The sequence below is a fragment of the Corylus avellana genome, chromosome 3, assembly GCF_965113065.1.
Source record: "Corylus avellana chromosome 3, dhCorAvel1.hap1.2, whole genome shotgun sequence".
NCBI lineage: Eukaryota > Viridiplantae > Streptophyta > Magnoliopsida > Fagales > Betulaceae > Corylus > Corylus avellana.
The window spans coordinates 5,998,451-6,068,782 of record NC_142492.1 but is presented as its reverse complement, the minus strand read 5'-3'; the positions used below and the strand labels follow the sequence as shown (position 1 = coordinate 6,068,782).

Sequence of the window (70,332 nt, the reverse complement as noted above, 5' to 3'; positions counted from 1 at the left end):
CAAAATGAAGAAAAAGGACAGAGGGGGGCTATCTTGTTTGCTTCCTTTTTGGCGTCTGGTGTGTGAGAGACTCAGTCCACTGCATTAATTATCAAACTTTTCCCCAGCTCCTCCGCCAATTTGCTGCATATTATTCCCATCACAGCTGTATTTGGATAAGTATTTGGTCTCACATTTCCATTTCTGGTGTCGATCTAGTCTCAATGGACCCACCACCAATTTCTTTTTTTGTCTTTTTTTATGCAAACAATTTTTGGGATCGAAAAAATTTGTCCATAAAAAATAAGTATGCCAAATTGTAAGAATTTGCGAGAAGTATTCATATCAACATAAAATAAAAACCGAAAGTGCTTAGTTCCGGCTATTGTTACTTAAGTATTTGAATTGAATAATTTAAACTTTAACGTTTATGAATTTGTTGACGAATCTAAGAACCCTCCCAATATTCATAGATAAGACATGGATAAATTTTAAATACAATATTAAGCAATATATTTTTGCGACGTATTGTTCATAGTTGCTTTATTATTAGGAAAAAATATAAAATGGCCTCCAAACTACCAATCAGTTACAAGTTGGGCTCCCACCAATGTTCAAAATGTAATAAAGTAGTTCCACAAAGTTTCAAAAATGTCAAATTTGTCACTTTTTTAGTCAGCACCGTCAAATTGGATGAAAAATGCAATACGAAGTCGGTTAAGTTACTAAAATGCCTTTTTGAAAAAAAAAAAAAAACAAACAAAACAAGACAAAACCCTTGCACTTACCAAAACGTTTTGGTAAGTGTTCAATACCCTAAAAACAGAAGCCGACGCAGGTCTTCTTCTCCACTTCCCTTCTCCACGCAGCAGCCCAACCTCCATGCAAGAGGGGTTTTTTTTTTTTTTTTTTTTTTTTTCTAAAACAGCATTTTAGTAACTTAACTTAAAAAAACAATGTCCTATTGCATTTTCTATCCAATTTGACGGTGCTGACTAACGCAGTGGCCAATTTGACATTTTTAAAAACTTTGTGGGACTACTTTATTACATTTTAAACATTAAAGGGCCAACTTGCAATTAACTAGTAGTTTAGAGAGTCATTTTATATTTTTCCCCTATTATTAAATATAGGGAAAACCTCATATCCAGTCGGTCTGCAAAAGACCACTTTTGCAACCCCCAATAGGAGATTGACACATCACCTAAAGCAAAAAAAATGCACAAAACTATCATAAAACCTAAAGCACTAGATTTTAAGGGTTTCTTCTTCTTCTTCCTTCTCCTTATTCATTTGCCGACAACTCCCATTTCTTCTTTCTTATCCTTCTTCCTTATCCTCAATTTTTTCTTCATTTAACGGAGAAAGAGAGAGAAAAGAGAGTGATGTGAGAGAGAGAGAGAAAGAACCACGGCAGAAACACTAGCCGTGGGTCACGCTAGACCCATAGCCGACTAGACCCAGCCACTCAAGCGGCTGGGTCTGCAGAAATACTTGACATGACCCATGGCTAGGTCACAACAGGCGGCTTTTGTCTCTGGTGAATTCCTTTAGGGTGATAAAATCCTTAAAGGGTTAATCTTCCCTTATAGGATTTAGTTTTGAATTCACAAATAAGTTTTGAAACATTATAATCGATTTTTGAGATAATAGAATCTAATTTTGAGGTTGAGTTTCACAAAAAAATGGACCGAAGATGGTGACCTTGCCATGGGTCTGGCCAGACCCACGACTGGCCATTGGTTTTTCTAGCGCCGGGTCCGGTTGGTTTTGTTGGCCGGTGCCGTTGCTTGAGCCGGGTTTGATGGTTTGGGTTTGCTATTATTTAGTGTTTTGGTTTTATTTTAATAAAATGCACTTGCTGACATGTCACAAAGAGATTAAATGCTGCAAAGAGATTAAATGCTGCAAAACATTACCTTTAGCTCTGACCCATAGTAGGGACTCTCTTAAATATAACAACGAAGGAGAGCAGAGAAAATAAATAATTTCTCTATACTTATTATGTCATGAACGTACAGTTACCTATCTTTAAGCATGAACGTTTGCAGACGGTAACTTCAACCAAGATAGTGGCCAACTTGCGCATAGTGTGGTCACCGTCACCCAATCGGCTCAGTCTAATCTGATAGGCTGGCACATTGAACCCCCAATTAAAAATTCACTGGAATGTTTGACCATTGACCAGCAAATCAAATCTAGATTTGCGTAAATTGCGTCGACCAACACAAATTTGACCTTCGTTTTTTTTTTTTTTTTTTTTTTTTTTTGGGTTCGTAAAACTTTTAAAAGGTTTTTTTATAAAGTTTTATTTACACTAAATCTTCGTAGTAGCGAATTTAGATTTTTGGTTTGTCCTTTATTTTATTTTGAGATTATTTTCTAGAAGTAAGTCTCCGATGTATAGGGAAAAAATTAATACATATATATATATATATATATAGAAAAATTATTACCGATGATAAATGCAGTGAAAAAAATTGAGTTTGAAAACACGCTTGCAGTAGAAATAAAAAAAGCAAGAAATTTACTATTTAGTTGAGAAAATTTTGATAAACAAGGCAGCGATGAGTGACGTGATTCAAAAAAAATATGCTCTTATTATTATTAAATAAATAAAAACAAATATTGTTATCAAAAAGTTAAAAGCAAAACCATCATTTTTATTCTCTAAAATTTAATATAGATTTCAAAATTAAAAAGAGAAAATAAGCACATGCAGGATGTGATCAGATGGTCTATAAACTATAAAGGTGCACGAGGTGGCTGACACAGTTGGCATCTCCCCTCCAATGGATGCTGAAGCCTACAGACATATACAATCATTCTTATCCAATGGGTAATATTATATGCATATTATGTTATTTAATTAAATAAATTAATCTAAAATCAGCTATACGAATTAATGTATAAATGGAGCAACTCCTGTCACAAATCATCAATCACCAAAACAATGTCTTCTTCTCTTTCATCAGCAACAATGCCGTTGCTTTCCCTCTTCCTTTTCTCGCTCTTTTCCTTCATCGCCCAAGCCGCTGTTCCTCGCAACGCAACATTCAAGTATGTCAATGGAGGAGAATTCGGGCCGTACGTTGTTGAGTACGACGGAAACTATCGTACTCTGCCCGTTTTCAGCTCCCCATTCCAGCTCTGCTTCTACAACACCACCCCAAATGCCTTCACACTCGCCTTGCGGATGGCTACCACGCGCTCGGAGTCACTCTTCCGTTGGGTTTGGGAAGCCAACAGAGGCAACCCAGTTCGCGAAAACGCCACCCTCTCTTTCGGCGCCGACGGAAACTTGGTCTTGGCCGACGCCGGCGGCCGGGTCGCTTGGCAAACCAACACGGCCAATAAAGGCGTTGTCGGGTTCAAATTGCTCCCAAACGGTAACTTGGTCCTTCATGACTCCAAGGGAAATTTCGTCTGGCAGAGTTTTGACCATCCAACGGACACCCTCTTGGTCGGGCAATCTCTACGCGCCGGCGGCCCAGCCAAGCTTGTGAGCAGAGCTTCCGAAAGGGATAACGTAGATGGGTCTTACAGCTTGGTGATGGAGACCAAACGAGTGGCTCTGTACTATAAAAGGGTTCTCTATTTCTCACCATCTGATTGGTTTTATGTCCCAGAAAGTTACTTACAATATGTGAAGATATATGCTTCCCCAGACACCGACGAGGGCTATGCTTATGACATAGGCTTAGACTACCAAGTGGCAAACTCCTCATCCTCCGGCAATCGGATTTTGGCCAGGCCGAAGTACAACAGCACATTATCATTTCTTCGTCTTGGCATCGATGGAAATCTCAGGCTGTATACTTACTACGACAAGGTGGATTGGGGTGCTTGGGAGGTGACATACACTCTGTTTGACAGGGACTCTGCTGAGAGCGAGTGCCAATTGCCCGAGCGTTGTGGGGCATTGGGGATTTGCGAGGACAACCAATGCGTTGCCTGCCCTTTGTCAAATGGGTTGGTGGGGTGGAGCAAGGATTGCAAGGCCAAGAAGCTAACTTCTTGTGGCGTGAAAGATTTTCGATACTATAAGGTTGAAGGTGTTGATCATTTCATGAGTAAATTCACGGCGGGAGATGGGGTGAACGAGAGTGCTTGTGGGAAGAAGTGCTCGGCAGATTGCAAGTGCTTGGGCTACTTTTACCATGGGGAGAGTTCCAAATGTTGGATTGCTTATGATCTCAACACCCTGACAAAAGTCTCGAATTCTACTCATGTGGGCTATATAAAGGTGCCGAATCACTAACAAGGCAAAAGTGGGGAAAGATCTTGGTGTTATTTGATCAAGCTCTTGTTCCCTATTAATTGTGTACTCAATATGTAAGGAGTTTTGGAAAGTTGTGTGTGTGTGTTTCACTTCCCCAATCGGAGAAGATGGGATCCATGAAAAAAATAAGCTTGTTATAATGCTCATAAATTCATAATGGGGTTTTTATTATTATTTTCTGTTGAAATTAGTAGGGAAACCTAAGTTATGAAAAATAATACCGAAAGCAAGAGAGAAAATATGGAGAAAGAATTATAGGTGGTTCCATGTTAGGCATTTATGTCCATCACTCTAGAGAGTTCTAAGAACTAGATTGTGCTCTGGTTTACTTGTTTGTGTATAATACAAAAGTCCCTGACGTATGGAAATCAAATTCTTGAGATTTGATTATACTCCCAAGATTTGATTACAGTCTACTCAATATCAACCTAATATAATATATACGGGACTGGCTTCAACTACCGCATATATGCGGTAATTTGCTTGGATGGCCAAGATTCTACCAGATGTCTTTTAACCCCCAAACAACACCGTTTGGTAACAGCAAGCAAAAATAAAATAAAATCTGTCTATGCGAACAGAGTTGCCGTCATTTTGTTTGATTTACACAAACAGACTTCCTTTGCTTCTATTTTCTTCCTTTCCACAGCAATACAAGAGTCTAGCCCTCGACAGCTCGACGCTGGAATGGTAAAGGCTCTTCTCCTTTTCTACAAATCTGTAAGTTTGCAACACTCTTTACTAAGAGAGACTCCATCAATATCTGTGTTGTTTTTGGGTTAAAAGACATCTGGTAGAATCTTGGCCATCCAAGCAAAGTACCGCAGATACCGCATTGAAGCCGGTCCAATATATACGATATATTGTATTATTATTATTATTATTATTATTATTATTATTATTATTATTATTGTAGTTCATGGGACCAAGTTATAAATTAGTTGTAGTTGATGAGAGCATAAGATAATTACCCAAAAAAAAAAAAATTAGGAACAAACAGAATGACAAAAATGGTTATTCTCAAAATTGCTTATTTTATTTATGTATTTATTCTAATTACCCAACGTGACCTTAGTTGTTGAATGCAATTATGCAAGTCACTGCAGGGGTGGAATTCGATAAGCTCTTTTAGGCCCCGCTATCCCATAAGGTAGGTACTTAGAGCTTTTGAGAAATAAAATTTTTAAGTCAAAAAGAGCTTTTAAGCAAAAACTTCATTTTTAAGCTTTTGTCAAAAATGTGTTTTGGCCATTTTTAGGTTTTTTGAACCCTTAAAAACGCTTTTAATTTTTTTACTAAACGAGTTTTTTTTTTTTTTTTTTCAAACGGACTTTTTGAGTGTTAAAAGCACTTTTAGAACTCTCAAACGCAACCACAAACAGACCCTTTTAGGATTTTTCTCACTTTCCCATACGCAAGGTCGTTATGAATAGGAAAAACATACAGCAAACCTTTGTTAGGCCATTGGCCCATTGCTATTAATTATGGGCTTCAGTCTAGATGAAGACAACTTGGTTGGGGCTGAAAGGTTGATGATGGAGCCCAGAATATGGTCACCAAAGCCATTTCTCTCCTTCTCATGTTTAGAATATGTGAACTCAATTGATGGGCCTAGACAATAATAAGGGATATGTCTCTCACTTATCTTAATCTTTTCTTCTTCTTTTTTTCTTTTTCTTTTTTTTTTAACATGTATGCACAAAGGAAGAGAAAGAGAAAAGATGATTCGAACTAATGACCCATGCTTTGTAGTTCCCACCCAATTGAGCTATTCCTTGAAAACGACTTATCTTAATCTTAAGAGCACCATATATCCAAATAAAATAGCATATTTACAATATTTCTAAATATGGGATCGGATATTTACATACACATAGATCTTAGAATTAAAATGATAGGGAGGAGGATTGGAGTGCATGGCAAGTGAACTACACTCTTTCCTCGAGTGATTTAGGTAAGAAATAGTAATGCTATATGCTACACTTTCATCTTATTTAATTAATATTGTCGTGCCTATCAATCTTTAGATTTTTTTAAAATTTTAAATTGACGTGGAGCTAATTAATTGGTACCCATAACATTTCTTCTGGTCCAATTAATCAGCTCCATGTCAATTTAGTATCTATCTCCTAGTAAAAAGTAGATGCAACCTGACTAGGTGAGAAGCTTAATAAAACAGTATCAGAAGAAAGATAAATAATTCTTAGATCTTGAGTCTATCAATCATCTGAGAATTATTTTCAAAATTATAAAGTCTATCTATGGTTTCAAGAAAAAATATGAACAAAACTCACTTGTGAAAAATATATGTTACCGTTGAGAATTGAATATATTTTTACCGGTTTCTTTCTCTCTAGCTATGTTGTAAAAAAACTTTAAACCAAAAATAAACGTTTTGAAAAAATATTTTGGAAATAAAATTTTTTTCAAGCTATCTCAAGGGCGGACCAGGGGGGTCGAGGGTAGGCATATGCCCACCCTCAACTCCTAAAAATCCCATCTACCATGGTAAAAATTTTCTTATGCTATTATTATGCCCTCCCTCAGTCATAGTTGTGCCCTCCACCCTCATGCTTCAGCCATATTTTGCCCCTTAATAAGTTGAAATTTGAAAATTTTCAGTGTTTCAGAAGAATAAAACGGGGAAGATGATGAACTCACCGTTTTGGCGTTTTGTCATTTGTGAGAGTAGTAATCGTGATTCATGCAGCACTGCAGCCACGAGTTTAGAGAGGAATTTAAGTTATTTACTATAAGTTATAATATTATATAATGAAGAAAATAATAATATACATTAATATTATAGTATTATATTATTTTTTGAAGGGGACCAGCCGTGCACAAAAGGGGACCATTCTATTTGGTAAAAAATATAGAAAGGGGACCGTTTAGATTTAATTTTTTATTTATTTTTTAAATTAATTGTCTTAATATTTATATTGCTATTTAGGATTCAGCATTTCAGCATATTCTTGATAATAACTTTAACGCAAATTGAGGTATGTAAATATATAATTAAATTTTTAGATTTAGATTTAAATTGTTCTTTTAAATTATGCTATTCAGCCCATTCTTGATAATTGTTTTTATATTTAATTATTTATGAATTTATATAGTTTTGTTTCATATTTTAATTGTATAAATATATAATTGTAGTTATATGAGATTATGGAGAAAAACAACGATTCTATTGACCTCCAATTAAATTTTAAACGACTTGGTGTTGAAGTAGATTTAGCAAATCTGCCCGGAGATTCTTGCTTAAGAAAAAAAATGTGATCATCTTAGTGATAGAGACCAAATCCAAAGAGCATATCTACAAATAAGAGCTTGTCATTTTTTATATTTAATTATTATTTAATTAATTTTATTAAAAAAAAAAATGCCCCCCCTGAGTGAAGATCCATGCAGGATCCACCACTGAGCTACCTCCATAACTTGTCACCTTTTATGATAGATGTCATTTTCGAAACATTTCGATACCTAAAAACAACATAAATTTCATAATTTAAGAATCTACCTAACCCCTAAAAGGTAGTATATTTTGTTCATATCAAGGATTTGACTTACATGCTGTTATTTTAATAATAGTATGTATGTTGTAATGTAAGCAACGATTAAGATTAAATCTCAAAATTGACTTACTTTTAAAAGAAGCTTTTAATATGAGAGAGAAAATAAAAAAAAAAAATTGAAATATTCAATCTTAATATTTGCTTAAACTACGGCATACATTCCGGATCCACGGAAAACAAAACATATAATGATGCCCTAGAATCAGTTGAGCATATGCCAAGAAGGACTCTTTTCCACGATAATATCCTTCTCCCGTCTCACGTCCCAACGACCCCGCAACTCATATTGCACGGTCGTTTGACTAAATGTCCATTATAAAGCGAATTACCCTTTAATCACTGCGCCATCTCCCAACGCCATCTCCCAAAGCAATTTTCTTTTCCTCTCCCCATGCGGCCATGCCCAAAGGAACCGGCAACCCACGTGTCACATTCTCCCGAGATAAGTGGATCAGCAAATTATTTTAGTCAAACATGCCTTCCATGACAGTCCAAAAAGAGAAAAGTTAGAATTTAATAAAAACTTAATATTTTATTCATAAATTTTTTGAAGAAAAAAAGACAACAAAAAAAAAATAACGTGGCATCTTACGATATGAATTTTTATAGGTAAAATATGAAATTTTTATTAGATTATAGCATATCTCGTCCAAAAATGAATGTATTTGATAACTTTTTTTTTTTTTTTTTTAGTGTTTTGAAAAATATTTTAATGTGATATAAAAATAAAAGATGCTTTGGAATTTATTTTATTTTTTAGTGTTTTGTGTTGAAAGTTATTTGTTTATATTTTTATTTTTTGATATAAAGGAAAAAGGGTCAAGAAAATGGGTTATATTTGCACAAAGCAACAAAATATACATGTACTATGGGTGACCTATTTTATTGTATTTTCTTGGAAAACCCGAGTTTTTTTTATTTTTTTTTTTTTTTCAAAAATACAATATGCCGCCCCAATATTTAATTGAACTTGTCACATTTACTGACAAGTCAAAGCCAATAATGCGTAATTAAAAATTAACGTTTTTCAGTGTTATTTTTGTAGTGTCAACCTACTTTTCTCTTTCTTATTTTGAATAATATACGCTTTTGTGGGCACATGTGGGCAAGGTCGGTCGCCATTAATATCATATAGCCTGCAAGTGTTGCAGTTTGACTTTGAAGCTGAATCCCACACCGGAAGAAAACAAACAAACAAACTGATTGTGGAATTTAAAGTCTACACCGACCACATGGGCGTCTCTTTGATGGTTGTCAGACTCAAAGATGGGAAAGCTGGTGTTCTTCTAGAACAGATCAACGTTTAACCATGGAAGATGATGATGATGGCAGCCTGCAAGAGTCATCCATGTTTGGAGCCTCAACATGAGTTGGGACTATCTCTCTTTATTATGACTTTTTCAAGAACGATCAAGGGTCTCTTTCATTTTACCAACTTCAAATCTAAAATAATAAGAGGGCCGGCGGATTCTTTCATTCAAATCCTATTATTGGTTTTCAAATGAACAAAAAAAAAAAAAATGTTTTACAACAAGTTTTTACATGAATATTTGAGTACAAAATGGGATGAGATAATTAGATTTTGATCGAGATAATTAGACATTTAAATGGTAAGTACAACTTAATCTTTTTTTGTTTTTTTGACATGAAGTTCAACTTAATCTTGATTGTGCATTAAAAGAGTTGAGGAAGTAAATTAATCCAAAATCTTGTACCTTCTCCTGATTGCATGTAATAAACAGATTTGTACTCGTATTATAATATAATTTTAAACACGAGTAATAGGTTGTTATACGACTGTAATACGGATAAGAGGAGTCCATATTCAGCTTCAGCCTCTTTTTAGTGGCTGTTGCTGGTTTCAAGTGAAGTTTCAAAAACATTCGCCCTAATCTATACTCATTTTGCTTATGTGATAGCTTTGAAATGACTGAGTCATTTGTTTGACCCATTTTCTATTATTCGTATGCATTTTCACATTGTTTTATTTCGTTTTGGATCTGTTGTTGAGAAGTCTACTCTATTTTCGTTTTTAGGATTGTCTACTCATTCCCTTCGTATCAGAAGTGTGAACAATTCTCCCCTGTAATCATTTTTCTTATTTAATTAGAAAAAAAGAAAGAAAAAATGCTACACTTTTTTAAATTAATGATGTGAGTAAATTTTGAAAAGAAAAAAAAAACAAAAAACAAAAAACAAAAACAAAATTTAAAAAATGTAGCATTTCTCTTGGGATATTGTATAAAGTGGAAGCCAATCTCAATTTTTCTTTTGTAAGTACTAATTCAATGACTATTTTTTAAGTGGCACATCATCAAATTATATTACAGTTTTTTTTTTTAAAAAAAAAAAAAAAAAACTTTTCAAAGATTGATCACATCAATTTCCTCTATGTCACATAGAGTAAAGTGACCCAAAAAAGAAAAGTAAAAGTGAGAGATTGTTGGTAAGTTACACTTTTCTTGGTATTGGCAAGAAACGACAATGATCCAACAAAGTCATGAGGCTAAAGTTTAACGTACACGAAATGGCATTATAAAGGACCACCAACATTTATATGCATTGGCCATGGAAAAGTGCAACCCATCTTAATTACTTTTTCAAAGTCTCAGCTATTTTATCTCGAAAAATATGATAAAAATTAGTTTGCTAAATTTTCATATAACGGGTTATTTGTAAAATTTGTGAGATTTATGTGTAAATTTTACAAATTCAATAATAAATTTGTAAAAAAAAAAAAAAGAACTGAAAATATGCAAATTAAATTTCAAACGGCTTTAATTTATGCCCTAACAATAATAGTACCGTTAATAATTTGAAAAAGAAACATGTTGAATATGATAATTTCAGACAGCCAAAAAGACTTTTTACGGTCCTTCCCACTCCCCGCCGACAGTAAGAGATTCCTAGAGCTTTTTTTTTGTTTGTTAAGATATAGGCGGCCTATGTGATTATGAAAGAAAAGCGGTCGGTTGGAGCTGAGATAGTGAGATGAATGGAAAACAATGCACTAATTTTATATATTTAATTTGTGTGGATAAGCGTGAGTTATGGGGTTTTTTTAAGAGCTTATGCCGAATATACTTATCAGATAAGTTATTCATCATAATTTAATAGGTGCCCCTACCACCTAGGCACCTACCCATAACTCATCGTGCTTATCAATTACTTATCACCTTTCTTTTCTTTTTTCTTTTTTAAGTAATTACTTATCACTTTAATTCCATTATTGAATCAAATGAGAGAGATCAAGGGGCTTTAACTCTTGTTTTGTTTTGTTTTTTCTTTTTTTTTTTATATGAAAAAATCAAGATTTGACTAAGGGTTTGTTTGGGGTTGCAATTTCAATAAATACAATTTTAAAAATTACGTTTTTTAAATTGCTATTTTTTAAAAATTGTAAAGGTGTTTGGTAAAACGAGGACTGCTAAACATCCTAACACCTTTTTCCCAAATGATTTGGACTCTACATTTATTTACGAAAAAAATAAAATAATATAAATATATTTATTTATTGAATGGACCAGATCATTTAGGAAAATGAATTTAAGAAAATGTATTGGAATGTCTAGTATTATCTTGGTAAAACATGTTAAAAAGTAATTTTTTTATCAAATATTTGTTACGCAAAATCGTGATTTGGGTTCAAATATTTGTTATAAAAAAAATAAAAAAATAAGGTATTTCATTTTTCTCTTAGAGAATATTGAAAATTTTCATATATATAAATATCATATTAATTAATTTTATTATTATTCGATCTTCTAGCTGCCAGAGAACCATTTAAGAGGAGATAAAAAGATGGAAAAACCAGAAAATTACTTTTAGTAGAGAAAGTTGTGATCAGAAACGTAATTTGTCGAAATATGCTACAGATTTGAAAACTAACTCATCAGAATAAAATTGTGGCCATATTTACTCCGAAAATTGTTAGAGTGCTGCCTTTGTCAAGTGATAGGCCATCATATTTGAAGACTTATACAACGTCGTCTTTGAATCGTCAATTACATTTTCATACCGACTCTAAAATTGGCTTCTTCTTCTTCTCGCAATGCTTATACTATTTTCGGTGCATCATCCTCCACCGTAATAATATTCTATATCCCCAGATTTCAGACAAATTTTACATCCTAATTAATTCCCAGCCGCAAAGGCAACACAGATTACAAAGTCTACGTATATATTCCTTCTTCCTCTTTTCCTTCATTTCTTTTCACCTTTTCCTCTCTACACTTTTCAACATAAACGGCTAGCTTATATACAAAAGAGCTTGTATCACACAAAGACATATTCAAATTCTCAAAAGTAAAGTCATTTTGTCTTCTTGTAATCTTGATTTATTTATTTACTTATTAACAATATATATATATATAGAGGAGAGCATGTAAAGTAAGACAAATGGGCAAGTATCAGAATTACGTCATCTAAATTAAAATATTACAAACTTACAAGAAAAAGTAAATATACATCTTTTGTCATAGTGGGTATCAAAATAATGCATCCGAGTCAGTGATGTGAACGTAAGCAATAATAGAAAACGTTCAATGCACGTATCATCATCAACAATAATGCTGCATTTTTCTAATTAGTGAAATTTACAATGATTGTAGGGAAAAATGTTTAAAAAAATTATGAAAAGAGTGATAATTATAAGTTAATGGGTGCATGCACAATGCCCGAATTCTGAAAGTGTACTGAGGAGATCTAGCTATATGCATGTATAGTTTTATTATTAATATATATTATATATTGGAAATGCTTGGTTTCATTAAAAAGTTTATCTTTTGGTCATTTTAATCTTAAGTGGTATGACTTATTTTAAAATTAATAGATTTTAAACAATAAATTAATAGATTTTTGAAAAATTAGTCATGCTACTTAAGATTAAAATAGCTAAAAAAATGAAACCAAACATTTCTCATAATATATAGATGGTTCTAGATCCCCTTCAAAAAAAAAAAAAACATCCAAATCACCAGCTCTTAACTGGGTGATGGGTGCATGTGTTGAATTTGGCTTGTTTTTACTTTTATGTTTTCTTTTGTTTCATACTGTATTTCCTGTTGTTTTCCTTGGGATTTGTGGGCTTTAGTCTCCCCATGTGCTTAGGGTTTAGTTGTGCAATGGAGATTAATGCTTCCGGAAATAGTACTTTATTTTCTTTGGTTCTAAATTCAGATCTTACCAATGTCTTTTCTGTAAGAGATGAAGGCAAGTATTATTGTGGTAGGGGTTAAAGAGCTAAATGAATCGGAGGATATTCAGTTAATTATAGTGGATGAATATTTTTGTCTTTTTACTTTTTTATGAGACAAAAATGTCCATTCACTATAAGAAACCGAATATTTTTCAGTTCAAATAAACTGAAAAGGATCCTAATTCGGGCTTAAATGGACCAAAATCCTTTTCAGCTGAAATTTTTTTTAAGAGGAACAGGTTAGGCATAATAGGAGGGTAAAATTATAATTTTACTTTTTGTTTGGACCATTTTACCCTCCTATTATACCACTGGTACATTCCTCTCCTTTTTTTTTTTCTTTTTTTTTCAACCGGAGAGGATCCTAATTCAGGCTAAATAGGACTTGCACAAATGTGAAATGTGACATAAATAAATTTCTCTTCTTGGAATATTTTCAGTTTTTGCTTTAAATTTGTTTTCATTTTGTGTGTCGGATTGAGGTCGTGTAAGACTATAAGTCAATCATAACTTGATTTATTTTAATTAAATGAATTAAACTCTTCAACCCTAATCCGTTAATTTTGTGTCAGATTCGCAGAAGGTCAAAACTTGTCCCCTTGAAAAAATAAAAAATGCAGTCATATATTTAAGACATTCTTGTACCAAACCACATATATGATATCTGATCAATATATCATGCCAAGTTGGATCTCAAAGCCACATGCAAGCATGCATGACATATGTCCATGGAATCTACTTGGTGCATAAACGGATAAACCATATGCTACCATGTGTTGACTTTCTCACTGGCTTAGGTTTTCCCAAACAATATAAAAAAATAATACATTCCTTCATCACTGGGGCACGCACAGTAGCACGTCTGTTTTATTGTATGACATCATTGCGTAACATCAAGTAGTAACCACTTTACACTCTTATTTAATATTCTTAATTCAAGATTAATTACTCAAATTTTGAGTTTATTAATTTAATTAAATATGAGGTCCACGAAAATGTCACTATATCAGTGTCCCAACTACTATTAGGACTTGAAGAGATTGTTGCATGAAAGTACTCCATTAAAGAACTAATAAAAGAGAAATTATTTAGGGTATTATTTTATTCTCAGCAGGAATTTCCATATATATGGAGAATTGGCCAACAGACTTTCTCCCAATGAAAGCCTTTCTTGGGGATAGAAGGATTTTTTTATTTTTAAATGGGGATGAAGCTTTGCAATAGGGTGGGTGTCACGTTAATTAAATATATTGTTCTGTTTTTTTTTTTTAATTAATTATTCTTGGGCAAGATCTATTAGTATTTTTGGTATAAATGGTTTTATTTTTTAGGGTTAAATTCACTTTATCCCCTTAAGATTCATGTGTGTTTCAATTCGAACCCCAATGTTTAAAAATTGACAATGTACCTCTCAATGTTTTAAAAATTTTCAATTCAGACCTTCCGTTACTAATTTCTGTCTAATTGGATAGAAATGTATGAAATTACATAAATACCCTTAAGGCTTTTTTTTAAAGAAAAAAAAAATCGTCCAATTATATAGAAATTAATAATGGAGGGTCTGAATTTAAAATTTTTGAAACATTAGGGGGTACATTACCAATTTTTAAACATTGTGATTCGAATTGAAAAACCCATGAAACTTCAGGGGATAAAGTGAATTTAACCCTATTTTTTATTTTTCCTAAACTTCACCATCTTGATTTTGACTTGAAGGTTTTGTTGATGTTTATGTCATCTATGTGACAATACAACATTAATGTATTAATTTACATTTTCAAAGCTAATGTGGTGTAGATTTTTAATCAAAAAAATTGATTTATATGCACTAAATGTATAGGAAACTAAGCCACTTAGACTTTATGGAAATGTGGGTGACAATGGAATGCATAGTATTACTCGTGTTCTATACTTCTATATAAAGAGCTACAAAATGGGTCACATGGACCAAATATAGGCTAATTAACCTTTTTTTTTTCGGGCGGAGCTAAACAACTTGTCATATTAACACATATAACTCTTGATTCTATATATGAGTTTTTAAGTAAACGTATTAATCAAATTAAATATATTTGTTCAATTTTAGTTAAAGAACCTGTTCACTTGCTAAAAAATATAATTTCACACCACATGTCGCAATTTTAAGGCACTTGTAAGGGAAGTTTCGGCATATATATATATATATATATATATATATTTTATTGAGACAAAAGTTATAAGAACTCAAGAAACAAAGAATTCGAGAGTTAGTAGTTACAAGAACTCAGGATACAAGAACTCAAGAGACAATAATTACAAATAATAAATTAACTTAATTGTTATTAATATAAAAGTAAAAAAAACTTGTAATGTTCATACTTTTTCTCTATAAATAAGAGTATTGTATACAATAAAAAATATTAAGGAAAAATGTAGCCATGAAAAGGCTTTGACATGTGGACGTAAGTCAGGCCGAACCATCTTAATTCATTGAATCTCTCTTCATTGGCATCTCTCTTCGGTTTCGACTTTCGAACTCGAAGCGTGTCCATTTTGCTCTGAAGAAAACCGTTGAAAACCTTGATCCCCAAAAGAGAAGGAAGGTGCTCTTAAAATCCTCTCAACTCGATTCGGTGCCTGATTTTGTAAATTGATCGAAAACACAAAGAAAAAGTGGATACTATTTACACTGCACTTCTGGATCAGAGTTCTAAAAATCGGGTTTGAAGGAGATTTGAACGACAAAATGATGGGGTTCTACAGAAGAATAAACCGCTTCAAGCTTAAGCAATACTCACATCAGATTGAAAGATACTACCTTGGCATTCCAAATGGTGCTTCTCTCAATTCAAATGCTTCAAAGACTAGCCCATGTGTTGTGGACAAGCCAGATTGGGTAATTTACAACGGATACACCTGTTTTTGCAACAGTGTCAAGTTTTTTGCTGCACAATGGACAAATCAAAGCCGGACAAATCAAATCCCCGATTGTGAGGATTGGGACAGAGAAATGGCATGAGAAAGTCTCAATATATATATATAGCCCATAGCCCGTGTGATATGCGAGACTTTAAAAGTATTATCATTGTATTTTTTTTTTTTTTTTTGACATATCCACACAAGAAGGGGAGATAATTCAAACTAGTGACCTCCGCTTCATAAAGCGTGGTCCCTAACCGATTGAGCTATTCCTTAGAGACATCATTGTACTTCTCATTAAGATTAAAAAACACATTTCTATCATACATTTAATGCAATCAAATAAATCTTCTCATCTTAGGTTTAATGCTTAATTATTTCTTTGATGTTTTAAAAGTGTTTAGGTTCATTTTCTATACAAAAATCAAATAAGTTTTTACCTTTCGTTTCTTTCAAAAGTAGAAAAATCTCATATATATTGAAAAAAGTATAAAGAAAAAAAAATTGCAAAATGAAAACTTGAATTTTGCATAATCAAAGCATGAATAGAAAATTAGCAGGAATCTCTAATATGTTGGTGTGACCTATTAGATTTCAATACATAATTATGAAAATCGGCAAAAATAAAAAAAGAATACAAAGAAAAATAAAAAAATAAAATAATTTTTTTTTTATAAATACAAAATAAAATAAAATCTTTCACTAAACATTTAATGCAATCAAATAAATTATCTCACATCAGGTTCAATGCTTAATTATATCTTTAGTGTTTTGAAAGAGTTTTTGTTCATTTTTTACACAATAATTAAATAAATTTTTGCCTTATTTTGCTTTTAGAAGCCTAAAAAAACACTTCCAAAAAATGCATAAAAAACCCTAAATTGAATCAACATCAAATTCAACTTCCACAAATCACAAAAGAACAAAGCGCTTCACAAAAAAAAAAGATAAGATAATTCTATATACAATTATAAATCCAAGCAATGGAATAGATTAAATAGAAACACTAAACTGAATCAATGTCAAATTCAACCTCCACAATATCACAATAATAAAAAAAAAAAAAACAAAAAAAAAAAAAGAAGAAGAAGAAAAGAAAGCAAAATGCTTCAATAAAAAAAAAAAAAAAAAAAAAGAGGAAATTTTTTACTACAAATAATAGTAAAGTTGTACCTAGTTATAAAATCATAAGAATGTTGTATGGTATTTATACAATTTTATTTTATTTTTGTTCTAAACACTAAGATACATCAAAACAACGAAATTTTAGATTAAATAAAAACGCTAAATTGAATCAATGTCAAAATCAACCTCCACAAAATCACCATAAAAGAAAAAAGAAAAGCAAAGTGCTAAAAAAAAAGAAAAAAAAAAAGAAAAGTAAAGTTTTTTTTTTTTTTATTTTATTTTTTTTACTTCAAACAATAGTAAAGTTGAACTTGTAGTTATAAAATCACATTTAGAAAGTTAAATAGTTGTTATTTGATTTCTTCTTTTTGTCAAACAAAATTTTATATATATATTTTAAACTTCCCCAAAAATAAACTTCCCTTATTTCTCTCACTTGTTTAATTAGAAAATAATATCTACCAATGACCATGAGAACACAAGGAAAATACTTAGCACTCCCCCATATATATGAATTTTTAAGGGTTTTTAAGTAACATACTAACTATGGGGGAGTGCTAGGTATTCTCCTTATGTTCTCATGGTCATTGGTAGATATTATTTTATAATTAAAGAAGTGAGAGAAATAAGGGAAGTTTATTTTTGGGAAATGCTAGGTGCTCTCTTGGTATCCTCATAGTGTTCTCATCATCATAAGTAGATATTATTTTTCTAAAAACAAAGTGAGAGAAATAAAATAAGTTTATTTTTTGCCTTTTTAAAAAATAATATTCACCTACAATCAGGAGAACCTCATGGCTCTAGGTGAATATTATTTTATAAAATCCAAGTGAGAGAAACAAGAGAAGTTTTTTTTTTTTTTTTTTAGAAAATAATATTTACCTAAGATCAGGAGGGCAACATGAGAATACCAGGAGAATGCCTAGCATTTCCCTTACAGTATAGCTTTCCGCTTCTATGAATATCATAAATAAACAAATTAGTTTAAAATGTATATCATAACCTTAAGGCCACGTTTTGGTATTCCGTTAAGAAAATGAATAGTTATTATTAAGAATGAAGGAAGGGGCATAATGAAATCATTATTCATATTCCTTAATTTGGTAACAATACTTAGGGTGCATTTGAGATTACGATTTTGCAAGAATAATTTGCGTATTTAAAAGATATCGTAAAACGTAAATGCGTTTAACATTGCAATTTAAAAAGTACATAATCTAAAATAGGATAAAAAATCTGTGATTTTTATAAGCATGCTAGATGATACTTATTTGAAAAAACGCAAATTTAAACAAAAATCACGATTTCACGTAACAAATATTTGATAAAAAGTTAATTTTTAACATGTTTTACCAAATGCCTTTGTGATTTTAAAAAGTAACGATTTTAAAAACGAAAATTTTTAAAAACACACTTATTGAAACCGCATTCTTAAGAAATAACTATTATCATGAGAATAACTATTCATAGAAATAAGTTCCTATCAAATAAAAGAATGGTTATTCCTATGGAATATCCATTTCATTCATGGGATCTATTCGGTAAACAAAATGGGCCCTAAGTAAAAAAAGAAAAATGTTAGGTGTTCTCTTAGTCATAAGTGGATATTATTTTATAAAAATTGAGTGAAATAAATAAGGATCACTTTCTTTTTCTAAAAATCGGGTGAGAGAAATAATATCCATTTAAAATTAGGAGAACACTGACGAGCACCATGAGAACACATTCTCCATTAAAAAACATGTTTTATTAAATTATTTGATATGAAATAAACGGATTTTTTTTTTAAAAAGAAATATATATATATATATATATATATAATCTTTAATTAGCAGGATAATACGTTTTAATGAACCTAATAATTACTTATTGCATCCCTTTTGATCATAGAAAATAAGTCCAATACGATTTTGCTTTCAACTTTTCCTTGCTGGACAAAACTTGAAAAAACACTAAAACCGTACCTCGGATTGGAAACTAGAGCTATAGAGAAGAAGGAAAGAATATTTGGTAGGCATATTCCGTTTCTATGTTCATCTTATACAGAAAAGAGACATTCAATTCGGCTTCGAGTCACGAGTGAGAGAGAAAGGCCATAAAAAGCACGACATTGACAGCTGCAGGCTTTTGTTTTCTATATAAAGTCACAACCTGTGCTTCCCTTTGGATCTCAAACACCACCCCCCTCAATCTACCTCTCTCTTATCCAGCTTTTCGTCTTCTTTTTCGGAAACGAATCGAATCTCACTTCACCGGATTCAGGTATTCCATTATTCACAATTCTGCTGGGTAATTGACATCTGGGTCTTACAGAATCTACCCTTTTCTGTAGAAATCCCCTGTTTTTTATGTATATATGTGCGAAGATTTCATTATCATTGTACTGCATTGTCTCTCATCACACGTGGCCTTTACCCATCAAATCTTTGATTTCACGGGCTCTGTTTTTCTCGGTCATGCTCAGAATTTTTGTCTCTTGCCGCTTGATTGAGTCCGAGTTATCAGGCCCACTCTTTTCGATTTTTTGGTTTCTGAGTTGTCTTTGTACGATGGTTTGTTTTGTTTTGTGATCACAGAGGGTGACTGAGGGCGAGCAATGGCGAATCGGAATCTTGAGAAGTTGGCGTCAATCGACGCGCAGCTTCGGCTTTTGGTTCCGGCGAAAGTGAGTGAGGATGATAAGCTGATTGAGTATGATGCTCTGCTTTTGGATCGGTTTCTGGATATTCTTCAAGATTTACATGGGGAGGATCTCAAGGAAACTGTAAGTGATCGAGTGACCTCTTCGAATATTAGTTTTGATTAGTTTGAGAGTTTCGAATTTGATTGGATTTTGAGTTTTGTATGAAAAATATGGAGCTTTATGAGGGAATGTAAAACCCTTTTCAAAATGATATGAATCATTATTTATTCGCAGTTTTGGGGACCGAGGTTGGTGTTCTGGTTGGATATGCAACAGTCTGTGTTACTTTCATTGAATCTAAAGTGATCATGAGAGTTCACTAAGTAAAAGTATATATAAATTTGAGAGCTATTCCAATTCTGATTTGATGTGGATCGGGGAGCAATAGTTTGGAAATCTTAAACAAGAAGGCCTTTTTCTTAGTATTTAAAGCTTATTTGGTGAATTACAGAAATTAGCCAATCGTGTTATGATTTTTATTTTTCTTTTATGGATTTTCGTATAGGTTCAAGAGTGTTATGAGCTTTCTGCTGAGTATGAAGGTAAGCATGATCCTAAGAAGCTAGAAGAGCTTGGAAATGTGTTGACAAGCTTGGATCCAGGGGACTCTATTGTTATTGCAAAGTCTTTCTCCCACATGCTTAACTTGGCCAACTTGGCCGAGGAGGTCCAGATTGCTTACCGCAGACGGATCAAATTGAAAAAGGGTGATTTTGTGGATGAAAACTCTGCAACAACCGAATCGGACATTGAAGAAACTCTCAAGAGGCTTGTGACACAACTGAACAAGTCTCCACAAGAAGTTTTTGATGCTTTGAAGAACCAGACTGTGGATCTGGTCTTCACTGCTCATCCTACGCAATCCGTTCGTAGATCTTTGCTTCAAAAGCATGGAAGGTTTGTACTCCAGTTACTTTAGTTTTGCTTCCTTGAGTTACAATTGCATATTTCAATTTCTACCCCCGCCTCCTCCACCCTTGCCCTTGCTATATTTTCAGATTTTTGCTGAATGTTAAAAAATTAAGTTTCTTTATGCAATTTTGCTTATAATATTCTTTATGTAAAGCCCTATGGTTTGCATGAGGGGAAGGGCTAGAATTTGCATTCTTGCAGTATCTCTCTCTCTCTCTCTCTCTCTCTCTCTTATCATTTTCCCTTAACTCTTCGGTTCAGGATTCGGGATTGTTTAGCCCAATTGTATGCCAAGGACATTACTCCTGATGATAAGCAGGAGCTTGATGAGGCACTTCAGAGGGAGGTGAATATCAGCATCCTTTGAATTTATTTTCTTGCTATCAAACTTTGGTGCTATATATTTGAATGTTATATTTTTATTGCAAACTATTTCTTAGGGCATATTCTAGAATCACATCTTTTTATGTTTGTGGAATTCATCTGACATTGGAAAAGAAAGGGGGCCCCAGATTAATCACTGAAGCTGCTTCAGCCCTAATCCACCAATCCTCCCCTTTGGGGCATTTAAAATTCAAGAAAGAAACAGTAAAATATAGGACATGCTACTTTGGATTCGATACTCATTATGCATACATGTGTGATATGCATAGCCATGATTATTAGGTTTTCTGTAGAATTCTTTAATAAGCCAACTTTTCTCTATACTTTAATCTTTTAATATCAGCGTGGGAAAGATAAGGCTCACGCTTGTTAGCGTTTGAGGGCTTTGGGCTTTGTTGTCTTTGTGGGTGTTGGGGTTGTGGGCTTTTTGGGTGGGTTGGGTTGTCAGTGTTTTTGGTGTTTTTTGGGTTTCGGGCTTGTGGGAGCTCCTTGTGTATATGGTATGTATACTTAGGGGCGCCTTACGCTTTCAATAAAGTTTTTCATTACTTATCAAAAATAATTTTCTTTATCAGCATTTAGAATTTGAGACGTTCTTGGTGATACTATTTCTTTAAATTGGATCTTGTAAGTTGTAACTGCAACAATGTGTCACCATGTTAGGTTTTGCAAATATTTATGACTCTGGGGGTTGATCTTTACGAGCTTAATAAAAGAAACCTTTCATTATAGACTTTCAGAAAATATATATAATCAGGGCTTTAAATTATTCTATCACTATGTTCTTCTGTGAATATTATGACCAGCCAAAACAAATATATCATTAGGGATTTCTTCTGAGCCTTTTCACTTTTCAGGCATGTGTCCAATATAAATAATAGATGTTTCAAAATTAACAGCCTATGACATACCTATAACTTTCTGCATATGTGGTTGAATAGCGTATTTGCTCTTTGCATTATGTTATGTATAGAACTGCCCTTTTTGCACGTGGAAGAAAGAAAGAAGCAGTTGCCCTGCATATCCAGGGCATATGATAAATGCTTAAATGCCATCAGTTGGATATATAGTATTGTAATCATCTATCATAGAAGACAAAAGTGTGCAATATCTCCTTGCAACATATGTTTGAACTCGGTTGATCACATGAGCTTGGGGAGATGATTCTCATTATTTACAGCAAACCACAAGTATGCTACATAGGGTTTTTCTGACAACATTTTAACTCTAAAACTGTATTTATGGTATAAATTTGAGCTTAAGGTATATTCGGAGGTTTTTCCACATAAAAGAAAAAAAATAGCCTAGTCTATGGTGTATTTAATTTTTGCTTTTTCTGCTATTTTATTTCTTGTAGATTCAAGCCGCATTTCGTACGGATGAGATTCGGAGGACCCCTCCAACTCCCCAAGATGAGATGAGGGCAGGAATGAGCTACTTTCATGAAACAATCTGGAAGGGTGTTCCAAAGTTTCTCCGCCGTGTTGACACAGCTTTGAAGAACATAGGGATTAATGAACGTGTTCCTTACAATGCCCCACTTATTCAATTTTCTTCTTGGATGGGTGGTGATCGTGATGGTAAGATCCTTCTCCATGGTCAAATTTGTGGTGTAAACAGTTTGGTAATAGAGGGGAAAAAAGAAGCAAACCCATCAGGGTATCTTCCTCGTAATGAACTTACTTTGAATGTGGTGAAATGCGTTTATTGTTCCTTAAGTTAGTTGGAACGTTATAATAAGTCAGTTTAATTTTTGGGATGATGTTATTTGTTAATGGCATGATGGTGATCATGAAAGTATAATCATTGTCCACAATTAAAGAAAATAGTCTTAGGGAAGGAGCAAAAAGTCGGATAGACCACCTTTCAACTTTTGGAATGGGATTTTCAATTAGAACTTCTTGGATTGATTTTTTCTATAAATTGGAATAATTTTAAAGTTCTCTCTCTCTCTCTCTCTCTCTCTCTCTCAACTTAATGTCTGTTTCACATTGGATGCAGGAAATCCTAGGGTGACTCCTGAGGTCACAAGGCATGTTTGCTTGTTGGCTAGAATGATGGCTGCTAACTTGTACTATTCCCAAATAGAGGATCTTATGTTTGAGGTACTTAGTAGCTTCTACATCTTGCAATCTTTTCTAAGGAATTTCACTTCCTTGGTTGGGGACTGTTGCTTGTTTATTGTTTATGTGCTTCGCATCACTATTATCTAATTTCTGTTCATTTCCTTGCAGTTGTCTATGTGGCGCTGCAATGATGAGCTTCGTGTTCATGCAGATGAACTCCATAGGTCCTCCAAGAAAGATGCAAAACACTACATAGGTAATTCATCTATACCTATGGTGGGGTGTGGTTCTCCTTGTATGCTTTATCCATATCTTGCATAACCTTTGGAAATATATGGTGGTACAATATGTATTTCCATTTATTTTCCTTGCCAAATACTATGTTAGATATTGTAAATGCTGATTAAACGTTTAAACTCTCTGTCCATAGATATGTTAAGAAGTAAATCATACTGCATGAGACCTTTCCTTCTTTGCCTTTCCTATAAATAGTTTAAATTTATGGAAGCATACCTCCCTTAACTTTATCAGTGTTTATATACAATCTGAAATGCCGAATTTCCTCACCTTCAAACCCACAATGTTTCAGCTTTAGAAAAAAGAAAAGAACAAATGCAAATAGTGTTTTCCCGTAATAATCTCCAACCCAACATGCCCTTATGATTGAATTGACTCCTACTAGTTTTTACTTTCCTTCTAGCCTTTTTTTGATAAATAATCAAAATATCATTAAAAGCGTAAGACACCCCCATGTACACAAGAAGTATCCAAGAAAAGCCACCTAGGAATTAGGGGCAAAAAGAACAAGAAAATTATGATAACTAAGCACTAAAAGAGAAACATAAGCGGCTGTCCAGAGATAGAAAGTGTTGAAGAAAAAAGATTTCATCTCCTTCAAAGTCCTCTCATGGTTCTCAAAACGTCTACCATTCCTTTCCCTTCAAAGACACCACAAAAGATACAAAAGCACCATCTCCTCCAAGCCTTTCTCTCAAGCCCATACTGACACAATCATTTACCCAAGAGTGCATGATTGAACCTCAAAAGGTTCATAATTCCCAACCCTCCCGCAGAGATCGACATATACACCTTCAGCCAACTCACAAAGTGATATTTGAACTCTTCGCCTATCTCACCCCATAAGAAGTTACGTTGAAGTTCCTAAATACGATTAGCAACACTCGAAGGGAGAGGAAAGAAGGATATGAAATACGTAGGTAATTGGATAGGGTGCTCTTGATAAGGGTAATCCACCCACCCTTAGACAAATCTATAGCTGTATACAAACCCCTGCTCTTCCTTAGTCTCTACTGGAACAATGCTAAAAGATTGGCAAACTGGAGAAAGGAAATAGAAAATGGCAGTATTGCTGTTCACAAAAAGTCAGCTGATTGCCTGAATCTATGTCAGATATGGAAAATGAATCATTGACTTCACTGGAATTTCCTAATTTGCAATCATGAGTGAAAGTAGCTACACAAATATAAGGAGGTGCATATTTGGAGCACTTGGTTAATACAGTAAAAAAATTGTATTGAACAACATATGTGCTCAAAGAACTTATTCCATGGAAATTTCCTAGCTGTGCAACCATAATTTGTGGTGACAATATAATGGAATTAAGTGTTGTATGTTTGTTTTTAGTATTTATTAAGAAGGTATTTCCCAAGTTTAGGTATAATTTTTTGTATTGTTAATTTTCCTGATAACTTTTATTGTTATTAATCACTTCTACTTTTTGGTGACAGAGTTTTGGAAGCAAATTCCTCCCAATGAGCCCTACCGTGTCATTCTTGGCGAAGTAAGGGATAGGCTTTATCAGACACGTGAACGCTCTCGTCATTTATTGGCCCATGGGTTCTCGGATATCCCCGAGGAAGCGACTTTCACCAATGTTGAGCAGGTATTTTCATTCATTCGAATTTATTTTGAAGATTCCAGTAATCATGTTGCTATCTCCATCTGTATTTTATGAACATCGATTGTACCTTTCCCTCAACTCAACTAAGCTGTATATAACCATGTAGGATTAGCTAGTGGATCCTTATTTCTTATCTCTCAATAAGTTACAGGCCACAGGATTATCACAATCCAGTGCTCTCTTTTAAACTATCTTCACAAGCTTATTCTACTCTAAGACGGAAAAAGTATAAAAAAGAAAAGGAGATATATTTATTGGATCTGTTACTGAACATCTCTGTTAACTAACCAGTACTCCTTACTGTTTTAAGTTACAAATTGCCTTTCAATTTTTCTTTTTGTTTGATTGGTTTGGATACTGATCAAGTTTTCTCAAATTATGTGCAGTTCTTGGAACCTCTTGAACTATGTTACAGATCACTGTGCACATGTGGTGACCGTGCAATTGCTGATGGAAGCCTTCTTGATTTCTTAAGACAAGTGTCAACTTTTGGACTGTCACTTGTGAGACTTGATATTCGGCAAGAGTCGGACCGTCATACTGATGTCATGGATGCCATTACCAGGCACTTGGAAATTGGATCCTACCGAGAGTGGTCTGAAGAACGTCGGCAGGAATGGCTTTTATCTGAACTCAGCGGCAAGCGCCCTCTGTTTGGACCTGATCTTCCCAAAACTGAAGAAATTAGTGATGTTCTAGACACATTTCATGTCATAGCGGAACTTCCATCAGACAACTTTGGAGCATACATCATTTCGATGGCAACTTCACCGTCTGACGTGCTTGCAGTTGAGCTCCTGCAACGTGAATGCCATGTGAAGGAACCATTAAGAGTGGTTCCTCTGTTTGAAAAGCTTGCAGACCTGGAGGCTGCTCCTGCTGCTTTAGTGCGGCTATTCTCAATAGATTGGTATAGAGACCGAATTAATGGAAAGCAAGAAGTTATGATTGGTTATTCAGATTCTGGTAAAGATGCGGGACGGTTTTCTGCAGCGTGGCAGTTATACAAGGCTCAAGAGGAGCTTATAAAGGTTGCTAAGCAATATGGTGTGAAGCTAACCATGTTCCACGGTCGTGGTGGGACTGTTGGAAGAGGAGGTGGGCCTACCCATCTTGCCATATTGTCTCAACCTCCAGATACCATTCATGGATCACTCCGTGTTACTGTTCAAGGTGAGGTCATTGAGCAATCATTTGGAGAGGAGCACTTGTGTTTTAGAACACTCCAACGTTTCACGGCTGCTACTTTGGAGCACGGTATGCACCCCCCGGTGTCTCCAAAACCAGAATGGCGTGCATTGATGGATGAGATGGCTATCATTGCAACAGAAGAGTATCGTTCCATTGTTTTCAAAGAACCCCGATTTGTGGAATATTTCCGCCTTGTAAGTATTATGCAAATAGCATGAATCACATTTTCCTTTGATAAGTCAAGCTCACTAAAGACCATCATTTATTTAATAACCATTGTCTATTTATAAATGTAGGCTACGCCAGAGTTGGAATACGGTCGGATGAACATTGGAAGTCGTCCATCAAAGCGTAAGCCAAGTGGAGGTATTGAATCACTCCGTGCAATCCCATGGATCTTTGCGTGGCTACAAACAAGGTTTCATCTTCCAGTGTGGCTAGGCTTTGGAGCAGCATTTAAACATGTTATTCAGAAGGACATTAGAAATCTCCATATGCTGCAGGCGATGTACAATGAATGGCCATTTTTTAGGGTCACCATTGATTTGGTCGAGATGGTGTTCGCGAAGGGAGACCCAGGTATTGCTGCTTTGTATGACAAGCTCCTTGTTTCAGAAGAACTGTGGCAATTTGGAGAGCGGTTGAGGGTCAATTATGAAGAAACAAAGGCCCTTCTCCTACAGGTAAAATCAATTGGATAGAATTTTTTTACATTTTGAGTTTGTCTCGGATTATATTTTAGCTTTCCATTATGGCTTTCTTTGATTCACAAGCAATGCATTCTTTCACCAAGTTTCCAGCAAGATCTTTGTAAAATTTCAACCGTCACTCTTAAGCATTGGCCATTGAGTAACATAGACCTTATCTTACATGCTCTCTTTCCCTAAGAATACTGTATAAAACTCTTCCAAACCTTTTGCATGATTCCCAAATCTTCTGTTGGTTACTGCACAAATATTAGACCATAACATTTCTGCCTATGGGGCTTTCCAGACAAAATGGTTATCACAAAAACTGATTTTCCTTTTCTCTGTGCTGGTAGACTGCTGGACACAAGGATCTTCTTGAAGGGGACCCCTACTTGAAACAAAGACTCCGGCTGCGAGATTCCTACATTACTACCCTTAATGTTTGCCAAGCCTACACACTGAAGAGAATCCGGGATCCAAACTACCTTGTGAAGGTGCGTCCACACATCTCCAAGGAGTTTATGGAAATAAGCAAAGCAACTGATGAACTTGTGAACCTGAACCCAACAAGCGAGTATGCCCCTGGTTTGGAGGATACCCTCATCTTGACGATGAAGGGTATTGCTGCAGGCTTGCAGAACACCGGTTAGACACCTGTGATTTCTGTGTTTTTCTTTTTGCTGTTTTTCTCTGCAGAGAATTTGCCCCAAGAAACCATAAATTATATGCACCAGAAGTGGATGTTCTTTTATTATCCGCATCCAGGTCATAATTTCGGTAACCCTATTCAGCTGTAATGTTATATTCCCCCGCCGCAAGAGTTGAACTCGATGGAACTTTGTATTATGCTTTGCTACAAAATGTTCTATGAGCATTATATTTGAATACTTGTTTGTTTGTTTGGCCAATTTGCCTGTCTGAATATCAGTTCCCGGATTCGGGAATAGGATGTGAGAAATGGATTTAGCCTAGGTGCCGTAAAAAAAACTATAGCTTTTTCGACGGGCAAGATTTAATTCTTGATTTTTCATGAAAAAAGAGAATAAAATTAAATCTGGACCATTAAAAAAAAAATAGTAAATCAAATTGTGGCAGGCTTCTATATCCTGTGCAAGTTTGTAACAAAAGTAAGTGCCCCCATATATAGCATATGGGGTTCATGACTCAAACCTGACTCACTTTCACATTTTCATATTCGTTGCCAGAACTCTGAATCCTTTGCTGTTTCCATTGGTTTTCTTGCGGCATATATATTTTTTTGACTTCTCTGTTTCTTCTTTTATCATGCTTTATTTAATATTATGAACACAGACACAGATTGCATTGAACTGCAATTTTTTAACAAATAAAAAATAAAAAATAAAAAAGCACTAGATTTGGTACTATAGTTCATTTTTTTTTTCTTGATTATTCTATTTCCTTAGTGGACTCGGTGTGATAACTAGGTATTTTGCATAAAGCACAAAATAGACTCGTTTTGAGGAGAATCTTGTCTCAAATCCAGTAAAGAAAATATCCTTTTGCAAATACTAGGCAAGTTAAAATATTATTTTACTGTAAGATCCAATGCTTTTCACCACCTTCAAAAGGTTATTTGTCAGAGCATTCATAGCATACTCAACAAATTTTACTCACTAAAATAATAAAAAATACAATTTTTTTTTTTTTTTTTTTCTATTTTAACTACTCATTTTCTTAAAGCACCCCTAGCAGCCACACTATTTTAACAATCTTCTTTTACTATTCTATTTAAATATTATTTTTTAGATATTTGTTTATTCTTTCTTTTAACTATTAAAGATAAACTATTTTACTTATCAAAAAAAAAAAAAGATAAACTATTTTTTTTTATTCAATTGGTGAGTGGATAGTCCTCACTATTAATAGTGAGTACTGTTCACTCACAATTTATTTTGAGTTAAAATGGTGAGGCTAAAAATGGAAGATTTTAGCCACTTTCACCAAAATAACCACATCTTTTTTAATAACATGTGAGCTGTAGGGGCGGCGGAACTAGGATGATTTGTCGTGTGGGGGGACGAAATTTTTTTTTTTGCTTGAGGAAATTGACCAACTTATATAAATACAAAATCACATAGATATATATAATCTTTTTATATGTAGATTATATATATGTTTGTGCGTGTTTATATAAGATAAAGCATAGAAATCTTACATTTAATCTTATGTTATTGCAAATACACAAAAGTATAAACAACTAGCAAATTAATAGCTTAGGAAAAAAAAAAAAAAAAAGCAAAATAGACTAAACACATTCTATAGGATCCAAGAAAAAAGGTATCTTTGAGTTTGACCTTTTTTTTCCTAACAATCACCCGGAGTCCCAAATAGCAACAATGCTAAGATAAAGAGACGAGCCAAACAATTTTGCAATTATAAGTTATTAAACCATTTAACTTGTGATGTTATAACAAATATTGTAAACCTAAATGACTCAAAATAACTACTCAAAAAATTGATCGCTAATTAGAAGCCACTCTGAAAACCAAAACCATTTAACTTTCTCTTTTACATATTCAACGAGAGTCCCAAACCAAATTAAGTTTGATTATAAGTGAATTAGAATATAGAGGGAAACTAAATGAATTGGGTATTTTAGGTGTTTTTATGTGTGAAAGAGGGGGCAAAATAATAATAATAATAATAATAATAATAATAAATTAAAAAAATTAAAAGGGGATACAAGTAATTTTTTTTTTTTTGGGGGGGGGGGGGGGAGGCAAAACTGAAAAATAATAGTTAAAAGGGACACAAATATATTTTTTTAGGGGGGAAACTAAAAAAAGAATTAAAAAGGGACACAAATAATATTTTGGGGGACAAATTTATAAAATTAGTATATTTGAAGGACATTTATGAAAATTTGTAAAATTTTTTAGGGACATTCGTTCCCCCAACCTCAAGCGTGGGTCTGCCTCGGGTGAGATATTCATATTTTTTTTAATAAAATTTTTTTCCAAGTTTGTCAACATGTGACTCTCACATGATTAAATGACACATATTATTATTATACATTAAGCTGAAAGAAATTCCTTCAAACCAAGTTAATAAAACTCTATCCTATTAAAAATATATAATTTTTTAATAATATATGATATGCACATACATCCTTTTTTTGAATAAACATTTTTCCAATTTCGTCTTGATTGTTAAAAAGCATGTATTTTATTTGTGGGTTAAATACCTCAAACCTTTTAGGGTTTATCAACTTTATTTTTTTCCCTCTAGGGTTTCACTTTTTTCACAGGACCCCCCTGGGGTTTTGATAAATGACCAATTTAGTCCATCCGTTAGTTGACCGTTAAGATTGACACGTGGACTAATCAGATGTTGACATGTGGCACATATTTAATTTAATTTTTTTAAAAAAAATTAAATAGGTGCCACGTGTCAACATCTGATTGGTCCATGTGTCAGTCTTAACGGTCAACTAATGGATAGACTAAATTGGTCCTTTATCAAAATCCCAGGGGAGTTCTGTGATAAAAGTGAAACTCCAAGAAAAAAAAAATAAAGTTGGTAAACCCTAAGAGGGTTTGAGAGGTATTTAACCCATTTTTATTTTTATTTTTATATGTTCTAAAAAAAGAAACCCCTTAATATTTGAAAAGGCAAAAGAGAGACAAGTTTGAAAAAAGAAAAAGTTAACATTCGCTTCCGGTGGAAGTAAGTCACAGACGCACAGTGACCGACACGGAGAAAGCGAGCGAGAGAGAGAGGCACAGATGGCGCTATCGACGAGGCAGAGACGTCCGCTACCGTCCGATCCCTCATCGTCATCATCACCGTATTCGCAATCAGAATCGTACGGGAAGCACGACAAGCCGGGGAAATCGGACGGTGGGAAAGGAGACGAGGGATTGGGGTGGTTGTTTCCGTTGTTCGTCCTGGGAACGCTACGGTACATGAGCGCCGCATCAAACATCATACACGACTGCGACGAAGTCTTCAACTACTGGGAGCCTCTCCATTTCCTTCTATACAAATCTGGCTTCCAAACTTGGGAGTACAGGTATACATTTCGTCTACGCGTATATATATGTGTGTGTGTGCGTGCGTGCGTGTGTTTGTACGTATTTACGCATTTGGTTCTGTCAGATATATTGGCTATTGTTCATGCTCGAATTGAGACGTGTTGCTTAAATGCTTGGTGATAGTGTGATACCAATGTTTAAGACCTTGCAGCTAAAGAAAGAAGTAATGTTTAATCTAGAAAAGAAAAATTACGTAGAATAAATTTAGGGTAAATTTTATTTTCTGTGTTATGGAGTGAAATCGGTTTTGTTAAACCACTGGTAGTGCTAAAAAAACTAAGCCGATGCAAAGGGGACAATTTAATCACTTAATTAATATCCTAACACTTCTCTCAAATTGGTGGTGTCCAACACAAGGAATATATTACGGAAAATGTGAGATCAATTATGGAATCATGACCCCTGCTCTTTTTGGCAAACTGATCACCTTACTGCAATTGGTGTGTATTCTCTAGCTTCCTTTTCTAAGTTAATATATATATATATATATATATATATATATATATATATATATATATATATATATATATATCATTAAAAGCATAAGGCGCCCCAAGTACACAGGAAGTATACAAGACAAAACACCTAACTAGAAGAAGAAAGAAGAATAGGAAAATTGTGAAAACTTAGAATCAAACAAGAAACATAAGCAGCTGCCTTCAGATAAAGAGTATCAAAGAAAAAAGACTTAAGCTCCTCCATCGTCTTCTCGTGATCTTCAAGACTCATAACATTCATTTTCTTCCAAATACATCATAAACAACAAGAATGTACCATCTTCAACACAAGCACTCTGAGTACTATTGGCAGTCCACCAACATGCAAACAAGTCAATAACTCGTTTAAGCATAACCCAAGAAAGCCTAAAGCGACTAAAGAAAGCATTCCATAAGGCACAAGTAACCTCACAATGGAGAAGAAGATGATCAACGAACTCCTCATTCCCATTCCTCTCACACATACAACACTTGTAGACTACAATGATGTGTCACTTCTTAACATTATACATAGTAAGGATCTTTCCTAGGGTCACCGACCAAGTAAAAAAAGCCGCTCTCAAAGGAGCCTTAGTTTGCTAGATACACTTCTAGGGGAAAAGAGAGCATTCCCTACAACCCAAGATACTGTAGAAGGATCTAACATCAAACAATCCTCTTTTTAGAGGGTACCTGTTAAAGCTTGTCTTCACCTACCCGTCTCATTCTGATTGAATACAAGCAGCTAAAAAACAAAGCTATGACATCCACTTCCCAATCATGAGCCACTCTGACAAAGCTAGCATTGCAATGATTCGATCCATCAGAGAGGCTACAAGTGACCACTTAGGTCAGTATAAAATCTTAATTTAGTAAATTTGTGTTTTGATAAGTTCATCATAATGATTTAGTAGGAGATTAATGGATTTTACAATTTTCTGCGACTGGTTTCCAATTCTTGATGCATCAAATGCCTTTGACTGCAAGCGAAATTGACAAAATCCTTTTTTAAATGGAATGACTGTTTGGTGCCTTAGGGTCTGTTTCAAAAGCCTGAAGGGATAGGCTAGCAGAGTTTATACTTGTGGCTGGGGTAAGTATAGAGCTAAATTAGTGCTGCTTAAAGTTGACTTTCAAGATTGAGAAATTGTGGTGAAAAATTTTGGGATCTGATCATGTGGCCATGAGGGCTACTTTTTCCCACTTATAACATATTTAAAGTTTCCATTTTCTGCTTGTCCCAAATGTAGCAAAAAGTGGAACTAATGTTTTTGAATTGACATGTTTTGCACAATACATGAATACTTGTCGTGTCTTACTATACATGTATATGTTGTATGATACGTTACTGTTATATTCTTGTTTCAAAGGAACAAGCATTACTTGTGACCATCCTGTCATACGATGGATATCATGTATTGGCAAAGATAGTTCATAAGCTCACACCCATATTGGTCCAGTTAAGGACAGAAAAGTGATGCATCACTTAAGTGGCCTGCAGGCTATATTTGGATCCTGGCGTGCAAAGCAAATATTTATTTTGGTTGAGAATGTGAATATATAATACTATCATATTATATTTTAGAGAACACCCCCACTGATCACGCCACTTAAGTGGCCTGCTGGCTTTCAGCAACTAGAGCACGCTCGGCCAGCCCAGGATCACCACTCGGAAAACGCCTCTGCTTCTCTCTGCCAATCAAACACCCCCGCTGATCTCAGACCGAAACTCAAGATTTCGCTTCCACATAATAAAAATACCAAATGTCCCATCTCTCAAATCCAACTAGCACGTAGACAATCAAAATTCTGATGGTAGACCTCCACAACACTCCTCACGTGCTTCCCATGAGAGTGAGAGATAGATGAAGTATTAGACCAATATACTTTCTTCCCATAACTTAAATGAGTGTATATTAAGGGCTAAATTAAAATCGCGTAAAAACCTAGGGACTAAATTTGATTCTCCCCTAAATTTTAAGCTTATAATGTGTTATCCGAATTTGAGTCTCTGTGTGCCTCGGGGGGTGCATGCCTTGATGATTGTGTTGTATCTGTATGTGACAAATGGGGAGCTTTGAATAGAACAAGAGGGTATCCTCACTGAATATGATATAGGAAGCAGCGCTAAATAATTCTGATACATATTACAGTAATGTGAAATGTTTCTGATATCAACCTGTTGTGGCTTTCTTATGGGGGTGTTGCAGTGGCCTTAGTCGGCCTTGCTCATTTTAGGCCTCTTCATTGCCGGAAAATGGCAAGGCAAAGCTGGATATTCAGTCCTTAAAAGAAATGACAACCAAAGGCCCCCTTAAGCCTCGATCTAACCCACACAAGGCCAGATCGACCTCGTTTGAGCTCTGTTAAGCTGTACTTAGCATCCGTGCCTGGTTTCTGTGGCTAAGGAGTTACACTTTCAGACTCAGCTTGGTCACATGTGGACATGGTAGGTGGATTGGTGGTGTAGATGTTGAGGAATCTGAGGACGTCGGAGAAACAGAAGCTTTTATTAAATCAGTATATGCGCTCACATTGGAAAATAATGGTGGTGAGGCGCTTGCTGGTATGGATGGCAACAAGCTTGGCCAAGAGCCAAGTACCTATGAATCAAATGCATGGAGAGAATGAGTTTGAACTAAATAATGCAAATTTAGGTTCCAATATTACAACCAAACATATTTCACCGGAATGGTCTGTTCTATAACATAAGTTTCTAGTCCCGCTTATACTGATTGGTTTCCCTGCTCAACAAAATGGGTTGTCATGATGGTTAGGTAGTTGCATAGTTGGGGTGGGGTTAACTTTGATCTTAGATTTTAATCCTACATATCAAAAGAAGAATATGGAGACTTTGTTGAGTATTATTTCTTGAGCTTTTTTGAACTACTTTGAAAGATTTCTTGGTTTAATATGACTTTCCATTGATACATTAATTGTTCTTATAACTTATATGCCTCTTGCAGTTCCCAGTTTGCACTTCGGTCATACTTATACATTATTTTCCATGAATTAGTGGGTCGACCAGCTTCCTGGTTGTTTGTTGAGGAAAAAGTAAGATTTCTTCATACTTTTGGATTGTTATTCTTTTGTAATTATTGATGAATCATATTTCTGTAACTTCTTTTTCTTTTTTGGACTTTTGCTTAAACCAATAGCTTTCCTATTGCAGGTGAGAGTGTTCTATGCTGTAAGACTCTTTCTAGGTCTCCTCTCTGTTATCACAGAAACTGTTCTGGTAGTAGCCCTTTCCAGGAAGTATGGAAAACGTCTTGCCTGTTACACGCTTGCAATGCTATGCTTGACCAGCGGTTGTTTCTTTGCTAGCACAAGTGGGTGGGCCCTTTTCAATTTGTCTCTTTTGTTTCCTGAAATACTATTTGGTTTCTCTCTTTATCTGTCTGTATGGTGTTACTGGTAGTGCATTTTATTTTTTTCCATTTAGCCAAGTATTACTAATCTGGAGTTTCAGTTCCATTATCGTTGGATTTTTCTAATATCTATTGTCTTGGCATTGTTCGCTAGGTTTCTTGCCAAGTTCATTCGCTATGTATGCCATCTCTCTTTCGTCCGGGTTATTTCTTCTTGGGAAACCTGCAATGTCTGTTGCAGTTGCAGCTGTTGGTGTAATCCTTGGCTGGCCATTCTCAATCTTGGCTTTTCTACCAGTCACATTCTACTCTTTAGCTAGAAGATTCAAACAAGCATTTTTAGCTGGGGCTGTCACCACTGTCTCTCTTCTTGTAAGTTAATCATTAAGTTTGATCTTGAGATACTACTTTGTTGGATCTTTTTACATGCCCGTACATTTTCCTGTACATTTTCCATCAGTACTTAATTGAGTTATAATATCTTATATTATGTAATTTTTGCTCATACCCATTAAAATGTAAAATTTGGAATTCTTCCAGGCAGTCTCACTCCTTGTTGACTACTACTACTACAGAAGATGGACGTCATCTGTGTTGAATCTGTTGCTATATAATGTTGTAGGAGGAGGTGAAAGTCACTTGTATGGGACTGAAGGACCATTATATTATCTGAGGAATGGATTTAACAATTTCAACTTCTGTTTCGTTCTTGCTTTGCTTTTCCTGGGAATTTGGCCAATAGCAAGGAAGAAGTATGCACCAGACCTGCTGATCATCGTCTCACCTGTATATATCTGGCTGGTATTTATGTCTTTGCAGCCGCACAAAGAAGAAAGGTTTGGCTAATTTACTGTTGTCTTAAACATCCTTGCAATTTTTCTGTAAGAATCAATCCTTTAAATTGTCTTTATGAAAGTAATGGTGTCGATTTGGATAATTCCCCCAAGTTTCTTCCCCCCTCCCCCCCTTGTACTGTGACATTCTCCATCTGAATGCTCAAATTTTAGTTTTAAATTTTACTTATCAAAAAAAAAATTTTAGTTTTAAATTCGCTCTTTTTTTTTTTTTTGGGTGTATTTCTATCTAAAACTGCTAAGTTGACAAGAATTTGATATTCCGTAGATTTTTCTAAGCTCAATTAGCAAGCTTCATTGTAGTTCAACTATTCCGTTACTATTGAGAGAAAGCAATATCTTGCGTTGACAGAATAATCTGTACTTACATTCCAGTTAGAAATCCATAGCCTTTTTTTTTGGGTAACATGTGTATCCCATGTTTGTGTAACCACATATATAAAAATTCATGTTAGTGTCTAGCTTTTCAAGATTGTCATATCCCTAAGTTTGTGGAGAAGTTCTGGAGGTGGTGTCAATGGTTTTGAAATCCTGTACTTTAATGTTGTTAGGAGTTGCTATCATTAGTGTCATACAACATTTGCGATCAGCACAAATTCACTGAGTGCTTTGCTATTACATGATAAATAACTTTATAGCAATCTGTCTTGTATTTGGTATTCATATTCTCTACAACCTCAACTAGTGTGCTTATTGAATAAATGGAGGTTAAGAGGTGATTTTGTTGTGAAAGGATAGAAGAAATTGAATCAATGTAATGGTGGTCATTAATGGAACTGTCGGCCCATTAAGATTAGTTTACATATAGAGTGACAGTCCATTTATGAGACACAAGTCCATGCCAATAGATTTTTCTTCTCTGATTTGAAAACTTCTTACAGAAAATGTATATTCTGATTTTCTATGAATTATTGTAATCATCAACTTTGGAGTTGTGGCACTTGGAAAGACATTTTATATTGACCCTTTATTTATTAGATTGGATAGTGCCAATGCCCTTTGGGCACCTATGGGAATAGGGTTGTGGGTGACTTTGGGGGTTTGAGTCCCCTTGGGTGCGCCTAATGGGGGTAGATGGCATGAAACCATTGCTCCATTGAAGTCCTGTAGCTAGCATATAACCAGTTTCCATCTAGCCTCCAGTATAATATTAAAAGAGTGCAGGTGAGATTAAATTGATGATAATCATTTCTAACTACAATTGCAGGTTCCTTTATCCAATTTATCCACTTGTTTGTGTTGCTGCTTCAGCTGTCATTGAGAGCTTCCCTGATCTTTTTCAAGATAAATATAATCCCAACGATAAATCCCTGATGGTTATGGTAAGTGTATCTAAAGTTCCTATGCGATTCCTGATCTATATTAATGAGAACTCATGATCAACTTCTTGTTGTGTACATACGCAGATATCCAAATTCCTTAGACCTGTGGTTCTTAGCCTCATATTGTGCGTCTCCCATGCTCGCACTTTTTCATTGATTAATGGTTATTCTGCTCCTATGGAGATTTACAAGCTTTTAGAGCACCATGATGATGCAGGAACAGGTGAGAGCCTACAAATTGCTTTTAGATATATGTAACACCATTTCTTGGTCAGAAAAAAAAATAAATAAAGAAAAATGCAACACCATTTTCTCGTGGTGATAGAATGATCATGGAATTTACTCTATAACCCCCTTTAAGTTATTGAAAGAAGAGTTTGCAGGTTATTTTTGTCCATGTAATCATGGAAGCTGTCAACCTCACAACACACACACACTTCTTGAGATGAAAAGAGCATCATTGTGAGAAGAGTTTTGATGTGCTTTTTGATGCTCTTTTTGGAAGTCTGAAATGTTAGGTAGCATTATTCTGTGGCTTCCTTTGGTGTTTGGAATAAAAATGAACGATGGAAGTAGTGCAGTAAATGACATTGTATTTAGGGCATGAGAATGAATGTTGGAACAAGTTTAAGCTTCTTGAAAATGCAAAGTGGCTTCCTTTTAAATTTTTGGGATGACATTTTAGAGATGGGCTCGCCTGAAAGATCTAATGCACTTTGAACAATAATAGAGCTTACATTACAGTAATAATGTGCAGCTAGAGTTAGGAACATACACTTCTTCTTAATGATCTTTTGATTGAGACTATATGGTATACACTCCTTTTGTTTTCAAACTTGTGTTTCTAGCCTTTTGCAATTTACTCCCAAAGGCTCTAAATTCACGCTTTTCTGGAGTATGAAATTAGGGGAAAAAAAGCCAATTTTAAGAGCTCATCACTTCCAAAGAGCTTTTATTTAATGTTAAATCACAATATATTTCAAAAGCTTAAGTTGATAGGAAATAGTGAATCTAATCATTTAGTTAATACTTTAACACTTTTCCTTACTTGTGGGCTCAAACTCTCCTTCAACTAGTGAGAACCCAATGCTTGGAATATTTAACTGAAAATAGGTGATAAACTCTAGAATCAGGGTTCGAGATTATGACTTGTGATATAATACTATGTTAAATTATGACTTATCCTAAAAGTTTAAGGTGATAGAAAGAGTGAATTTAATAATTTAATTAATACTTTTAACATTTAGTATTAGAAGGAGATACATCCATTCAAATTTTTTGAGTTTTGGATCCTATACATTGCAGGTTCTGTACTATGTGTTGGAAGTGAATGGCACCGGTTTCCATCATCATTTTTGGTTCCTGATTATGTCGGAGAAGTACGTTGGATTGACGATGGATTTCGAGGTCTTCTACCATTCCCGTTTAATTCTACCCTCGGAGGGACTGCAGCTGCACCACCTTATTTTAACAAAAAGAACAGGGCAGCGGATGGACAATATGTAATTAATCCCTCCTAGAAGATCAGTTGATATGTCTTAACCTGTTCTGTTTTTCCTTTACATTTTTTAATTGATGATCCACCATTGATCTTACAGCTTCAGGATCTTCAGGCTTGTACTTTCCTTGTTGAGCTGCAGCTTAATCGACCTTCCCCAACACGTGGGAGTGACTCGTCAACATGGGAGGTAAAAGTCGGTCCTCTTCATCTTTTCACCTTTCCTTCTGTGATTGTGCTAACCTCCTTTTATTATTATTTTTTTTAATTTTTAATTTATTTAATGTTCTTCAGGTAATTGCAGCACTGCCTTACCTGGACAGGGAGCTCTCTCCTCCCACGTACCGGTCGTTTTTCATCCCGTACCTTTGGCAGGAGAAGAATGTATTTGGCATGTACAAGCTGCTTAAAAGAATACCAAAATGATTTGCGAGCTAAATTCTAGAAACTCTTGATGACCATAACTTTTTAACTGTTTGTTCTAACCTGGACCCAGTGCCCATCAAAGAAGAAAAACCCAAAAAGCATCGACACCTGTTTTGAAAATGAGATTGTAATTTGTAGCTGTTCTAACTTGTAGGGTTTACCTGATAATATATTGAAAGTTGATTTGAGTAGGCATTTGGGAATGAGATCGTAGCTGTTCTAACAAGTAGTGTTTACCTGCTTCTATATTAAATTGAATTAAGCAGGCATTTGATATATTCTTGTATGTTTTCTACAGATTATGTATTATTATTTTTGGGGTTTCACCGGTTAGCTCTTGGGGTATTGCTGAAAATATTTTGCAAAGTTGCTTTGGGTACCGGGTGGTTCTTTTGTAGTGGGTGTAATCTCTGTTTTCCTGTGTTTGTTGTTGGCCGTATTTGGCTGGTTATTGTTGGCAAGCCTAGGAAAACCGTCAACTCAAGCCATGATGTTCCAAGATACAATTGGATAGGCTATAAAATTTTGTTCCTTATTTCAAGTATTCTATTGGTATTTGTCCCTATTCAATAAGAATGATTTTTCCGAAAGAATGGTTTAATTATAGAGAGAATATTTTCAGAATTTGAAAAAGGACAAAAAAGTCCTAATTATTTTTTAAAAAGGGCAAAAAAACAAGTAAATTATACCCAAAAAGTAGACTCAATACTCAAAATATGCCTAAAATGCTTACCGGTGCAAATAACCGGCGGTTATTATATGACCTGGTAACTGATAGTCGATTATTAGTTTCAATTTTCTAATTTGAGCAATCGGCTACCTCAGTTGCGGTTAACAGTTTTAACCAATAATTGCTAACTGCAATTGAGTTTTAACCCCTTTGATATATATATATATAAAGGTGTGCATGGGTCGGTTCGGAGCGGGTTTTGGCCTTTTCAACTATTCGACCCGAGCCAATCGGGTTTGGAAAACCCTACTTGCTACTCGGATTCAAGTCACCAAATCTACCAGGTTTTGGGTAGGGCGGGGCGGGTCAGGTGTTATGCGCATGGCTCTTCTCAGAATTGGGGCTTTACTCATAAGCTTTCTTCTACTCCTTCCCACCCCCATCACAGCTTCATCTCAATTCATTCTCAATTGATTGCTTTAAGATTGGCAGGCTTGAAGAAGGGTTTTGTCGGTCAAGTGTCTTATTTTTTTTATTGTTTGTTGTATTTGAAATTAAACAGGTCAAACAAATGGTGTTAAATTACCCGATAATTTATCGTCATGTTCGGGTTTTAGATTTTCACCCGTTTATCTAAACAAATCATGTAGAAGATAAGGCTAACCAAGTGGCAGGTCAACTAGGTCGTGTTGGGTTACTAAGTAATTTTCCATATATTGTCCAAGTTAAGGTTAATTGGGTGGCGGGTCAATTGGGTCGTATTCGGGTTGGCCTGACAACCCATTTTGCCACCCCTTTATCAGGATAAAACCACGATTGCCAAATTGATAAAAGACCAAATGGTCATCCAATATTTTTAACGATGATCCACGTAAACTCCTATAAGAACATAACACTTATCATATTTGCTTCATTAATATTACTTCATAAATTAAAAATCATTATTATTTTTTTTTTTGAAAAAAGGAAATATCTCGAAGCCAACTTTGAACATTTGGGATTGTTAAAAAAAAGAAATATGAGGGTTGCTCAACGAGGCTAACTCCATTCTCTTTCCGTTGATTTAATGAGAATAGTAAAAAGAGTAAATGATTTAATGAGAATATGAGGGTTGCTACTAAGACATCTGTTCTTAGAATACATAATTCTCACATTTTTAATAAGATTAACAAATGATCCGCCTCTTATCTTCCAAAATTCTTTTTGAGGTGGCATCAATCTCCAAGAAACTTCCTTTTCTTGGCAGTGTTCATGAATGGTCTTATGACCCATTCAGTCTGAGCTTCATCCTGATCCAGTGTTCCTAATTTTATCTGAAACAGCGACATAGGGAAACCAAATATCAGTCAAATACACAAAAATACGTAGAATGAGATGCGTCTACCATGTAAAGACTCTTTTTAACCAGGTCAAGCCAACAATGGCAAGAGTAATAATCCAAGTATCTCAAGTGAGACCAAGAAATTATGAATTTAAGGTTTTACGTATAGTACCAGTAGATGCTGAGGAGTTATAAAGTCTAATAACCAGCTTTACATCAGTGAAAAGGTACCAATGGAAACCAATCAAAGTAGATCAAAAGCATTAACAACTAAATTAACAGCATAGCAACCACCGGCCACGTTTCTCCACGTTATCAGTGAGGTCATAAGTTTTACATGTTCGTAAATAATTAAAATTATGGAGTTAATACTTGACAAAAGTCATTGGAGACCAATTCTTATGTATTTCCTCTTTAGTTCAGTTGCTAAGACCACTAAAGAAGTCTTAAAACATGTTTTCAAATGATCCATCCAAAATCAGAGTCCAATTTTTGTAATTTTTCAAATTAATCGAGATAAACTCTAGAGTCTAACTACTGTTAAAGTTACACAAGTGAAAACTTTATGATTCATACCCACTCAATATAGTGTGGGCTAATGCCTTAATGAAAATGTTCAGGTCATTACTGAGCCCAATGCCCTAAAAGATTGATGCCTTTTGCTAATAGATTAGTAAAAATTCAAGGTGCTACTGCAACATAATAACAAGAGGGTTTGTGTGGAAGCAGAACAGGAGACGATTTTTTTTCCCTGAGCAAATATGGGGGGATCCTTCCCACTGTTGAGAAGAGGATCAATTATTTGGACACATCAAGTGATCACCAATCAACAAACAAATGCCGTCAAACCAAATTTAAGGATAGCTAATGGTCCCAAAGAAACATGGAGATAAGAAAAAGTTTGGATAAATGGAACGAACAAGAATAGGATAGGATAGAATAGAAAGAGATGATGCTGACAAGATGCCAGGTTTGTGATGGCAATTTTTTTTTTTTTTTTATAAGTGACACAGGTTCTAGGTTTCAAGTGATGGCCAGTATCTGAACAATTGAGCCACATAATTCTATAATCAAATGTAATAACTAATTCTGATATAAAATGAGAAAATGAGAGTAATCATTTAAAAACTGATATCAAGAAAGGAGAAAAAACAGATTAAAGTTGGATTTCCAAACCAACAGAGAAAGATGATAGCCATCTCAGTTTGCTTTTTCTGTATACTAGTAGACAAGGTCTAAAAGCCAACAAGGATGAAAAGGAAGATTCATGGCAAAAAAGGATATTTGTACATGTGCAAAATGCAACATTAGCTAGGTACATAATATGAAAAGAAATGCCTGTAATCATGGTTCTCAAGATATTCTTAAATGAAAAATAAAGAAATGACTTCTCTGCATACTACCAAGACCATGACCCACAATTAGGGGTAATGGCCACCCGAAGAACATGCATATCTCACCATAGGTGTACTTGGATATTGAGCTGGGATGTAACAAAGGAATAAACTAATGTCTCTTACCATCATGTAAGACAAGATGGGACCCAAGAATAGACGCCATATGAAAGCGTAATAACCACAAGCACCGATATAAATAAGGTGTAGTCAAATAATTACTACATAACTAGAAGAGCATAACTCTTAACAACGACCAAAAAAACCAAGCTTCATTGAAAAGCAAACTAACTAGCAAACGAAATACCTGATAAGGTCGCATTTCAAAGCGAGGACCAACTTCTTTAAGCTCAATTGATTTAGGACCTCCATGTTTCTCATACACATGATGCCTGTAAGTTTACAAGTTGTTAATGGAGTTCAAAAAGACAAACATTTATTCTGTTCAGAACAAAGCAGATCTTGTATGAAACAAAAAAAAAAAAAAAAAAAAAAATCAATTACACATCAGAATAATAAATTCTAGATGCAACCACTTACAAAAGACAAAGCCAAAATATGAGATTGGAACTAGTGTACAATAATTTTAAATGAGAAATTATGGTAGCTACATGCATGATAGAAAAAAAAAATCATAAAAGCAGTAGCATAAGTAAAAGAGATGCCACTCAGAACAACTTGAGCAGCCACATTTAATTTGATTCAGTCACCATGCAGAAAGTTAATGGTCCATTTTTAAACCTTGCACCCAAAAATGTTGGATTACATTACAAGGCAGCCTATGAAAGACCTAAAAGGGGCTGAATTCAAAATCTGTAAACTCAATACCAAAAACTGTTCAATAAACCTTCTAAAACCTCTGATAGCTATTTATGAACTCAAAGGCTCAAAATGATAGCATATTAAGCTAATCAAAAAGAACTGAATGCAATCTGATGGTAAGATTGTCAAAGGATCAATCTAAGCAAAAGTTGCTGAATGTTAAAAGTGTAACTTGAACCTATCCTATCCACATCTATTAGAGATCTACATTGGTAAAGATATTATATGTCCAAGCCAACATCATCCTTGACAACAGTAGTTCAAAAAAATTAAAGGATAGCCAATCAAAGCATCTTCCAAAGAATCAAAAAATTAACCAACCTGAATGAAATATAGTCAGACTCATTGGCAAAAGTTATAATGCGTTTAGTATCTGGCTTTGGCACAGGAAAAAGATGCTGCAAAATGTTTGCTGTCCTCTCCCCCAGCTATCAACAATAAAAATTCCAAATCAAATAAATAGTGGACATCAAAGCAGAATATACTCTACATCCCACAGGAGTTGATAAGCCAAAAACAAGATAAAAATTGCAACTACCTAAATATATACATATAACACAAATCACATCCTCATCAAATCTTGTAGCTACGCTAGCTAATCCATAAAGATAGTGAAACCAGCACCCACCCAAATAAAGGAACCTACTGTTTTTCCAGCAGTAAAATCCTCCAACTACCTTCCTGAACTTAGCTCAATACTAAAATAACTACTGAAAAATCATTAAAAATGCTGATATTACATATATGGGGACATGTTAAAAAAAAAAAGCTACAGACAGCCTTCAATATATTTACTACATTTATTAGATATGCAGTTCTCTAAGCACCACCAATAGTGGCAAGAACAGCAGAACGTCAACATGCAAACTTTGATTGGATTTTTGTCTACCTAGCTTTCTCATAATATATTGATGAAAACCAAACAAGCAAAAAAAATTCTAACCAAGATATGGATACCTTTGTTGAAAACTTGTTAAGTATCAAGTGTGGGTAAGCCTCAGACATTTTTCCAATGCCTTTCCTGTCTTTAAGGTCGTGTCTGGTAACCTACAGGAAAAAACGGATTTATTAGCATATTGATGCAAAGGCAACTGGAACAAAACAAAAGTCCAGAAAATACTAGTATGACCAAACTACTTACCACATTGAGTAATCCAAAATATGCAGTTGGACCAAAAGGTAGATGGCTTATAGTCATACCATCTGGCACACCACGATGTTCATGAACTAAGATGACATCTGTAAAATCATTTGCACGGCATGTTTCAATAATCTCTTTAATAACCTGCAAAGAATAAAATATTCAAAATATGCTTGACAACGGAAAAATGATCACCACGATGTTCATGAACTAAATGCATGGAGAAAAAAAAATCCATTCACCAACCTGGCCACCACGATTCATTCGCTGTGCATTAGGAAAGACAACCTTCAATTCCTGAACGAACATGCCAAAGAATTGAAATCAATGAACAAAATTCAACTGCATGCAGAATGCCAATGGAGTAAACAAAAGTGTATAGCCATCATATATGAATTGAGAACCAACCTTCACAAACTGTGTAAGTGGACCACTTGGATTACGAGATGTAGTTATCAAAATTTTTGGATCCCTTTCTGATGCATTTGCGTATTCATCATCAATGTGCGTCTTCGGGACTAGAATTTAAGCACAATTTCCATACATAGTAAAATGCAAAAATTAGCAGGTGCCAGCAGGGGAGAAAAAAAAAACATAAAATAAATTAAAATTTTAATAACCTGAAACCCCATTTACAATTTAAACCAGATAAAGCAGATAAAGCTGGTTTACATATTAAAAAGATAAAAATTAAAGCATACCAGCTGTGTTTTCGTCCTCAAGCTCGATTTGGTGCCGAAGCTCTGCCTCCTCGTTCCGTAGCTCCGTGGGAATCGGCTTTCCCTCTGTGAAATCCCCATTAGCACAAGGAATTAAAAAAAAAAAATTTAAAAAAAAGTTTGTGGAAAAAAGTGTGTAATACAAACCTTGTAGAGCTTCTTTGATCTTTCGCTTTTTCTCATAGAGCAAGCGTTCTTTGCCTTCCAAGCTCTTCCTGTACAAATACTCTCTCCTCAACCGTATGTTTCTTCGCAACATCTTTGCCAAACCCAACCACAATAGACGTGCAAAGATTAGGGTTTTGCAGAGAGAGGTGGCATAGGGTTTTGGGTGCGGGTTTATGCGACGTCGTGCCGTGCGTAACTCGGGGCTGTTCAAAACGAATTTCAGCTTGCGAACTCAACACAACAACGGAACAAAAAAATAAACAAAGGGAGAAAAGGATTAATGTTTCAAAAGGTGGCCCATCTCCTTTTGATGGGCCAATTTTGGTTTGCCCAATAAGGCCTATAAAGATGAATAAGTAAAACGTAGCACAAACCGGGCCATAATTCATGTAAGAGTAATGCTATATATCACTCTTCGTTTTTTTCTCATCTCACCAAAATTTATGTAACGTAATTTTTATAACATTTGGTGCATAATTTTTTTTTTTTTGGAAAACCACGGCATACTATTCATAGGAATAGTTATTCCCTAACGAAAATGAATATCTATTTCTCTAAAATATGAGAAGAATAAAATTATTTTTCAAAAAAATTGTTTTTGTTTTTCGCAAACATTACTTTATATATATATAAATTAAATTCACAACTCTATGGGTGGCCAACCACCCCAATTACACCCGGCCATCTAGTTAGCATGGCGCTAACATTGATTTGGAACTATTTAAAGCCATTTTAGGTTGCTTCTTTTTTCTTTTCTTTTTTCCCTAATAGAATAAGGAAAACAAGATTACTGGGGAGGATCTTTCCCATTCCTGATCTGAATGGAAGAGAGAATAGGGGACCTCGTAAAAATGCTTCCAAAGAGAAGATGGGAAGCGGCCCATTTAGCTAAAGGATGTGCATGAAAATTGACACATTTAGACACTTTCAAAGAATTCCAACTTTAAAAAGAAGAGAGAACTAAGTTGATATCAAAAGCCCGATGCCCAATTATTATTACAAGCTTGAAACCCGTGCAATGCACGGGTTTGTTTTTAAAAATGACAGGAAAAGTTTCAAGTAGGAAGCAGGAGGGAAAAAAAAGAAAAAAAAAAAAGGAATGTCAAAGTAAGTCAGGGAAAAAATTTACACCAGTACGATCAGAACATAATCATAAAAAATAAATAGAACCAGATACCAAAATTCTATTCAAAAAAGAGAAATGAGTTAAATTCATAAAAAAAAAAAAAATTAAAGAAACCGAAAGTTGGAAATGATTATGGAAACTCAAATAAAGATTAAAAATATAAGATTTTTGAATTTCTAAATAATCATAATGAAAAGTTTCTTAGCAATAGAACTCTCCCAAACCGCTTATTCCAGCAGAGACATAAAATAAATTTTTGGTGAAAGCATATTGGGAACTGTAAGGATATTACCAAAACCGCTTTTGTCGGTGTGATTTCACTTTCAGTTTTTTTCTACAACATGATTAAAGAAAAAGAAATTAATATTACCTTGATAAATCAAAGCAACATAGAAGAAAAATAACCGCTCGAGAAATCAATTCCTATTCTTTCCTACGTATACAAGCCTCAGGATCAAATAAGAAAATTAAAATAATCAACATCCAACTCAACCACCTCTTAATACTAATTTAGATATTAATTATATCAACAAAAACACATTCGCTTTGATAGCCTAATTCATCTGCGTACTCTGTCAACCAAACTTCATTCATTGACAAATACCATTAATAACTCCAAGAGTTGTTCCACAACATCACGTAACTTTGACGCAAGAAATATAACAGAGAGAGAGAAAGATAAAACCTGTGCGTACCTGTGCGTTTCGTTGTCAGTGGGGGAGAGGGAAGATGGATTTTGATAGTGGGTTGGGGTTTTGAAATTTGGGGATTTTGACGGTGGGTAGCTCTTCCCCGGAGATGTGGGTGGCTCGTCGTCAGCGGTGCTTGCCGTTCGTGGTCGTTGGTGACTGGCCGTCGGTGAGGGGAGAGGAAAGAGGAAAGAGAGAGATTTGTCTGAAACTGTGGGAAGAAAGTGTTTTAACCTGGGAAGAGAGAGAGTCACGATTCACGCGTATTTTCTAACCTAAAAAGTTTCAATTTTTAACCTGAGAATTGAGAGTTTGAGAGAGGATGAGAGTTTGAGAGAGGAAGGGAGGAAGATGACTTGCAGAGGCGACGTCGGCGTGCGTGAGATAGGGACGAGTGGGAGTGAGGTTTAGGGTTTAGATGAAACTTAAAACTTGTAAGTGATACCATTTCAAAGCTACTTGTTTTTTAGTAAGAAATAAAACAATTTTACAAAATTGTTAAATTTTTAATGTGTAAAACGAGTTTAAAAATTGATTTAAAAACTGACAAGAAATTAAGAGAAAATGGTTTAAAAAATGGTTTAAGTTTTGAATAAGAACTTCGAAAAATTGTTCAAAATGGAAAAACTATAATAAAAAAAATTGTATTATATATGTATAATTATAATTTACATATTAGTATGAACATGTATACTTATGACTTATGTTATATTATATATGTATAATTTGTTATTATATAATCATATGATTTAATCATCAATTGATCATATAATATAATCATTTAAATTATAATGATAATACATTAATATTTCAATTGTGATTATAAGTAACACATTGTTTAATCTAATGTCAATTACTTAATTTGATATTATACGAATCACATTATCATTGTACATGAATAATATGATTAAGAATAATATGATTAAGTATTGATCTTATATATATATATATATATATGTATATAATTATAATTTATAATATACATTAACATTGTAACGAAGTCTCTAGTACTTAATTGTTGTATTAATATGAATTTGTATGCTTATGACTTATGTTATATTATATCATCTTATGCTATCAATTCCAAATTTCCAACTACAACGTCAATACTTAAATTGTGACTATAGGATATTACATGCATTGTTAATTTGTAATTGTCAATTTTAAATTTATAATCCTAATCATTTCATTTGGGATTATTCAAATCACATTGTCATGATATATGATATGAATTATATGAATCGATATGATTATATTAATAATATGATTAAATATCATTATTTTCATTAAATCATATGATTAATAATTTAAATTGTCTATTCAAGTTTCAACTATCATTAATAATGGTTGAAAGAGGGAGCAAGACCCTCCCCCTACTCCCCTCTTCTTTCCTTCCCCTCCTTTTTGTTTTTTTTTTGGGTTTTTTTTCGACTAGTTTAGTTGCTCCAGCCATCTCTTTAGTTATGATGCACTGCATCCGTCAGCCATCCACTATGTTGCGCCGCTCTTCGCTTCCCTAGAATCGGTTGGGCATTAGATCTAGTTTTTCAAATCTACATTTAGTCTCCTCAACTAGTTTATCTCAGCCACGCGCTAGCCCAACTGTGCTCCCCGACTCCTCAACTACCCATCAGTGCAAATGGCTCCATCTTGTCCACCACTTTCTGATCAGTGCGCTTCGCCTCCCTCGCCCCGACTGTTGTAGCTGGTAGCTAGTCTTTTTATTGTGTTTTTGTTGTTTTTTTTTTAATAAGGTTTTTATCCAAGCCTTTGGGTCAAGGAATAGTAGTTTTGGTGTGAGATTTTACTCCCATGGTCGAGAAAATAAAAGTTGGAAATATGGGCTATCTATGTATTAAATTCAGTCTACCTAGAGTAGATCTGTTCCATAACTATAAGTCTGGACTTGGTTTAGCGAATGATGAAGTCATAGATATGATTTGATTGTAAGATATTTATATTTGTCTCTATGTTTTAGCTATGATTTATCAGAGCTTTATGCTCCTTGATGTAAGAGCTTTGTGCTCTTGATTTTTTTTCAATTAATGAATATGAAAGATTTTCCAAAAAAAAAAAAAAAAAATTCAACTATCATTAATTGTTAGGTCATTTAAGATACTCAATGACTAGATCATTTAAGATATAACCATGGAGAATAACTTATATAGGGAGGTTGCACAAAATGTGAGTTTTGTACAATTAATCAGAAGATGACACTTAACCTAAATCTATCAAACTTAAATTTTTCAAAAAAAGCCTAACTACACCAGATTATAAATAAAAATAAAAATAAAACAAAATTGAAGGGATGGCTAGCCCACTTGGGGTGGCCGCGTAGCCACCCCCATGGCCTGGGTGGCTCGCCGGCCACCCCATAGGCCATGGGGTGGCGGCTAGCCACCGCGCGGCCACCCCCATGGCCTAGGGGTGGCGGCCGGCCACCCCTTCAATTCTTTTTTTTTTTTAAATTAAAAAAATTAATTTTTTATTTTATTAGAATGTAATCTAGTGTTGTTGAGTTTTTGTTTTAAGTATAAGTCTAATGAAATTAGCTAATGTGTCAGCTTCTTATTGGTGGCACAAAATGTGACTTTTGTGCAACCTCCTTATATAAGTTATTTTCATAATGATATGATTAACTTTTATAATTCAATTATATATTATATGGATACTTATAATCATAGATATAATTACATATAGTATACCAATTAATTATTGTTACTTAATTTTTTTGAGAAATACTTAATAATTAATATACATTGACTTTTGTTAATTTGTTACTTAATAAATAATAAGTAATATACTATATAAGTTATTTTTATTAAATTAATATACATACATATATTTATTAATTAATATGTATATATAATAAAAATATACGAGTTGCGTTAATAAGGGAGCCAAGTTTTATACGGATATGCATCGTTTAATAATCACTACAAAAAACTTAATTTTTAGTGACTACCCAATGATGTTTTAAGGTCCAAAAATGGTGTATCGCTACTAAAACTCTAGTAACGTGCCTAAAATTAACATGTCACTAAAGTAGTAATGTGTCAATTGTAGCACATCACTAAAAAAGGGTGAGTCACCACTTTGGTGATGTGTCAGTTTTCTACATGTCACTAAAATTCAAAAAATTATTAAAAAAAATATAATTTTTTTTACTGAATTTTTTTATATATTATTATAAAAACCACTGTTATATTACAACCTTTTCCTCCCATTTTCTCAGCAACCATTCTCAGAAGACTTCATTTAGACCCAAAACCCAAGTATCAGAATCCGCAGAAGCAGCTGAAATGCTCAAAAGCCACGCCCTTTGGGTTGTCTTCCTCTGCCAAAAATAGAAACCCCATATAAAAATCCAATCTTTAAAGCAAAAGAAAAGAATACCAAAAAAGAAGAGTCACGTTCAACACATACAACAACAAAAAATAAAATAAAATCTATGCTCAAAAGAACATAGCAGAGACTATGGGAATTTGAAGCTTTTACCTTGAATTACGTTGGGTATGGCTGCATTGAGTTTGACCAAAACGTTGCCAGAGGAAGGTAGCTTGCGGGTGGTGAGATCACTGAGATGGCTGCAGTTTTTAACTTGTGTGGTTGCCCAAACGATGGAGAAAGTAGCTTCACTTTCAGTTTCTTTCTTTCTTTCTTTTCTGAGCAGTTTCAGTTTCAGTTAAAAGAATGGAAAAGTTAGACACACTGCACAAAACAGGGGGGTCTTGGCGTGAGAGGTTAAACCTCAAATTGATGATCATCAAACGAAAACCCAAACCCCAGCATGACAAAAAAAAAAAAAATTAAAAAAAAATCAAAGCAACAAAAATGTACATACCAGTGGGAGGAGGCGGGCTGGGTAGATTGAAAACGAACCGCCGGAATGCGTGGAGCTTGGGTGGAGGAGGCCGGCGTTCGTGAGAGATAGAGACAGAGGGGGGGTGTGCTGTGCAGAGCAGAGGGGGGAAGAGAGAGAGAGAGGGGGGCAGAAATTAAAAGGGGAAAATATTTTGCAGCAAATTGCTGGGGAGGTGACTGCGTGCTGGGAGAGGGAGAGAAGAAGAGAAGAAGAAGAAACAAGAGGAAGAAAAAAAGAAAAAAAGAAAAAAAAAAAAACAAAGACTATATATATATAGTGACGTGACGTCACCACTTTGGTGACATGCCAATATTTGACCCATCATAATTGTTTTTGTTGTTGTTGTTTTTTTTTTTTGGCTTATTTTTCTCCGGCTCTTTGTGAGATATGCTATGGTGCAATAAAAAGACTAATTTTATCCCATAGAAGTCCTAGGTGGCAAGAGCTCACAGGCCTATCGGTGAGTGGAGCCACAACAACTATAAATGAGGCCTGACCTCTTCTAACCTAAGACTTTTATAAGCCAAAAATAATTTTTTTACTGCACAATAACATTTCTTGTTTTGTTTTTTTGGTGACTTGTGAACATTAGTGACGTGTTAGTATGTCACTAATTGAATATAATGATTTTTTTTTAAAAAAAAAAAATTAAAAATTAAAAATAATTTAGTGACTTGTGTAGATTCACACGTCACTAATTAGTGACATGTGAATATACACATGTCACTAATTAGTGACGTGTCAACATGCACACATCACTAATATATATATATATATATATATATATATATATATAAAATTAAAATTTGTTTGACACGTCACTAAAGTAGTGGCCTTTTTTTTTATTTTTTATTTATTTTTTTTATTTTTTTTTTATTTTTTTTTATAAGTGGATCAAGTTTAGTTTCGTGTCCACATATGGCTTAGTTAATAATCGAGTCGAGCTCGAGCAAGCTCACAGGTAACTTTGTTCATTTGCAACCTTAATTTACAGTTTAAAAAAATAAAATAAAATAAAAAATATTAGTGTCAAATAGAAAAAATATGAAAAACAAAATATAGATGCCTTTATCTTGAAAAAATGTATACATGAGATATATATAATCAGATTATATTGAATATTTTGTGTTCGTAACTCTTGCTCCATAAGTACGAATGAAGTAATGATACAATGCACGCGGCGTGCGTGGCACGCCCACGCACGCCAGTGCAAATTTTTTTTTTTTTTTTTTTTTTTTTTAAAAAATAATAATAAAATAATTAAAAAAAAAAATTGTGCCTGTTGATGCACGCCAGGCGTGCAATGTATCATTACTCGTACGAATGTATTGGACCATTGGTGAAAGCACCCTAAAATCATTTATCTTAAGAGGTTAAGATTGTTGTGGTTGGGTTGGCCTGGTTGGGTATGGTATTTACTTTGATATTGAGCAACAACATATGTGATGGAAATTAATCTAAGGATTTTTTTTTTAAAAAAATATATATTTTAACATGATATAAAGGAGATAGAATTTTGAGTTTTTTTTTTTTTTTGTAAGAATGTTTTGACTTTTTTTTGGGAAGAAAGGAAAAATAAAAGGGGTTAACAAAGGGTTAACAGTGTTGTTTTTTTTTTTTTTTTTAAAAAAAAAATTCCATTGAAAATAATTTAATTTACCTATTACTTTTTCATTTATGGGAAAAATCAAATCACGTGGTTTGGAGGTTTCATCAAAATGGATTATTTTATTTTTTAAGATAATAACAGTGCTTGAGAAATAAGGGTATCGTTGGATAAATAATCAGTGTATTGGAGTAAATCCATGATTCTGATGAGGACAAGAGGGAGTGAGATTTTGTGATAATGAAAATTTAAAGAAGATTTATTGTCAATATGATGTTAACAATATATTATGCTAATATTTCGCTTTTTGTTTAAAATAATATTATATGTTTCATTTGAATATTTGTTAAATTTTTTTGGGCTTTAGCGAACTTTCGGTTTCATTGGTTTTTTTTTTTTACTTGTTCACACAAGAGGGGAGGAGGGAGATTCGAACTAGCGACCTCTACTTCATTAGACGTGATCTCAGTTAATTGAGCTACCTCTTGAGGACCTTTCAGCTTCATTGTTGTTTTGTTTGTTATTGATTGTTACTTTCTTTTATCTAATGGATTTAAAAGTTTTGTGGTTTTTATGATCCCCCATTGTTTTTTAATATCTCTAAAACTCCCCACCCACATCACCAATTGAATTCTCTTGCAAGAGGTAGTTAAATTTGTGTATCATTTCACCCATTTTTCGTTTTCTTTTGACAAATAAGTTTTTTTTTTTTTTTCATTACCTATTAATTTGATAAATATAAGAATTTGGGATCTAAAACAAAAAAAATTATCCTCTCCTTAATCTTTTACACTCTTTTGATATTTTTTCCCCATTATTATCATAATTATTTATTATTGTTGCTGTAGCAGGATTTGAGTTATTTTTTAAACTTCAAATTCCCTGATTAAATAATGGCTGTGCGTTTAAATTTAGTGGTAAGCTAACCATTTGTTCATTTTTATTTCAAGACCAATTCATATGTAATACAATTTGAACATTTTTTTTTCTTTTATTAATTAGAAAAAAAAATACAATTTGAGCATTTGCGTTGTTCTTTTATTTTGGACATGTCCGCATAAGAGGAAGATTCGAAGTAGTGACATTTTTTTCATTAGACGTGGTTCCAGCTGACTAAGATTTGCATTGTTTTAAATGGTCTCTCAATGCTTTTCTTTTTCTTTAAAGGTTTATAAAAGTTTTTTTTTTTTTTTTTCCTTCCTATCATTTTTAAAAACAATGTGTATGAAATTTACTTTGTTTAAGGACTTGAAATTTGATCATTTATAGAAAATTACAACCAGTGAAATTAAATTCGAAATTTGAAACATTTATTATTAGGGTTAAATACTAAATTAGTCCCTAGGGTTTCACAACTTTATTTTTTCCCCCCTGGGTTTTCATTTTTATCACAGGAGGTCCCTGTGGTTTTGATAAGTGACCAAATTAGTCCATCCGTTAGTTGACCGTTAGTTGACCGTTAAACTGGACACGTGGACCAATCAGACGTCGACACGTGGCACATATATTAATTTTTTTTTAATTAAAAAAAATGTTTTTTTTTTTCAAAAATATATTAAAAAAAAAAAAAAAAAAAATCGGAAAAAACTGGGGGTGGCCGAGCCACCCCCTTGGCAATTTGGGGGTGGCTCGGCCACCCCCTTTGGCCATGGGGGTGGCCAGGCCACCCCCATCTGGCCGGATGGGGGTGGCCGAGCCACCCCCTGGGCAAGGGGGTGGCTCGGCCACCCCCTTGGGCCCCAAGGGGGTGGCTCGGCCACCCCCTGGTGCCCAGGGGGTGGCTCGGCCACCCCCATCCGGCCAGATGGGGGTGGCCTGGCCACCCCCATGGCCAAAGGGGGTGGCCGAGCCACCCCCAAATTGCCAAGGGGGTGGCTCGGCCACCCCCAGTTTTTTCCGATTTTTCTTTTTTTTTTTTTTTTTTTTTTTTTAATATATATTTTTTAATTTTTTTTTTAAAAAAAAACATTTTTTTTAATTAAAAAAAATTAATATATGTGCCACGTGTCGACATCTGATTGGTCCACGTGTCCAGTTTAACGGTCAACTAACGGATGGACTAATTTGGTCACTTATCAAAACCACAGGGACCTCCTGTGATAAAAATGAAAACCCAGGGGGGAAAAAATAAAGTTGTGAAACCCTAGGGACTAATTTAGTATTTAACCCTTATTATTATTATTTAAAAAAAAAAGTGGTTTTTTTTGTTGGGAAAACTAAAGAGTGAAATCAGAACACAGCCAACGGCTAGTTGGAAACCTAAGGCCAAACCGACTTAGGAATCCTTCATCGACTAGTAATCCTTCACCGACTTAGAATCCCATATATATACATGAACCGCCATAGTTTGCAAACTAAACCCAAAAGTCGTCTCAACTTTCTCAATTCTTTGGGAGCAAGATGGTGAAGGTGAAGCCAGGAAGAAACGAGATGAGTGGAAGTTCTGCAAAAACTTCTGGGGTTACAAAGAGAGTCATCATTTTGAAGATCCGTAAGCCAGAGGAGCCGAAGAGGTTGGGTAAGATTTTAAAGTTGGCGCCGATCGACCCTGCTGCGGCTTATCGTGAAAAGGTTCGCAAAGAACTGGAGCTGGCGTTTTCCAGAGTTGCGAATGAAGCCGATGAGGGCGGCGTGAAGCCGGATGTGACGGCGTGTGATCCAGTTCGAGTTGCCGCTTCTGTAGAGTCGGCGATGTTCAGGAAGATTGGTTGGTCCAATGGGATTAAAAAGGCCAAGTACCGATCGATGGTGTTCAACCTCAACGACCCAAAAAACCCAGATTTGCGGAGGAAGGTACTTCTTGGACAGATCAAGCCGGAGGTGCTTGTGACCATGACGCCGATGGAGATGGCAAGCCAGAAGAGGCAGCGTGAGAATATCCAAATTCAATTGAAGTCACTTAGCAGATGCTTGCATGATGCTGACTTGAAAGAAAAGGCCTCCACCGACATGTTTCAGTGCAGCCGGTGCCGGGAGCGCAAGTGCAATTACTATCAATTGCAGACCAGGAGCGCCGACGAGCCAATGACAACCTATGTCACGTGTGTAAATTGCAACAACCATTGGAAATTCTCATAATAGTCATCAACACTTGTCAAACATCAACGAATGGATCGATGATTTTGAACTCACTCTTGTCATGTAATTAAGTTTCTGCTAAATTGTAATTGAACTACTCTTTCTTCTTCTTCTTGTCAATGTTTCTCAATTGATCAATTCAATTGGGTGCTTCTTGATACTTCATTACATATCATATATATATATATGAAACTTCAATTCTCCTCTGTATTCTACTCTGTTCTTGCTGAAAGCTAGCTGCCTTTGAGAATATTAATGCTTGCTGACTTGCTGTGTGGGAAGGCTAATTTGATGTTTGGTCTGTAAATCATCAGATCTCGGAGGAAACTGACTGTTGTAAAATGTCAATATGAGCAGGTCTTATAATGGTGGATTATCAATATGAAAAGCCTCAATTCAATACAACATGCATAATGCAAATATGGTGGACTGCACATGTCTTTGCATGCTGAACTGCAAAGCTTTCAATTGACATAGAAACATCGAGTTTAATTAAATACAACTCACGTTTAGCATAAATCTCATTCACTTTCTTGAAGTCTTCCAAGTCAGCTAACCTGCAGAAACAATGACAAATATACTTATTTCTTTTGCAACATAAATTCTGGGATACAGAGGAAAGAGTTGAGGAATTCATACATAATTGTTGTCTTAATTTGCACCACCAGCTTTCAGTATTTCCCCCATATTTTTGAGAACCTGCAATTTTTCCATTGGGTTGAATATGTTTGGGGTAATTACTTTTTCCTCCCATCAACTATAACGCATAGTCACTTTGCCCCCATGAATTGACAACCTTATTGTCCGACCCTATCAAACTACCATTTTGTGCAAAAACTCTCATTCTATCAGTCAAAAGCGTTAACTCAGACAGTCAACCCGTTACGTGCATCCTACATGCCATTTTGAAATGACAATGCATTGTAGTTGATGAGGGCAAAGTGACAATGCGTCGTACTTGATGGGCGAAAATGTGAGATAAAAAATTTCAAGATGGCATGTGAGGTATATGTGACGGGTTGATCGCCTGAGTTAACGTCTTTGACTGATGGAATAGAATTTTAGGCACAAAATAGTAGTTTGATAAGGTCGGACAATAGAGTTGTCAGTTCATGGGGGCAAAGTAACAATACGTTATAGTTGATGAGGAAAAAATGTAATTATCCCAATATGTTTAAAAGAGTCTGCTTTATAATTTGGAAACAAGAGTCATCGAGAGAACCTAACTACATATATGACCAACATCAACATGTCACGAAGGCTGATCTTAAAAAGGCCAATGTGACACATCAGACATATATAATTTCTAGTTTTTCTTACAATATTCTGCTCAGCGTGATAATACAGTGATATATATTACAAGGTAAAAACTAAAAATCTGAGAAGTGAAGAAATAAACAAAAGCTACATTCACACAGAATGCATCAACATTTCTCAATAGGTCTATGATCTACATGTTCTCCCCTTGCCCTTGGGACCATATAAGAACTATTTATCTTCTCGTAGATAGCGGTTGATCGGTTCGCATCTATGGTTGGATCTACTCTTCTATACGATAAACCGACATCTCGTACCGCCACCACGAAACTAAGTCTTGTAATTTTTTCAAGCCCCCCGTGCCGTGAGTATGATGAATGAGTGGAAATTAAAGATCTTTGTAGAAATCCTTATTTAATCCAACCAAAGAGTAAGTATCTTAAAAAAAGTCGATGGAGGTCGAGAATTCTAATTCTTTGAACCCCTTACCTTGTCATTAAACCACCCTAGAAAAACCTTCTCCTTGAGAGAATTCACATTAAACTCTTCATATTTGATTTGATTTTTTTTTATTATTATTATTTTAATTTGAATAAAAACACCATTTAGCAAGCTCTTTAGTCAAATGTTAAATATAACTCTTATCATAATTGTCTCCAAATGTAAAGAGCCCGAAAAGTAAAAGTTAGGGTAAAGTCCACATACCCCCCTCAAACTACCACCCAATTGACAATGTTCTCCCTAAACTTTTAATTGTGACAATGTCCCCTCCAAACTATCAAAACATTGTCAATGTCCCCCCCAAGACTAGCAATAAGACAAAAATACCCCTATAGATTTCTCAATAAGACAAAAATACCCCTATAAATTTAAAAAAAAAATTGATTTTTTTTTAAAAAAAGAAAAATTTTAATTTAAAAATAATATTTAAAAAAAAAAAATTTTAAACAAAAATTTTTATTTTATTATAAAATAAAACGGAAATTTTTATTTTTTAAAAAAAACTATTTTTTTATTTAGTTTTAAAAAAAAAAAATTTCATTTTATTATTAAACGAAAATTTTATTTTATTTTTTAAACGTAAATTTTTATTTAAATAAAATTATAAAACAAAAATTAAAATTTTTTAAAAAAACGAAAATTTTCAATTTTTATATATAAAAAAAAAGAATCGAAATTTTTTTAATTTTTTTCTTATAAAATTGATTTAAAAAAAAAAAAAAAATTGGCCAACGTTTGGATTTTTTGTTTGTTTGTTAGTTTTAGGTTTTTTCTAGAAGTTTTTGTTTTTGTTTTTTTTAAATTTTACTAAGGGTAATTTCGTCATTGGGGGAACATTGACTATTTTTGGTAGTTAGGGGGGGACATTGTCACAATTGAAAGTTTGAGTAAGGGTAATTTCTTGGGGGAACATTGACTATTTTAAATAGTCAAGTTTGAGTAAGGGTACTTTCAATTGTCACATTGTCACAATTGAAAGTTTGAGTAAGGGTAATTTTTTTTTTTTAATTTTACTAAGGGTAATTTTTTTTTAATTTTACTAAGGGTAATTTCGTCATTGGGGGAACATTGACTATTTTTGGTAGTTAGGGGGGGACATTGTCACAATTGAAAGTTTGAGTGGGACATTGTCAATTGAGTGGTAGTTTGAGGGGGTTATGTAGACTTTCCCCTAAAAGTTATCTTTTTTTTTTTTTTTAATATTATTTCCTTCTTTGGTGGCATTGCGTTTGGTTGGTTCATTATGTTTGCCCAAACGGCTGACCAATTTCGTTCATCACGCAACATTAATTATGTGGCTGCAATTACGCATGAATTGAATGCCCATCACTAACGCACGAACTGAATCCTTATTACGCTTGAATTTTCGAAGAGAATAACTTGACTTCTATAGGGTCTTGGTACAAACCAAGGCCTTTGTGCCCTCCAATAAAAAGGCGACACATCAACGTGGAACACTATAACAAAAATTTGGTGTTCCACCTAACCTTTTTTCTAGAATACCTAAAACAAAACACCTTCTAGAATAAACTTTTCATATTTTTCTCCAAAACCACTCCAGCCGGTACAGAGAAAGCCGGAGATGACGCCGTCTGGTACAGAAAACGCCGGGTAAAAACGATGCTCTACCTCCCTCTCTCCAGTGCCCCTCTCTCTCACCGGTGGCAATAAAGAGAAAAATTTCTTTGCCACCGATGCTCTCTCTCCCTCTCCCTCTCTCTCACACACACACTGGCAGCAGAGAAAAAATTTCTTTGCTGCCGGTGCTCCCTCTTTCTCTCTCCTTCTAAGATTAGAAATTTATCTATATTTCTCTTGCATTGGGAAAAATCGGGACTTGGTGGAAAGGAAATTGGGGATTTTACTGGGAAAATTTTGTTGGGTCTAGTGGGATTTGGGATAATTTGTGGAACTTAATGGTGGGTTGGTGATAATTTGGGGGTTTTGGGCATAATTGTTGGTGGGTTTGTGGGGGAAATGGTATTTTTTTTGTGCGATTGTTGTGCTTGGTTTGTGTTGATTAGGGTTTTGGGAAGGATTGGAGATTAAAGTTGAGGCTTTTTGTGGGATAATCTCTGGCAGATAGCGTGTATTGGTGGTACCAATGCTGGGTCGATCACAATTAGTGTCATTTTTCGTTAAAATCTATGTTGTCGCCGGTGAGAGAGAGGAGAAAAAATCTCTGTTGCCGCTAGTGAAAGAGAGAGGGGCATCAGACAGCGTCATCTCTGGCTTTCTCTGTACCGGGCGGCGTCCTCTCCGGCTGCAAGTTGGTGGCTGGGGTAGGTTTGGAGAAAAATATGAAAAGTTTATTCTAGAATGTGTTTTGTTTTAGGTATTTTAGAAAAAAGATTAGGTGGAACACCATATTTTTGTTATAGTGTTCCACGTTGATGTGTCACCTTCTTATTGGAGGGCACAAAGGCCTTAGTTTGTGCCAAGACCCTACAGAAGTTATTCTCATTTTCGAAATGTCTTTTTTTTTCAAATCTGATTTTGTTGGAATGCACGGCTACAACATTAATTGATTGATTACCCATCACTCAATGAATTGAATGCGTGCATGTACAACATCATGATATGCCATACCAGCTGGGCATTAAAGTTAGTTTCATGATAGTTAGTTTTACCAATAAAAATAATATTCAATTAAAGTAGATAAATATTTAGAGAGTTGGATGTTTAGGGGTTTTGAAAAGTGACTAGCTAAAGCATTAAAAATAGATTTTTTGGAGTTAAATTTAAATTTTTTTTGAAGATCTACGAATCAAAACTATCTCCAACAATGTTCTTCGTCATCATCTTCAAGCCAGATTTACTGTTGAATTTTCTTGTTATGAAGGAACTTGGTGAGGCCATGGAGGGAAACCTCAGCATCTCTGCTCTTCATTAGCTCTCCTGCAACTTCTGCAGGGGTGACTTTAACCTCCATTATGAGCCCTTCAATTTCTTCGAAAAGTTGATGATGGGAAATTTTATGGTAGTTGAAGGCTAATTGCTTGAATGCAGAAACTGTACAATATGACATGTGAATGTGCATGTCCATGCGACCTGGCCTCAACAGAGCAGGGTCGAGCCTATCTTTGTGATTGGTCGTGAAAATAATGATTCTTTCATCCCCACAGCATGACAAGAGACCGTCTATAAAGTTGAGGAGCCCCGAAAGTGTCACCTGTTCAGTAATAAAAACAAACATTAGATATTCATGAGATTGTCAATTTTCGACACGACCCACGAACTTGTAACAGATTATGATTGAGGAGTCTAACCTGTTTAATTAAATAGGTCGGATTAGAATTCACCTATAAAATCTTATACTCATACCTCGACAGTCAACACGACCCGAATCGGATACGTGCAATGACGGATCTGGGGGGTGGCTAATGTAGGCCATGGCCCCCCAACACCAGGGAAAAAAAAAAAAGTATTTATAGTTTTTTAACACTATTTGCTAACATAACACAGACCCAATATGAAATTAATAGATTATAATTGAGTGATATAACATGTTTAATTAAATGTGTTAAGTTATGATTGGCTTGTATAGTCTTAGGGTGCGTTTGACATTGCAATTTCATAGACAAAAACTGCAATTTTAAACCAAATTGCAAAAAATAGATAGTTTGGGATTGCTTTTCAAAAAAATTGCGATTTAAAAACGTAGAAAATTTGTGTTTTCAAATCGCATGTAATGAATTACTTTTTTGAAAACGCACATTTTTTAAAATGATAAACTGGTATTTTGCCAAACGCTTAATTGCGTTTTAAAATCGCACTTACTAAAATCGCAAACGCAAACCGACCCTTATACATGTATCTTTACATGACCCGAACACAAATGCGAATTGTTACCCCAACACTAACCTGATTATCACCATTATTCCTTGGTTCGTTCTCTGATTCTCGGTTCTGCAGGTTGATAGTGCAGTCGATATCCTCAACCACAAGTATAGATCTATTGGACATGCCAAGCAACAGAGCCTTCAACTCAGAGTTGGACCGGACAGCAGTTAAATCCAAGTCGTAGATGTCATAGTTGAGGTGATTAGCCATGGCTGCAATCAAGCTCGACTTGCCGGTGCCGGGAGGGCCGTATAACAAGTAGCCACGTTTCCAAGCTTTCCCAGTTCTTCTTTAGAACTCCTTCCCCTTCACAAAGTTGCTCAAGTCATCCATCAATGCCATCTTAAGCTTCCAATCCATGGCAAGTGTCTCAAAGCTCATTGGGTGATCAAGAATTATTGCGTTTGAGTTCCAGCCATCATATCCAACGGTGTAAAGCTTCATAGCCTTGCACTCATCGTTAATAGCCTTTGCTCTGTCCAAAATGTACGGCAAGTAAGAATTCAGCACCTTCTCTGTGTGTTTCTGGTTGAAGGTTAGCTCGTAGGACCTGATTTCTAGACGTAGCTGCCCACCGACATCCCTACGACGTTTAGAAGTAGAACCAGATGATTCAATCTCTTTACAAAACAATTTCCAGCAAACTTGAAGGTCTTCAAAAATGTCAACAATCTCTTCATCTCTGTCGACAGTAACGGCTAGTTTCTTCTCCTCCTAGCCTTGGTTCACTTTGATTCTTTTGACATGTGGGGTCACTTTGGTGCCCAAGTAGGCATGAACAGCCTCAAACACCTTGTTTGTCGAATACCCTTGAAACTCATCTATCACAACTGTAAATTTTGCAGAGAATTTCCGGGAAATTTTGTTGATGGCAGAGAAGAAAATGGTTTGAACTTCATTGGGAATGAAATCGTTGGCAATGCTTCGAATAAGCATTGCCGTGACAGCCACAGACGCCGCTGCTGTCAAAAGTTCTTTTGCATTGGACATGTTTATTAAACTAAAGGATTGAGAATCAAAAAGAATAAATGGTGGTGGAGTTGATGGAAATTGGCTTTTTGCTTCCCCTGAGTGTCCTGAACAAGTTTTTATAGCACAAAGACTTGCGTTAGAATACATTTGGTGGTCTTTGCTTCACCTTTACCATTCAAGTCTACCATTTGAAATTTCATTGCCGTGCAGCCCATGATCTTTGTGGTTTGAACAAGTCATTAGGGAAGAAAGAAACTAGAAGAAAAAAATGTATGGTTAAATAACGACCGTTAGAAAAATGACTGTTGGAAAAAAAAAAAAAAAAAAAAAAAGACCGTCGAAAAAATATAATCCATTAAAAAAGAAATAAAGAAAAAACAATATTGAAATGGTATAGAGAAAGAATAAATAGTCGGATGTAGAATGTATTTTAAAAGCCATTAACTAAAGTAGATAAAATAGTTTTTGGTTAGCTAGTTTAGACAGAAATATGGCTAAGCCATTTGACAGGCAAGGGGGATTGATCTTTTGACATCAGCTCCTAGAAACTGAAGCTTCTTCTCGAAACTCTCATAACCCCTGTCAATATGAGCAGTGCCAGTTATCTCTGTAGTTCCTTCTGCTGCCAATCCTGCTAATACCAGTGACATCCCACCTCTTAAATCAGTTGCAACAAGCTGAGAACCACGCAATCGGCTGCAAAAGGAGATCTGAAAAGAATCACCATCTAATATAACTCCAAGTTGAAGCAAACATTACAAAATCATGGTTCAAGACAATGTACCTCCCTTTCTCTTTCCCAAAAACTAGAGCAGTGCTCCCACAAAGCTGAATTCTTGCCCCAAGCTTAAGCAGTTCTTTTACTACTCCAAAAGAGAGAACAAACATGAGACATATAGCTCATGGCAGAAATTAAAGCATTTGTGCAGTAAAATGAGCTTTTGAAGTATGCAAAAGAATGAATATTTGGGACAATGATGCATTAACTATGATAGTCATTCTTCCATCTAGACTCTTTTCATTAAGCATTGTCTTAAAGAGACAGAAAAATAAAAAAGAAGTTTGACATTGGATGGCTCCACATTTTGTAGATAAAGCACAAAGCACCAGACACATTTGTAAATCACAATGCTCCTCCAATCTTATAGGCAAAACATTCTTGGAATCATTTTCCAGTTTTCAATTAGCATATTCAGTTCTAGACAGGGAAATATGAACTTGCATTTGAATGCCCTCTTCTTAAACTTGTGCTCACAAAAAGATAAATGATGAACCAGATGGCGAAGACTTATATTCAATGCCACTCCATATTTGACTAATTTACAACATACCATGACCCATACGTTTCTCAAAGACAAATTCCTCCACGGTACTAGAACCACTGCATGTGGTGAGTAAAGCCATTGTTTGAGGTTGGAGATCTGTAGGAAACCCAGGAAATGGCCCTGTCTTAAAATCAAAAGCTCGCAAATCTTCAGTGACATCTGTAGAGGCAGCTGAAATCTGGCATCCCAAATAATTAGTAAAGCATAAACATCAAACAAAATGGGAATAAAAAACAAAGAAAATTTTATATACCTCAAAAGTTTCATGGTTGCACTGTCTGACTTTGCAACCAGCGAGTGAAAGTTTGTCTATCAAACATTTTAGATGGCAAGGAATGACAGGTGACATTGAGATGCAAGAGCGACTAATTGCAGCAGCAAGCATAAAGGTGCCTGCTTCAATGCGGTCAGGTGAAATAGGACATTCACAACCATGCATTTGACACTTTCCCTTGATAACAAGTTTGTTACTTCCAGCTCCTTCCACACATGCCCCACTGTCAGTAAGAAAACGAGCAAGATCAAGCACTTCGGGTTCCTGTGGTGAAAAATTGGGCAAAGAACTCACTTCAATATTCTATTTATTACATTAGACAACAATCTTTGATGCCCTTCCATCATTCTCAAAATCACAATCTAGAAAATTTAGTGAGATTCTTAATGCCATACTTGGGCAACATTTGAGAGTACAGTCACTCCATCAGCCATACATGCAGCCATCATAAGAGTTTCAGTTGCCCCAACACTGGGATAATCAAGTTGGAATCGCCCCCCTACCAATCCTCTGCCATTTGCAGCATGTGCTTGAACTTTCCCATCCCTGTAATGTTGCACAAATATTACTTAGTTGATTATTTGCATAATTCACAGAGCTTGTAAATTCCAAAGCAATAAGATTCACTTAACTATAGGTTTATTGTTAACTAGTATGTCCCCTTTTTTTCTTTTTTCTTTTTTCAAATTTCTGTTCCTTTGTGGCCTTATCCAGCCCTGCTTTTATCTTTGATGGGAACATAATCAGCAGTTTGGGAAAGTAATAGATTTGGGGAAATCTGTTTGGGCTTAGTACTAGGATTTGTGGATCTAGAGTTTAGAATTTTAGATCCTACTAATCTTAAGATGGGGATAGAGAAAATAGACATGAAGAATTCTACTCAAAGTGAACTGTAGGGGTACCCTATGCTCTTTGACATATAAAGCATTTCCCATCCTACTAATCTTAATCTCCATCCACCCTAACGATCTCATCACCTTATTCCCAACCCAATTCTCCACTTTCTAAGATAAAGCCAACAGTAGATCAATTAACATGTATGAATAGAACCCTCAACCTAAGATACCAGTTTTGTCCTCAATCTTATGCATTTGTGGTTAATTTTTGCTGCTATTCATCTTCCAAACTCCATTATAAATTAAAACAATCGGTGCCCAAATTAACCTATTTTTAGTGTGAACATTATATGACACACTGAGAAATGTTCATAATGAATTAATTGTCGAGCTCATTCATTAGTTGCACCATAAATCATACCCATCAAAAGAATTAAATCATAAACCATCTTACAACTAAAGAGAGTTCACGTTTGATAACCATCACTTCAATCCTCGAGCTATTCCTTTGAACTCCTTAAATTACAGTGACAATGTAAGAAACGGACTATTGGGAACCATCAAAACGTTTCCCTTTCAAAATTCTGATTTACCAACAAAAATATTTTATCCCAAAACAAGAGTCCCAGAACCCTATTTAATTTTTTTTTTTAAAGCAATTAAACAGTAACAATATTCTAGAAATCATAATCATATATATAAGTAACATAATATTCAAGAAATTAAAAACCACTATCATAGCATTATACATTGCAGAACATAATAACAAGGAGTCACAAACTTATCTCAATTCCACAACGGCACCAAGAGCGCGAAGCCCACGAATGTGCAAGTCCACCGGACGAGCCCCGATGTCGCACCCGCCGGGCAACGCGACGGTGGCCTCGCCGAACCGTGCCAGCAACGGTCCAATAACAAAGAACCCAGCTCTAATCTTCCGAATCCCATCCGAGCTAGGCTCCACGGACCGGACCCCGTCAGTGTTAACCAAGAACTCGTCGTCACAGACTTCGATTTGGGCGCCCAATGAGCTCAAAATCGAAGCCATTATTCGAGTATCGGAGACATTTGGTACGTTGGTAAGCTTGGAAGTGCCCGAGCAGCAAAGGGTGGCGGCGAGAATCGACAATGCGGAGTTCTTGGAGCCGCTTATGGGGACGTGGCCGGAGAGCTTGGAAGGTCCGGTGATGGTGAGTTTGGGGTCTGGGGTTTGGGAGAAAAGAGAGAGTGGGTTTGAGAGTGAGTGGGAATGGGGTTTCAGGGGTTTAAGGGGGTTGGAGTGTTGAAGAATGTTGCCATTGCCGCCATTCTGGAACGTTGCCATTGCCGCCAACTCCAAGCCTTTTCAAAATGCTTGTGGCAACATTTAAAAATCCACTCCGGGAATGAGACGGAAATAGGGCTTCTTTGAAGTTTGACGTGTAGCTGTGTGTATTTATTTATTTTTAACTTTTTTCCTTTGGGTATTTCCTTACGTAGGACTTTTCTTTTCTTTTTCTTTTTTATTTTTTTGGAAAAAGCTAATTAATAGGTTCACTAGGTTTCCTTTCCTCATGGTTTCTTCACTATAATATATTTTAAGGATGAATTCATAATGTGCGAAGACCTTTCTTCACCACATAATATAATTCTATGTATTTCAAATGAAATAGATAGTAACCATTTCATAGTTAAAATTTAAAGTTTATGCATTTAACTGTGTACATAATGTTAATATCGGCACGTCATCTAGAAAATGTAAATCATGTACACGAACTTCAATTTCAAATGAAATTGGATCATTGTCCCTTCCCTGCTCTCTTATAGGGAACAATGAATATGAGAACGTTTATACCCAAAATACTCTACCCCAAGATTTACTATTAAGAAATCTCAATGGGTGGAATCTAAACCAACAAGTTTTGTGGGTTCTTAGCTTAGTTTGAATCAATGCATCCAAGTGGTGTTAGAAAAATATGAAAGTTGGGATATATACAATGACTGTTGGAACAATACAACCTCTGAAAAAAAATGTGATTATTGGCAAATATGACATGTTAAAATAATTTCCATATTAAGCCTAGATTTAGTTTCCTTGTGGGTTTGTAATCAATTCCTTACTTTTTTTAATATATATATATTAATCCCCTCCGCCTACCCTAGCATCACCAGCCGCACCGTCTTTAGGGCATGTTTGGATGTACGTTTGAAAAGCCTAAAAGTGCATTTAACACTCAAAAAGTCCGTTTGAAAAAAAAGTACCCGTTCGGTAAAAAAAATTGAATGCTTTTAAGGATCTAAAAAGTCTAAAAATTGCCAAAACCCACTTTTGACAAAAGCTTAAAAATGAAATTTTTGCCAAAAAACATTTTTCGACTTAAAAGTTCTATTTCTCAAACACAATTCCAAGTGGTTAGTTGGAAAAAGCCACTACTCACTACTAATTGCACCGCCCTAAGCAGTTAGTGGAGGCTAGCGGTTATTAACGGTTAATAACCGTTCGTCTATACTATCCTAAAAGATGTAGAATAAATTTGAAAAGTTATTTTTTTTCCCTTTTCCCCCTCTCCCGCTTTGATTAAATAATAATAATAATAAATAAATAAATTGAAAAGTTTTTAACTAAAATAGAAAAAATAGCATGGTTAGCTAAAATGTAGATAAAATTCTAGACAATCAATAATCAAATGCAAATGCTAACTTGTAAGCATGCAATGTAGTTGCTTGACAATTAGTCAATGACATGGGGTTTTGTCGTGGACTAGACTTATGATTAGTTATACAAAGCTTTGAGACGAACTGCATTGACTTTGGAGTATAAAATGGAGATAGCAGTCTTCGTCTTTCTTTAACTCCCACCATTTTTTGTCTGAATCCAATCTGTCCCTAAATTTTTGGGACAATGTTAAAAAATTATTATGTTTAAGTTAGTTATCACCAACTTGACTTCTGTCATGATTTATATGCGTTTATGTCGTTTATTTTGTGATTTGGCAATGGAATAGATCATGACATTTGTTGTCTTAATGGTGTTTTTAAAATCCGCGGTTTTAAATTGCACGTTTTTATGTCATTATTTTAAATTATATGTTTTGAAATTGCAAACCAAGAGTAGTTTAGCTATGCATTCTTGTTTCACTGGTGGATATCTAAGCTCATCATTATGTTATTTTTAGGAAAAAATTTACAAAACTCCCCAAAACTTTTAAGCGTTTTGAATTACCCCCCAAAGTTTTAAAATTTTCAATTTTTTGCGTTGTCCTCGCTCCTTTAGGATTTTCCGTTAAATTTTGTTAAAATTCTCAAAATACCCTTATTTTTTTTATATAAAAAAAATAAAATTGCAAAGATTTAGGCGTATGTATTTTTTTTTTCTTTTCAAATTTCATTAAATCTTGATCAACGCTGGAATCTTTGCAATTTTTTATTTTATTTTTTATAATAAAAAACTATGGTATTTTAGGAATTTTTACAAGATTTAATGAAAAATTCTAACGGAGGGAGACATTGCAAAAAATTAAAAGTTCGATATTCTAAATTGAGAGTTTTTGAACTTTAAGAGAGTAGTTTTAACACGTGAAAGTTCATAAGGAGTTTTATAAAGTGGTAAAAAAAAACCCCCCAAATTGAACTGGGAACTCCAATGTTTTTCCTAGTCCATTAATGTCATTTGAATCAAAAACACTATGACATCCGATTTATAATTTATTATTATTAGTGTAAAAATATATAATATAAAAGAGAGAACAGAATTTATAGAGAGATTAAGAGTGGTGAACAAGAAACGTCTCTACAATAAATAAGAAAGTAAATAAACATCAAGGAAACTAAATAACTCAACAATTAATACAAAGGCTATTAATTTACACCAATGGAAAAAGATTAGCTGTTGCTTACATACAACATTTAATGAACAAGAACCATCCAAAATGGGTGAAGAATAAAATAAAGAACGAGTCTCTCTCCCTCAACAAGCCTTAAAATAACACCTCATTAATTACCATACAAAATTAACCACTCCACCTTTCTACAACTCTCTTATAAATTAACCACTCTCTGCTTCATCCAAACACAGCCCAACACCAAGGGGGGAGGCAAAATGGCGCAGGCTCTTGCGGTTGCCGCCCTCTTTGCCACCATCTTTTGCCTCTCAATATCCCCCAGCCTTGCACATAACTCCGACACATTCTCTGTTGAAGGAAAGGTGTACTGCGACACATGCCAGGTCATGTTTGAGACCAAGATTAGCGAGCCCATTGCAGGTAATTAAATCTCTTGTCAACAAAACTTTCTCTCAAAACTTCTTTTGGGGTCCCAAATCAATCTACCAAAGGCTAAGTAGTAGTTTTCAATTCATTAGCCTAAAAATTACATTTTTATTTTACAATACCGACGTAGCAATTTCAACATTAACTTCATAAAATGTACGTAAACTCCCGGTCGATTGACTAGGGGTCGATTGACTAGGGGTTTTAACATGCTCTATGAGAACTTGTGGTACTACATGTTTATAGAAGGCTAGGGGATATGATTGCCACAACCAGGGGGCGGAACTAAACTTTTAGGGCAGATGGGTGAAAAAAAAAAATATATAAAAAAATTTAATTTTATAGGGATTATCTCATAAAAACATATAATTTTTGAAGCATTTTGAAAATTTTGAGGAGACTACTCCCCGCAATACTTGTTATGGTTTCGCCCCGGGCCACAACAGTCAAACAATTTGGGCACTGATGTATATATATTTTCCATTAACTAGATAGATTTCGTTCATGTCTGCTCTGATATGGGGTGGCCGAGCAGCTACACCTCACCTATAATGGTGGTAACACGCACGGCCACCTCTATAAGTCGAGGGCGGCCTTGTAGCCACCCGTCTCTTTCATTGAGGGTCGTCATATGCATAACCGCTCTTCTTTTGCAGGTGCTACGGTTCGCTTGGAATGCAGAAAGCGTTTCGGCGGCGGCTTGACATTCTCGGTTGAGGGTGTGACCGACAAGAATGGAAACTATAGTCTTCATGTGGAAGGAGATCATGAGGAAGAGATATGTACCCTTTTGCCCATCAAGAGCTCTAGGCCTGACTGCAATGAACAAATGGCTAATTATGGGAAAATAGTAGTTTCTCTTACCAGCAACTCCGGTGTATCCTCCAATGTTCGCTACGCCAACCCCCTTGGGTTCACGATTAAGGAAGCTCTCCCCGACTGCGTTAAAGTTCTTACTGACATGGGTTTCTTCCCTTCTCATGATTAACTGAAAAAGCATGCACCTTAATTTCCCTCCCTGCATTACTAAATCATTGAAATGTGTTCAATTGTAATGGCGGTTGTGGCAAACAATTAATATACAATAATTTACTTTCATATATATTGTTACACTTTATGTTCTAATTTCTTCTGTTTGTCGCTGTAAATTAGCGAGTGTTATTCGATGTATCTCACTCCAAGCGGATCTCGCATAGGTTGGACTCATTGTCCACGTCCAATGCACGATCTCACCAACTAGGCTACCGGAGTCTCCTTAGAATTTTCACGCTTCAAGTTTTAGGGTTCTTGACGGTAACCCTATAGACTATGTTATGGCAAAGCTCTCACTCAATTGCGCTTGTCACACTCGAATGCAATACAAATTTTAGGTCTCGTTTGGTTCGCGGAATGTCTAGTCAATTGGAAAAAGAATAGATATTACTAAGAATAGAAGAGTGTGTAACAGAATAGTTATTCCTATTCCTTAATTTGGTAACAACACATGCAAAAATTAGAATTGAATCAAAATTATGAAAACTCCCATATTATTATTATTATTTTCAAGCTCATAAAAAAATTAAAAAACCTGA

At 34.9% G+C, this 70,332-nt stretch overlaps 5 protein-coding genes, 1 non-coding gene and 2 pseudogenes across 7 annotated transcripts; 5 read left to right on the top strand and 3 right to left on the bottom strand.

Annotated features, from left to right (window-relative positions):
- Nucleotides 1-2,904: 2,904 nt before the first annotated feature.
- LOC132174885 (epidermis-specific secreted glycoprotein EP1) lies at nucleotides 2,905-4,435 on the top strand. The gene has a single exon (XM_059586619.2). The coding sequence runs from the start codon at nucleotides 2,933-2,935 to the stop codon at nucleotides 4,238-4,240; it is 1,308 nt and encodes a 435-aa protein (XP_059442602.2). The 5' UTR covers nucleotides 2,905-2,932; the 3' UTR covers nucleotides 4,241-4,435.
- Nucleotides 4,436-19,204: 14,769 nt separating this feature from the next.
- LOC132175815 (phosphoenolpyruvate carboxylase, housekeeping isozyme) lies at nucleotides 19,205-27,794 on the top strand. The gene is made up of 11 exons (XM_059587873.2): nucleotides 19,205-19,321; nucleotides 19,636-19,823; nucleotides 20,248-20,639; nucleotides 20,916-21,000; nucleotides 22,396-22,618; nucleotides 23,040-23,143; nucleotides 23,273-23,360; nucleotides 24,853-25,007; nucleotides 25,412-26,410; nucleotides 26,513-26,899; nucleotides 27,259-27,794. Exons 2-11 carry the CDS (start codon nucleotides 19,656-19,658, stop codon nucleotides 27,553-27,555), a joined length of 2,898 nt encoding a protein of 965 aa, XP_059443856.1. The 5' UTR covers nucleotides 19,205-19,321; nucleotides 19,636-19,655; the 3' UTR covers nucleotides 27,556-27,794.
- A 2,768-nt stretch (nucleotides 27,795-30,562) lies between these two features.
- Nucleotides 30,563-39,245, top strand: EBS3 (Alg9-like mannosyltransferase family). The gene is made up of 10 exons (XM_059587874.2): nucleotides 30,563-30,938; nucleotides 34,403-34,490; nucleotides 34,609-34,768; nucleotides 34,962-35,179; nucleotides 35,348-35,643; nucleotides 36,869-36,983; nucleotides 37,068-37,206; nucleotides 38,289-38,485; nucleotides 38,582-38,671; nucleotides 38,776-39,245. Exons 1-10 carry the CDS (start codon nucleotides 30,652-30,654, stop codon nucleotides 38,905-38,907), a joined length of 1,722 nt encoding a protein of 573 aa, XP_059443857.2. The 5' UTR covers nucleotides 30,563-30,651; the 3' UTR covers nucleotides 38,908-39,245.
- A 1,351-nt stretch (nucleotides 39,246-40,596) lies between these two features.
- On the bottom strand, nucleotides 40,597-47,386 carry LOC132175817 (uncharacterized). 2 transcript variants are annotated; one of them, XM_059587876.2, is made up of 11 exons: nucleotides 46,964-47,386; nucleotides 46,561-46,602; nucleotides 45,122-45,345; nucleotides 44,957-45,040; nucleotides 44,664-44,773; nucleotides 44,502-44,552; nucleotides 44,256-44,399; nucleotides 44,072-44,161; nucleotides 43,436-43,542; nucleotides 42,600-42,684; nucleotides 40,597-40,890 (listed from the first exon to the last, which is right to left on the bottom strand). In XM_059587876.2, the coding sequence occupies exons 3-11, from the start codon at nucleotides 45,231-45,233 to the stop codon at nucleotides 40,792-40,794; spliced, it is 882 nt and encodes a 293-aa protein (XP_059443859.1). In that variant the 5' UTR covers nucleotides 45,234-45,345; nucleotides 46,561-46,602; nucleotides 46,964-47,386; the 3' UTR covers nucleotides 40,597-40,791. The 2 variants fall into 2 exon arrangements, with proteins under 2 accessions (XP_059443859.1, XP_059443858.1); XM_059587875.2 differs by lacking the exon at nucleotides 46,561-46,602.
- A 7,442-nt stretch (nucleotides 47,387-54,828) lies between these two features.
- On the top strand, nucleotides 54,829-55,506 carry LOC132174457 (transcription elongation factor TFIIS pseudogene; annotated as a pseudogene).
- A 4,573-nt stretch (nucleotides 55,507-60,079) lies between these two features.
- On the bottom strand, nucleotides 60,080-62,097 carry LOC132174458 (protein HYPER-SENSITIVITY-RELATED 4 pseudogene; annotated as a pseudogene).
- A 396-nt stretch (nucleotides 62,098-62,493) lies between these two features.
- Nucleotides 62,494-65,909, bottom strand: LOC132175640 (uncharacterized). Its single transcript, XR_015911744.1, has 6 exons — nucleotides 65,282-65,909; nucleotides 64,074-64,224; nucleotides 63,658-63,942; nucleotides 63,411-63,582; nucleotides 62,864-62,942; nucleotides 62,494-62,775 (listed from the first exon to the last, which is right to left on the bottom strand). It is a non-coding gene; the product is annotated as an uncharacterized LOC132175640 (transcript).
- A 2,652-nt stretch (nucleotides 65,910-68,561) lies between these two features.
- On the top strand, nucleotides 68,562-69,863 carry LOC132176542 (anther-specific protein LAT52). The gene is made up of 2 exons (XM_059588781.1): nucleotides 68,562-68,755; nucleotides 69,418-69,863. The coding sequence occupies exons 1-2, from the start codon at nucleotides 68,593-68,595 to the stop codon at nucleotides 69,747-69,749; spliced, it is 495 nt and encodes a 164-aa protein (XP_059444764.1). The 5' UTR covers nucleotides 68,562-68,592; the 3' UTR covers nucleotides 69,750-69,863.
- Nucleotides 69,864-70,332: the final 469 nt, after the last annotated feature.

Coding starts and splice junctions, on each gene's coding strand:
- LOC132174885 (XM_059586619.2), top strand. CDS start 2,933: ATGTCTTCTTCTCTTTCATCAGCAACAATGCCGTTGCTTTCCCTCTTC.
- LOC132175815 (XM_059587873.2), top strand. CDS start 19,656: ATGGCGAATCGGAATCTTGAGAAGTTGGCGTCAATCGACGCGCAGCTT. Junction 23,144..23,272: donor TAGAGGATCTTATGTTTGAG/GTACTTAGTAGC, acceptor ATTTCCTTGCAG/TTGTCTATGTGGCGCTGCAA. Junction 26,900..27,258: donor CAAAGGCCCTTCTCCTACAG/GTAAAATCAATT, acceptor CTGTGCTGGTAG/ACTGCTGGACACAAGGATCT.
- EBS3 (XM_059587874.2), top strand. CDS start 30,652: ATGGCGCTATCGACGAGGCAGAGACGTCCGCTACCGTCCGATCCCTCA. Junction 30,939..34,402: donor TTCCAAACTTGGGAGTACAG/GTATACATTTCG, acceptor TGCCTCTTGCAG/TTCCCAGTTTGCACTTCGGT. Junction 35,180..35,347: donor TCACCACTGTCTCTCTTCTT/GTAAGTTAATCA, acceptor GAATTCTTCCAG/GCAGTCTCACTCCTTGTTGA.
- LOC132175817 (XM_059587876.2), bottom strand. CDS start 45,233: ATGTTGCGAAGAAACATACGGTTGAGGAGAGAGTATTTGTACAGGAAG. Junction 44,774..44,956: donor TGAGGACGAAAACACAGCTG/GTATGCTTTAAT, acceptor CTTAAATTCTAG/TCCCGAAGACGCACATTGAT. Junction 44,400..44,501: donor GAATGAATCGTGGTGGCCAG/GTTGGTGAATGG, acceptor TATTCTTTGCAG/GTTATTAAAGAGATTATTGA.
- LOC132176542 (XM_059588781.1), top strand. CDS start 68,593: ATGGCGCAGGCTCTTGCGGTTGCCGCCCTCTTTGCCACCATCTTTTGC. Junction 68,756..69,417: donor GATTAGCGAGCCCATTGCAG/GTAATTAAATCT, acceptor CTTCTTTTGCAG/GTGCTACGGTTCGCTTGGAA.